At 30.5% G+C, this 72,089-nt stretch overlaps 1 protein-coding gene and 1 pseudogene across 1 annotated transcript; both read left to right on the forward strand.

The window, feature by feature from the left end:
• The first annotated feature begins 12,383 nt into the window (after positions 1 to 12,383).
• Positions 12,384 to 14,025, forward strand: LOC129302627 (cytochrome P450 71D10-like; annotated as a pseudogene).
• A 28,370-nt stretch (positions 14,026 to 42,395) lies between these two features.
• Positions 42,396 to 43,439, forward strand: LOC129303930 (acidic endochitinase-like). Its single transcript, XM_054943519.1, has one exon. The coding sequence runs from the start codon at positions 42,414 to 42,416 to the stop codon at positions 43,302 to 43,304; it is 891 nt and encodes a 296-aa protein (XP_054799494.1). The 5' UTR covers positions 42,396 to 42,413; the 3' UTR covers positions 43,305 to 43,439.
• Positions 43,440 to 72,089: the final 28,650 nt, after the last annotated feature.

Raw genomic sequence — 72,089 nt, forward strand, 5'->3', positions numbered from 1 at the left:
GTTGCTAGATCATTTAATATGTCATGGAATTGATCAAAGTTATACGCGCTGGACAAGGCATAAGGAGAGGAATGATGTATTTGGTGAATGGGGTTATACCACTAAGTCTTTAAAGAGACAAGATGCATGTGATGATGTTGATAGAATTGCATTTAAGACTGATTGTCTTGATGATATTCTAAATGCAATAAAGGATGATCTTCGTGATTGTCCTAAAATGTTTGAAAGGTTAATTAGTGATTCAAAGAAACCACTATATCCTGATTGTATTAAATATGCTAGATTATCAACAGTTCTGATATTGTACAATTTGAAAGCTGCATGGGGATAAACTGATAAGAGTTTCACTCTATTGCTTGATGCTTTGAAAGATATGTTTCTCATTGATAATAAACTTCGCAACAAAACATATGAGGCTAAACAAATGCTCTGTTTACGCTACAAGAAAATACATGCATGTCTTAATAATTGCATCTTATTTCATAATAAGTATGCTTCATTAGAGAAGTGACTTAAATGCAAAGCATCATGATATGGAAAGAAATCAAGTCCTACAAAAGTGCTACAATATTTTTCCATTATATCGAGATTTGTGAGCATGTATGGAAATATAGAAATTGCCAACTTATTGACATGGCATAAGAATGAAAGGATTAAAGATGGCAAGCTTAGGCATCCTACAGATTTTCCTTAGTAAAAAAATTAAATTTGAGTACCCTAATTTTAGGGAGGAAGAAAGGAATCTTTGCCTTACATTATCAACTAATGGAATCAACTATCACAATGTTTAGAGCAATACTCACAACACATGACTGGTGACATCAATAATTTATAATCTACCTCCATGGTTATGCATGAAATGTAAGTTTATGATATTTTCTATGTTGATTTATGGGTATAAACAATTAAGAAATGATATAGATATATATTTGGCCCTTTTGATAGAGGATTTGAAATTAATGTAGGATACTGATGTGGAGGTTTATGATAGGCATCAAAAAGAAAGTTTTAATTTAAAAGTCATGTTATTTGGCACATCAATAATTTCAATGCTTATGAAAATTTGTCAGGATATAGTATCAAAGGGCATAGTGCATGTCCTATATGTGAAGAGGACACTTATTCAATATGATTAGATCACTATAGAAAAAATGTTTACATGGGATACCGTAGATTCTTGCCTTTAACAAATCATTGGAGAAAGTGAAGAAAAGCTTTCAATGGTGAATCCAAAGAAGAGAAACCGCATAGGCTGATGATGAGCGAGAATGTATTTGAAAAGGTGAAAGATCTTGATAATCAGTTTGGTAAACCCATTACAAGAAATGTTGTAACAAGTAGGTGGAAGAAAATCAATCTTTTTTTATCTACCATATTGGAAGTCCTTACATATAAGACATTTTCTTGATGTAATGTATATTGAAAAAAAATGTTTGTGATAGTATGATTGGGACATTGCTCCAGTTACCAAGAAAAAAGCAAGGATAACGTCAAGTCAAGGTTAGATTTAGTTTCTATAGGAATAAGGGAGGAGTTGGCTCTAATAGAGAAAGGAAATTGCACATGTCTACCACCAGCAGTTTACACTCAATCGAACAAAGAGAAAAAACATTTTCTTGAATTCCTCCATAACCTTAAAGTGCCAGAAGGATACTCTTTAAATGTAAAGAAGCTTGTATCAATAAAAGACTTGAAGTTATAGGAGCTTAAATCTCATAATTCTCATGTGCTCATCCAAAATTTCTTACCAATTGGTTTTAGATCTATTTTTCCAAAAAAAAAGTGCAACACACTATCACTAATTTATACTTATCTTTCAAGATGATTTATAATAAAGTGGTTGGCCCTGTAAATTTGCCCAGCCCTACAAAGACAAATTATTTTGACCCTATATGAACTTCAACTATATTTCCCACCTTCATTCTTTGATATCATGGTTCATTTGATTGTTTACTTAGTCAAAGAAGTTCAAATGTGTGGCCTAGCATTTTTAAGATGGATGTATCCAATTGAGCATTACATGAAAATATTAAAAGGCTATGTAAAGAATAGATATCAACCCGAGGAGTGTATTATTAAACGATACATAGTCAAAGAAACAGTTGGATTATATACAAATTATCTATCCAACATTGATGCTATAGGGATTCTAAAGTCTCGTTATGATGGACAAAGATCAGGGAAAGGAATAATTAGAAATAAAGTAGTTAGCATCTCAGTAGCCAAATGTGAACAAGCTCATCTATAAGTTCTACACAACACTGAAGAAGTTAAACCATTTGTGGAAGAACACAAGGATATTCTTAAAGGCATGTTTGGTGTTAGAAATGAGAATTATATAACAAAAGAACATAATCAATGATTTGTAAAGTGGTTTAGAAGTCACATTCTTGAGGTGTCAGAGAAAAATCTCGATAATGTTTCTGAAAATTTGAAATGGCTAGCTAAGGGATTGAGTTTACAAATTTTATCTTACACTAGTTATGTAATTAATGATTATACTTTCTATACTAAAGAACAAGATGATCAAAGCACAGTACAGAATAGTAGAGTAATGCTTAATGCTGGTGGTCTACATGTATCTAGTTCAAAAGAAACCAACCTTATCTATGCAAAGATGTCATACTTTAGTGTCATTGAACGTATATGAGAGTTAGATTACTCTATGTTTAGGGTGCCAATCTTTGGATATAGGTAGGTTAATAATTATAGTGGATTCTGAATTAATGATTTTAGATTTTTTCAAGTGGATCTCTCTAAGGTTTGTTACAGAGAAGACCCTTTTATTTTATCTTCACAAGCTCAACAAGTGTTTTTTGTTCCTAATCTTGTAAAAAAAATTGATTTATTATACTTTTGTTAAACAAAAAACATGACAATGATGATGAAGCTCATGGTAATAAAGATATGAATATTAAAGATGATCCTTTCTATGGGACAATTCAATTTTTTTATAATGATTTAAATGAAGATGAGCACTTGTACATGAGAAATGATCAAAGAGATGGAAAATGGGTTAACCTATTAAGTCTAAATCAAACAAAGAAAAAAATGAAAAAGTAATTTTATTTTTCATTTTTACTTCTTCTAAATTAATTTACCTTGTTTTTTTTCTCATTACGCATGTGTTAATGTGTCGATTTTAACTTGAAGGACAAAGAGTTCTCATAGCAACAATGAACTTCACACCAATTCAAATGATGATGATCCTCAAGTAGCAAAGGAGAAAATGTTTCAAGATGTTCATCATAATAGAACTGTGACAGCCAAGTTGATCAAAAATAGAACCATGGGAATAAAGCTACAAGTTGGTTGGAATATCAAGGGTCAACAATAAAACCAAATGAAAAAAAATTAGTCAGTTATATTGAAACTGTAGCTCAAGACCATGTGCCTATTGCATTTATTGATTGAAGTTCTGAATGAATAAGAGATTCATATGGGAACAAGTTGAGGTAAAAAAAAAAGAAGTCATTAAAATTTTATCTTTTTTATTATTTTTTCCTACACATTTAGTGATCTAAATTATTTTTAATCTTTCTTTTAGTCTTGTTTTAAACTTGATGAGACTCATAGAAACATATGTCCTTAGAAAAGATGAGGTTCTTCTTAGGAAATTTCATGCAGATATTTGTAAGTGGTATTTAATAGATAATAATTAAAATATCATTAAACATCCACCGGAACTTTATGATGGTATCATATCTCAAGAAGATTGGAATAAATTTGTTCTAGTGCACACAACAGAAGAATTTAAAGTAATTAATGCTAGATTTGGCTAGTTAAATATAGTTTTGCCTATATAAAATTGACATAAATTCAATTTTCATTTTAACAATTGAAAAGCAAGTGATACCATCAATTAGCGAAAAGCCAAAATATTGCTTTAGAAGGGAACAAAAAGGATACGCATTCATTGAATAAGATAAAGTACATACCTTATATTCAATGCTTATTACATGCATCTATTATATATGTTTGAGTTATTTATGAATTCAATAAGTTATTTTAATATGTAGATAAAAAAAGACAATTTAAATTGTGAGCAAATTACAAGACATGAAGTGTGGGTTGAAAGACGATTAAATTCAAAAGGTGAAATTGAAGATGAAAGTGTGAGGCAAGTTTGACAGACTTGTGTAAGTATTAGTATTTAATTATTGTTTAAATCTAATATTTTATGTGGCAAACTAAATCTAATAGTTTATATAATAGCAAAATTTGTCACAAGAAAAGTCAAAAGAAGCACAATAATTTGGCCATAAAGATATCCTTAGCAGAGCATTAAATGTTCCAGAAGTCCTAGTCGTGTTAGAGGGGTTGGTTTTTGTTTTCAATGGCAGAAGACACTCAAACAAGAGTGTAATTGTTGAGTTGAAAGAGAAAATGAATGCATTTCGGCAACAAATGCTAGAACAAAATATTTACGAGCAGCATTATGAAGAATAATATCATCAATTACAAGAACAAAATAAAAAATTATTTCAGTAAATGAATGATATGACACAATAGGGCCTAGTGAGAATTCTAACAGTTGAAAACCCTAGTTTAAGGGATAGCTGTACTTTTGTGTCAAACCACCTAGCTCTCCTTCTAGTAATACTTTTTCTATACTACTTTAATTATATTATTAATTTTATAATATAAATTGTTAAAAATTTTCTTTATTCCTATGGGGAATTAAAATGCAAATTGTATACAGAAATTCCCTTTAAAAATGCAATTACTGTGGGTACTATTTACAATTTCGCTAAAGACACTTCACACACAATTCCATTATGCCCTAGCACATTATGAGTTTTTGCAAACATTGGCACTAATGATGATGCCTAGTTACCAATACTTCTTAATGAAGATAGTGTATTGGTTAAAGATGTAAAGGGGACTTTTGTTGTGTGGCTTTTACATCTCATTGAGTCATTTGATAAGGTAATTATATAATTCAAACTTCCTTATAAATTTCTACATGTAATTATAATTGGATGACTTAGTTTTGTTATGTTATTTTTACAAACTCAATCAAAATCAAAGAATAAGAAAATAATTGAATCGCATGGTAATATCTCTAAAGAATCAAATACCATGCTTAAGCAAAAAAGTGTATCTCATAGAGTTTCAAAAATGAAAAGGGCTACTAATTGTCGTGAAGCTCTTCGATCTCTTTTGCCAAAACTTATTGCTAATGACCAGACAATTGAAATAAAATTTGAAGAAGAAATCTATTGTAAAGATAATTAGGAATATCTTGATAGAAATACTATCATAGAAATACTTAATCGAGAATAGGCGAGTGCTTCTGCTATCAATACTTAGATAAGGTACTTGTTTTATAATATCCTTTGATATTGATCATTTTTATCATTTGTTATGATTGGTCTTAGTACAAGTTTTTGCTATTTATCAAAGTATTTGGACAATTCTTTTTGGAAAAATATGGAGAAAATGAATAGATTTGCATTTATTAGTCCTCATGATATTATTCATGGATCAATGTTAAGTCCATTTGAACAAGTAAATCTTGTAAAATAAATATTTACAGAGAAGGCAAAAGTTGGAAAACATATGTTATTTTTAATACCTTGCAATGCAAGGCAAGTAATTTACTAACTATTTTTTTTTTTGTGTATGATACCTCAATTTTATTGAGATATAATAAAAGTTTAAATTTTTCAAGAAACATTGAATGTTGATTGTTATCAATTTTATGGCTATTCCTTTGCCTTTAATTTATTATTTGGATCCTCTATCTAAAGGTATGCCAACAGATCGGGCTAACATGTTGAGGTTATTCAATAAGTAAGTATTTATACTTATAAGAATTATTTCACATACACACACACACACATATGTATGTATATATGTATGTATGTATATTTGCATCAATTAATATTGATTAATTTTTCTCTATTTTGTTAGGGCATTGAATAGTTTTCAAAGTCACAAAGAGCTTCCTTTTTTCATAAATGAAGAATTCTTTAAAAGTTATCAATGGACAAAAATCATGGTATAAATTATGCTTCAAAGAATTATTACATTATTAAAAATATATTTATTTCATTCATAAATTTAAATTATATTTTGGTGAATCGTTTAATATCCTTTCCAACCAAATAACAATGATTTTGGTTACTATATTATGAAATTCATAAAAGATGTGATTACTCAAGGTCAAACTTCTGTCCCATTTGAGGTGTGAACATTTAACTCAATTTAATTTTATTTAGATTTTAACATTTTTAGTTGCTTATGAATCATTTTTTAATATATTTATAGTACTATGAGGATACAAAGTACTTGGAATATAATGATAAGCAAATTTATGATCAAATTGAAGAATGGTCATTTTTTTTTGAATTTAGGACATCAGAACATAGGTAATTGTTAAATAGTTTATTAATGTAGAAACTTTTAAAAATTTTCATTACATATCTTCAACGTCCTTGAAGAATTTAGCTATATTAATGTAGTTGTAAACTTCTTTATTGTATCATAAAGCTATGTTTCTTTTTATTGTACAATTGAATTATTTGTAAATTATTAAACTAGTTGATATATATTATTTAATTTTTTGTATTAGTTTAAAAGTTAGGTTTACAGAATTTAAGAAAATTAATTTTAAAAAAATAACATTAGGTGGCGTTTCTTTCTTAAAAAAAGGGCACAAAAGGGCACAAAACACCACTTAAGCTTATATTTAAAAAAAAAAGGCACAAAAAATGTGGTGTTTCTTCAAACAAGAAACGCCACCTTTATGTAAAAATAAGTGGCGTTTTTGATTGATAGAAATGCCACCTACTTGAATTTAAGTTTTTAAATTAAAACTCAATTTTTTATAATATTTGAAGTTAACCCTTAAAAAAATTCACCTATATGTTATGAATTAAAAAAAATTATAGCAAATAGGTGGCATTTTCAGACTTAAAAACGCCACCTATTTTACATTTTTATTTTAAAAAAAAGTAATGGAGGTGGCATTTGTTCAAGGAAGAAATGCCACCTCTATTAATCTGAAGTTTAAGAGAGGTGGCATTTGCTCAAAGAAGAAGCACCACTTTTGTTAATCTGAAGTGTTTTAGGGGTGGCATTTGCTCAACAAAGAAACACCACCTCTGTTAATCTAAAGTTTGAAAGAGGTGGTGTTTGTTCAAGAAAGAAATATCACCTCTGTTTATTTGAAGGATGAGAAAAGTGGCGTTTATTCAAGGAAGAAATGCTACTTCTTTAATTAAAAAAAATCTCATAGAGGTGGCGGAAAACAAAATGCCTTCACTTTTACGTTAGTCTCGTGGTGTTTCATTAAATAATAAAACACCATCAAATACCTAGTATAGCTTTAAAATTTATAGTGTTTATTAAACGCCACCAGATTGAAATTTCAAACGCTACCAAAGCTCATTTTTGTAATAGTGACAACATAATGTTCATGCATTCTTAACATAATGTCTATGCGTGTTCAGTTGATTAGTAGATTTAATAAAATATATAAGTTACATAGATAATGTACAACATAATATCCATGGATGCACAATATGGTATTCATGCATTTTTAACTGAACGTTCGTGCATGTCAAATTGATCATTTCTACCACTCAGTTTGTTTCTTTCATTTTGCTTAAGAACAAAATTATACTTTCACTCTCAAAAAAAAAAAAAATTATAACAAGAGCCTTTGAGCTTACATTACATTATCATAATTTATTAGGCTTAGAGTGTAATTTTCTTTAGGGCTTATAGTATGATGGTCCCTATATTTTTTTTCATGAAAAGTCATGTCGAATAAAAGATAAAATGCTGGCTACCTAATACATTGCTATTTGTTTCTCAAAATTCATTAAATCTCACATACATCGTTCCACTTTATCGTATAGAACTGGAGTTGGCTTCCTTCTTTTGAGGGAAGCCCTCCTCCGCACCGAGAAGATATAGAATTTAGATCATTCAAATTTAATAATTAAAATATATAAATTTTAATAATTTTTTTTTTGATTTGTACAGTTGAGATTTAAATTAAATGGTTCATATTTAATATTAAATATTTTATAAATTACCTTTTCAAATATATTTAATATCAAAAAATTTAATAAATTTGTTCACTTATTTGTTCAGTCCAAATTTAATATAAATAGTCCATATTTAATATCAAATGTTTTATAAATTGACTTTCCAAATATATTTTAAACAGTGCAAGTTCAATATTGATTTTTTAAAATTTTTATAAATTAAATATGAACTATTTATATTAAATCTAGATTATCCAAACTGATAAACATATTTATTAGAATTTATATAATTTTTTATTTTAAAATATATAAAATAAAAAAAATAAACCATCTAGATTTAAATTTGAAATGGGGGGTGGGAGGGGAAAAACTGTGTCTGATGGACCCCGCTTAATTTAGATGAATTAACTGTATCATTTATTTATTGGTGGATAGTCCGATAGTCCGATTGTTCAATAGAAAGTAGTTTAATCCTAATTATTAATATATATATAATATATATGGGCTACCCCAAGCTAACTTTCCATGCATTTGGGCCCACATAGATTTTAATCTCCTGATTTATTCAATCAGGGGCATATTTGTCAATTTTGGCCATTACATGCAATCAATTCAATATCAATCAATATATATATCTATAAATCTTGTAAATTGAAGGTGACTGATTACAAATGTTTTCTTTATCCTTGATCAACATATTTTTGGTATAATATTAATGTTAATTATTCTCTCCCATTGGTCCATTAATTTTTATATAATTAATTTAATTTTAGTCTAATATTAATATTACTATTTCATTGGTTGATGTGATTGAATATTTTTTCTCATTGGATAGCATAATTTAATTTATTTTTTCATTTATTTTAAATGATTTTCATCTTTTCACTGGATGGGAGCATTAAATTAGATAATTAATTAATTAATTATCTAAATCTTGTAGGATGAAGGTGATTGGTCACAAATTTTTTTTCTCTCATTAGTTGACATACTTTGATATAATGTTAATTATCCTCTCTAATTAGTCCAGTAATTTTTGTATGATCAATTTAATTTTAGTCTACTATTAATATGAATATTATTATTTCATTGGTTGATGTGATTAAATATTTTTTCTAATTGGTTGGTAGAATTTAATCTATTTTTTAATTTATTTTAATTGATTTTTTTCTTTTTACGGGATGGGAGCATTAAATTTTATTTCAAATTTTTCCTAGGTCATCTATTACGAGATCATTAACTTATGTTGTTTTCTATGCTCTCAAGTCTTGTTAGAGAGTTTTTGTTCCCAATACAAAAATATATTTGTGTCTCTCAGTCTCATATGTCCTAATTGATGATTAATCAACCATTCTTCTAAATGGGTTTGTTGTCAATGGTGGAGAGCTAGACAGTTAGGGTGGAGTTTCACGCCTCTTTTCATCAATGTATATCTATAAATCTTGTAAATGAATGTGATTGATCACAAATCTCTTTTCTCTCTCATTGGTCAACATACTTTGGTATAATGTTAGTTATTCTCTCCCATTGGTCCATTAATTTTTTATAATTAATTTAATTTTAGTCTAATATTAATATTACTATTTCATTGGTTGATGTGATTGAATATTTTTTCTCATTGGTTAGTATAATTTAATTTATTTTAATTAATATTTATCTTTTCATGGGACAAGAGCACTAAATTAAATTAATAAATAAATATTAAATATCTAAATCTTGTAAGACAAAGGTGATTGGTCACAAATTTCTTCTCTTCCATTAGTCGATGTATTTTGGTATAATATATTAATTATCCAATCCAATTGGTCCAATAATTTTTGTATGATCAATTTAATTTCACTCTAATATTAATATGAATATTACTATTTCATTGATTGATGTGATTAAATTTTTTTAATTAGTTGGTAGAATTTAATTTATTTTTATTTATTGTAATTGATTTTTTCTTTTTATGAGATGAGAGTATTAAATTCTATTTTAAAATTTTCCTGAGTCATCTATCACGGGAGCGTTAACTATGTTATTTTCCATGCTCTTGAATCTTGCTAGAGAGTTTCTATTCTCAATACAAAAATATATTTATGTCTCTCAATCATATATTTCTTAATCGATCATTGGTTAGCCATTCTTCTAAATGGGTTTGTTGCTGATAGTGGAGAGCTAGGCGGTCAAGGTGGAAGAGTTTCACACCTCTTTTAGGCCAATGTTAGGGAGAGGAATCTCATAGCTTTAATCTAATTAGTCAAGAAAAATTTACTCCTATTGTATTAGTTAATAGATTTTAGGCTAATATTAATATGAAATTTTTCTTAATTCATTAATGAAATTTAATTTATTTTCTTATTTTTTTTATATTTTAAGTCTACTTTCATAGGAGCATTAATTCAAGAATAGTCCCTTTTCAAATTTCTATGATCATTAGCATTAGCTTCATCTGGTTATCTTTCTCCATTTGCTATATTTTCTCATGCCTTTTCAATTTTTCTAATCAATGAGATTTAATTTATTTTTCTATTTTTCATGTATTTTCTGTGTCTTTAATGGGAGCATTGATTCAAGAGCAGTCTCATTTTGAATTTTCATGGTTGTTAGCATTAACTCCATCTAGCTATTCTTATGTAGTCGTGGTACTTTTTTATGCCTTTTTAATTTTTCTAATTAATGAGATTTAATTTTTTTTCTTATTTTTCATATATTTTCCTGATTTTGTATACTCAATACTAATCAACTCTCATCAATTATCATCCATAAACATTATTTGTAAAAATAAAAAAATAAAAAGAAGTTTAAGTTTGATTTGGACCATCAATTCTTATTTCATAGTCTTGGCTCTTCAAACTCTGCATGCTTCACCATATATTTTGTACTGATAAGATAATGCAGTGACTCTTTGTCTTTTCACATAAAAGAATCGAGGTAGAAATGATTTAATGAGCAATACATATTCAATTCTTTCATTATACATACATACAAGAAAAAATACATCCCTCCTTCTTGATGAGGAAGAAATAAGAGTGTGTTTTCTTATGCATTCTAGGCACAAATCCATTTTCTTCCTTCTGACCTTTTAATATGTATAATTTTTTTAAAAGGTTGAATAATTTAAAATATTATCAATAAATTTTAAAGTTAGCTAAAGACAAGATGTGTACAAATGTAATATCTAAAAAGAAAAATGATTGAATGGAGGAACTCTCAAAAATTTAGCTATCGTAGATGTGTCAATATCAATTACAACAATGATATTTGTTTCAAATTTTTTAATTTTAACTCGTGCAACGCACGAGAAACTGTTTAGTTGAGTAATAATTTTATGAAATTAATTCTTGTTAGAAGAAATACTTATATTTAGTACTTAATAGTTTTTTAAATATGATTACTTTCAATAGAAGCATTTCTCTGAGCAACCCCAAAAAGAAAACTTTTTTCAGTCAAAATTACTAAATGAAATTAACTTGACATATATTATTGCAATAAGGAATTAAGTACTGTTGGCTAAAAAAATTTAGGACAAAAGTTAAATACTTAGTCTTATATACTTTAATGTGCTTATATCAAATAAAATCAAAATAAGTGAATTTTAATTATATAAAATTAAGTATATAAGTTTTTTTAAAAACTTAAAAATTAAGTATTGTAATTAATTGTTTGTCTTAAATAAAGGAAATCGGAATCCATCATGCTAAAATTAATATTTGAAGCATAATTTATAAATTTATTACAACAAAATTATAAAATTAAATGCTGAACTTATGAATTCTTAAAATTTAATACTTTAAAATTAGTTAGAACTTAATTTAAATTAATTAGTCTTCTTAGAACCTATTTGCCATTGTTTCTAAATAATATAAAATATATACTTTACTCTTCAATATTTCCGCTGTTCATTTTCCTTGTATAAATTTTATCTAAAATTAAGTCATTTTATTATCTAAAACTAATTTCCTTACTCATCTCAAGGATGAGCATCATGTGTTCATCCTTAAAATGAGCTCATCCTTGAAATGAGATCTGATCTAGATTTTAAGTATTTATTATATAATTTTATATTATATTTATTAAAATAAAAAATTATAAAATAATTTTAATAAATTTTTTACTTTTAATTTGATATAGATTTAATTTAGAGGGTCTAATTAATTTAATATTAAAATTATTTTATAATTTTAATAAAATTTTTATTTTAATAAATAGAACATAAAATTATACTTAAAATTTGGACAATCAGATCCCATGATGAGCAAATGGGTGGGATGAAAATGGAAAGTGAACCCCTCCATTCTCTATATACACCAACAAGCCCTTGGATTACAAAACCAGGCCACACAACTTCGTCTCCTTCCTCATACTGTACAGCGTACACCCTAACATCTCCTTAGCCTAATCATGGAGACTCAGATCCCATACTCCATCTTCTTCACCTTCCTTTGCTTCCTCTTCATGATCCACAAACTTTCAACTTCAAAAAAATCTCTCAAAACCCTACCCCAAGGACCACGAAAGCTACCTCTTATAGGAAACCTTCATCAGATTGGGTCACAGCCCCATCAAACTTTCAGAGCCCTTGCAAACAAGTATGGACCCTTAATGCACCTTCAACTTGGACAAACGTCCGTCTTCGTTGTCTCTTCACCCGAAGTAGCCAAAGAGGTTATGAAAACCCAAGGTGTAATCTTCGCTAACAGACCCAAAAGCTTTGCAAGCGAAACCTTGGCCTATAACAGCACAGACATAGCCTTCTCTCCTCATGGAAACTATTGGAGGCAACTCCGAAAGATTTGTACTTTGGAGCTTTTGTCTCTTAAGAGGGTCCAGACATTCAGAAGAATAAGGGAAGAGGAGGTTTATGCCTTTGTGAAGTACATTTCCGAACAATCAGGTTCTGTTGTGAATCTCACCAGCAAAATCTACGCACTCACGAATTCTATAGTTGCTCGAGCAGCCTTTGGTCGAAAGACTAGAAATATAGAAGAAATTTTACCATTTGTAATGTTTGGGGTACAGATTGTAGGTGGCTTATCAATCGCTGATGTTTGTCCTTCCTTGGAATTCCTTCGTGTGATCAGTGGGAAGAAATCTACGGCTGAAAAAGCACAAAAAGGCATTGATGTGGTCCTTAACGCTATCGTCTACGACCACTTAGAAAAGAGGGTTGGAGATGTGGGAGAAGTACATGAGGATCTCGTTGATGTTCTTCTCAGAGTTCAGAAAGAGAATGATCTTGAGATCCCCTTGACTCTCGACAACATCAAAGCTATCATTGCTGTAAGCCTTAGTTATAAATGATCACAAATGACTTGTCTATTGTTTTTCAAGGCATGTTGACTTCTTTTTCCATAGATAGGGACATCAAATTGTAGATAACGTAAGGAATAGATTTTAATCAATATTCCCACCAAAATATGCTTTCAGGACATGTTCATTGGTGGAACTGAAGCAGCAGCAACAACAATAGGGTGGGCAATGGCAGAAATGATAAAAAAACCCACAAGTAATGAAGAAGGCACAAGAAGAAGTGAGAAAGGTCTATGGAGACAATGGATATGTGGATGAATCAGAACTTCATCAATTAAAATATGTAAGCGCAGTTACTCGAGAGACTTTAAGGTTACATCCACCAGGTGTGTTACTTCCAAGACAAAATAGTGAGATTTGTCATGTCAGTGGCTATGAGATACCTCCCAAATCTACAGTGATCATCAATGCTTGGGCCATTGGAAGGCATCCCCAGTATTGGAACGAAGCTGAGAAGTTTCAACCTGAGAGGTTTATTGACAGCACATCATCAGCTGATTTCAAAGGCACCAACTTCGAGTTCATTCCGTTTGGTGCGGGAAAGAGGATATGCCCTGGAATGTCATTTGCTACTCCAGTTTTAGAACTGATAGCAGGAAATCTGCTTTATCATTTTGATTGGAAACTTCCTGATGGGGAAAAGCATGAAGATCTGGACATGACTGAGATCTTTGGTGGTGTACTAAGAAGGAAGAATGACCTGTGCTTAGTTCCCATTGCATATCGCCCCTAACTTTATTGCCTTAGTATAATAATCACTCAGCACTCACTATGCACTTCCACTTACACGTGTGTGTGAATCAATAAGAGGCTATATGGCCTTTTTTTGAAGCTATTTTCTGTGATAATAATAATAATGGGTGTGATTATAGTTGAGAGCATCCACTAGATATTAAGGGTGGTGCTCAACGTTTGTGTTATGTTTTTTATGGCTAATGCTATTTAAGCGTACTTTTGTTTTTTAAAAGTTCTTTAATTTACATCTCTTTGAGATTAATTTTAGAACACCAAAATTGTGCATGTTGAAGACATGATCACAAATGTGGAGAAAATTAAATAAGCGCAGTGACTAGATGAATCTTTGCCATGCAGACTCTCTGTCACAACTCTCAAATCTCAATAAAGTAATTAAGCTGTGGAGTCTTGAATGTCTAACGGGACAATACGAAGAACCTGATCAATAATAAAATAATCATAGGACTCTCCCATTATGGGCCTGTGAACTAAGGTCTATATTTTTAGTCAATATCAATTACATGTTCACTATAATAATTGTATCCTTAGATAAACTATAGTGATTGTTCTAAATGTCCCTAATCGGTTATCTATAAGGGATTATAGATGAAACAAGACTAGTATGACTCTAATTAATTATAAAAATATAAATTGAAGTCATAAGCACTTGAAAGAGTACAAAGTGCTGGACTGATTCGTTATGAGAAAATTGCATGATACAAGTTATAAGCTTATCTCATATGTAACCATATCACTAAACCCTTTGACCTGATATCATCATGGATTTTTGCATAATGACCACTAAAATTTGATCTAGTCAAAAGTCACCTTTGACTTGATGATCATAAAAGTTATGATTGAGTTTAGTGATATTCATATAGAGAAATATGAGTGGTCAAGATAGAATTTGTTCCTCATGTTAATCAAGAGATATTACTGAGTTCTTCGATGAGTAAAATAGAGCAAATGTATAGCCATACTATAATGGAAAGGATTTTTCCATTGTTATGTTAGTCTACTCATAGATTGAGAAAATAATGATCAGATAAAGGAGAATAACAATTTCATATCTCACATTTCACCGAAATATTGAGTAACAAAAAGGATATGATATGGTTATATGATAGGTTGCATTAGATCATCGATCCCTATATGAGTTAGAAGTTGCAATGTCTTGTTAGAGGCCACTTGTGACTTGTGGGCTAGTAATGTAATTAGCATACTGCCAACTTCATGTGGACCTAAATGTCACACACAAGAATAGCCTAACTCAAGCTAAAATGTCCAAGTATATTGAATTTGGAGTATGTCTAAATTCAATGAATGTAATGCTTTATCTGGAGTAAATGGATTGTATATATATACATACATACATATATATATATATACATTTCAATATTAATAAATATTTAAATATATTGAGAAAATTAATTGTTTAGCCCTTCAACTTTTAACTCACTTGTAACTTAGTTCTTCAACTATGACTCGCTGTGACTCAATCTCTCAACTATAACTCACTACGACTCAGTCCCTCAACTTTTGATATACTTATAATTTAGTCCTTATTTTTCAAATTTTTTTAAAAAATTCTTATCAAATAAGAAGGATAAAAGAAATGTTTATATATTATTCTAAAATACCCTTTGTCTTGCTCTCTAATATGATGTCTAAGCTAACATGAAAAAGGAGAATTAATAGAAGTTAAAGGACTAAATTATAAGTGAGTCAAAAATTAAGAGAATAAGTCATAGGAGAGTTATAGTTGAGGGACTAAGTTACAGCGAATCATAGTTGACGGATTGAGTTACAAGTGAATTAAAAATTGAGGGATTAAAAATTAATTTTTTCATATATATTTATATGAAATATAAAATTAAAAATATAAATATATATCTATATATATATATTTGAAATATATATATTCATGTCTGTATATATATATTTATATATACATATACATATACATATATATATATATATATGTATGTATTTTCATCTATACATACATATGATATAATTTGTATATATGATATTATATTATATTGTGTTAGTTTTAAATTTAATTTTATGTGATAGATTAAATTTAATAGCTAACATGATATGAGAGAATATCATGTCAATTTTATAATTTAAATTAGGTATGATATTGTAAATTTTATTTATGAGATAAATTTAATATACATTTTTATTAGCTCTTCAATTGTAAGACAAAAATCTGAATCTATATGTTATATATAGACTGGGACGTGCTAGGAAGAGGTGTGTGGGACTTAGAAAAGTCTTGATGGCAAAACATATTGAGACCTAAAAAAAAAAAATCATAGAGAAGAGTAATTCAACATTTAAGAAAACGAACAAACATTTCAAGTGCTAGCATGTCATTTGAGTTGAAAGCTGTTCATGTGGATATCAATAAAAAGAGCAAATTTATGTTGTCATCTTTTGAGATCTAATTACTTGAAGACAACATGTGAGGAGCTTGAAATTAAAACATTATTTTCTTATTCACCTTAATTTAAATGAGTTCATTTGATTTATATCAGGATAGGGATTTAAATTTTTTTTAATCTACTACTGTGCCTCTCTATTCAATAGTCTAGTTGTTTGATATTACACTAAAATAAAATAACACATTTCTTTTGAAATTTTTCCAAGAAAAAACATAAAAAAAATTGAGAGAAAAGAGATTTCTTTCAAATTTTCTCTCACAAAATTGAGTGAGTTAAAATTTGTAGGAAAATTTTTCTCTCTCAAAATAATTTGAAAGAAAGTGTTTCTTATAGACTAATCTCTCTGGGAACTTTCTAAGAGCTTTTCTTATAGAATATATTGAGAGAAATTCTCTAAAAAATTTAGATAACATATTAATATCAAAACTAATTCTCTCCAACCCTCTCCCACGTGTGAGCTATGTCGTGGCATGTCATCCACTATATAAGCGTCCATGTCATGTCATGTCTATGTGGTGACGTTATGCATGTATTTATTTTATAAATATATGACATACCTTTAAGTAGAACTTATGAACTTACCTATCTTATTTCCAGTTAAGCTATAGTGAATTTGATGTCTTAAATTAATAAAATTAAATATATATTAATAAACAATACAATTTTATAAAGTCTATATTAGTTTATTTTAAAAATAATTTATAATATAGCATATTTTTAATGATTTCAATTTATTTGAACTTAAAAAATAATTCCAAAACTTTTTAATAATTTAATCGATAATTTTATAGTATGATTTAATTTAACATGATTTAAAATTAAATTATATTATTTTTAATTATTTTTAATTAATATAACTTATTTTAAATTTTTAAAAATATTTTATGTCTCCAATTTTCTCTCATCGTTCTTTTGGAATTTCTCTCTTTTTAGGTTTTTCTGAGAAATTTTGTGATTAATTTCTTATAAAAGGCTTTCTAAGAGAAATTTTGAGAGAGCTTCTCTTTAATATTTTTTTCTAGAGAAAATTCAATGAGTGGCCCGGTGGACACAGATATTAAATTATATGGATGTTTCACTAATCATTAGCCATCATCAATAGCCTCTTCAAAGTTCTTATACTTCCTTTATTCTTTTTATGAAATTCTATTATTATTATGAAACTAGAAGAAACATGAGAAACATTTAAGATAAGAGAAATGAACAAAACAAAAGAGGATTGGAAAGAAAGGAGTAGTAATATTCATTTTTCATAGGTATTTCTAATGTGTAGCACATGGCCTTTATTTATAGGCTCCAACCTCACTCAAGAGTTACAATTGATTGAATAGCAAGATTAATTCACATCAATATATAACATATAACCTTTTAAGTTTATGAGTATTAAACATGAGAAAAACTCCTAAAGCCATTCATTAGAGAGGTTATAGAATGTGGCATAAACAAGAGTTGAAAAAGTTTATGAACATCCACACAATATAATATTTATAACACTCCCCCTTAGATGTTCATGAACAAATATTGTGTCTCATTAAAATTTTATTAGGAAAAATCCAATGGGACAAAAATCTAGTAAAGAAAAAAAATACACAATATATATTGAAGTTGCTTCATTAAAAACCTTATCAGGAAAACTCTTATGAGACAAAACCTTGCTTAGGGGGGAAAAAAAAAGAGTACATCACAAACTTTACTCCCCCTAATGATAATATCAATTAACTCCCCCTAATAATAACATCATTTTTGTTATTGTATCTTGATAGAGAATACTAATTTCTCAAATGTGATTGTTGCCAATACTTTTTCAAGCAAATCTTGTTTTTAGCCAAATTATGCATAATGCATTTTCATCATACATATATGCTTCTAACATATCTTCTAGATAGGTTGAATTATCAATATATACTCTGTTCATATGATGTACTATAGAGATCATAAAAGAAAAATTATTTTAAAAATCATCATGATATATCTTGTATCTATATTTTCAATTTGTTTACTGGACAAAATGATCTTATATAATAGTTTCGTAAAACCATACTAACTAAATCTTTATATCAATATTCAATCATGTGCTTGCTGGAACTTAATTTTGCTTCCAAAATTATAACAAATACAACATTAGCAAAAAATATACATATTATCATAGAATAAATATACGGTGCTTATAGACCATTAGATTCAATATATTTTATAGAAATATTTTCATAAAATATAATGATTTTGAAATCATTGAGATATTCAATAATTTAATTTACAAGTTGAGTAAAATGTAAAATTATACATTCTTTTAGTGCATATATGTTGAGTTAATTATATATACTCCACTTAACATAACAAAAAATTGTCTTGATCATGCTTGCTTCTGGCATTTTTTATCCTTCAAGAATTCTCATATAAAATTCACTATTTAGTGAATCATATACATATGTTATAATATACAATAGATGCATCATATTTTAATTTCATATACTACCACATTAATAATATAATACAAAAAAAATCCACCACAAGACAACCTACTTGGTCATGATTATTTTTAGACCATTATGAAAATCTTTATTTTCACATAAATGTTCATATATCTCATAATAACTTTACACTTCAATATTTGGACTACAGGTCCATAACTTTTCATATATAAATATAATTTTACTCAGACTGCATCATTTTCCTTTTCTTTTCCATTGGCCCATCATCTTTCTATCTACTTTGTATACCATATTTGTATAGAAAATCCTCATTTGATTACATGATGTTATCATCAAAATTATTGTTGACAACTTTATACTTTTGGTTTCATTTTTTCAATTGTGACATAATGTTTTGAAATCTCTTTATTGCTTCTAGGTACCTAAACCTCTTTGGAGATTTTCATAATTAGTTATGTCTTGACCCTCTCCTAAAGTGTCTACCTCCTCAATATAATCATTTTAATTATATGCTCTTTCTTTTTCAAGATAGTTATATTTGGAACCAATTGATCTCTTATGCTTCAGGCATGCCTCACTTTCTTTTATACTAATTGGAGCATCTTCAGCATTTTGGTTAGTATGTAATTGCATCTGGCATATATCTTGCAATATTTTATGAATGTATTTGATAAACTTCTAATTCATATTTCTATTTAAGAGGATTTGAATAAGATGATAGTAATGCATTCCATATATATTTTTTTCTCTAGCTATTCTTTTTCTCCCCTTTATGTTGAAAAAACTTGGTCAATTAACAATCAACTCATCATATAGTATAAGTCTCCCAATTCCATTTGTTTTCTTTATAAAACATTCCTTTGTTTCATTTAGAGACAAAGAAGAAGAAGGAATTTTTCACCTAACATTTATTTTCTTTAAATATTCATTTATATGAAATGTGATGGAATAATAATAATAAATATTTTACATTCAAATTTAAAAAAATATATGGCTCCTGACCAAAAGCCAATTTTAGTGGGAGAATTTTTTTAGCTTAATATGTATAGTGTTGCAACATATAATATCAAATGTGACAACACTAAAATAAAAATTTTGTTCTCACAACTATTGATCTAGCTTCTTGTGAAGGCTTTAATAAATGATTTTGCTAGATTGCTCTGTAGAATAGGGTTTTCAACTATTTTCTCATAAGTATAGTATTGCAAAGCTTGAGATATAAATTCACTAGAATTTTCAATAGACATTAAATCACATACTCTGAAAAAAATGCTTTATTCAAATAATCTTGCAAACTCTAGGTTGCAAATTAGAAATAATCATACTCGTAACCATCTTATAGATGCATCTATCAAATTTAATAAATACTTGTATAGTTCACATGCTATTTGAATCAGCCCATATATATGAATTTGATGTATTTTTAGAAATGTGAATATTTATTTAAAATCATAACTAGTGATATTTTCATAATCCTATCTTTGAGAACAAACAACACATACTAATTATTTGATTTTATAATATATATGTTGGCTATTGATGAAGAATCTTCTAGTTCTTCGATGGATTGGATATAAATTATATTCTCAATAATTATTTACATCATATATATGATTGAACATAATAAAATAAGTTATGCCAACGATATATTTGTCAAGATCAATAAACTTTCGGCTTACTATAACATTTTTTTAACTAGTAGTAAAATTTTTAATTTTCATAATTTGTGATTCATTTGCAATTTCAATGATATCAATTAGGGATATTTATTGTGCTTTGAGAGGAAATATATATAAACATATAAGGGGAACTTCATCCAACATTAACACATACTTATATTCCAACAATTTTCTTCTCAAATGTGAATTAAATGAATATACCCCTCTTATTTATGTCTTTCTAAAATTTCAAAGACATTTATCAGCATATAATAACCAAATGATGCTCTTCACTTTTAGGCCAAAGTGCTTTGCAATTTATAGACAACCGTAAGTTCACTTCAATTGAGCTATCATCTCTAAGCTCTTGACAAAACAAACCTCTAACCTAGATATATGGGTTATATTTTTCATTATTAATCATTTTTTCACTAAAAAATCTCTATTAATTAATTGCATACCATGACAAATAATAAAATTCTTTAGAAACTGTTATGTATTAATTGCATACACAAGTATACACATAAATGTATGTTTTCACTAAATAATAACATATTCAATTTAATTTACTTCTTTTGATATTTATTCTAAGTATGAATATGTTGCAAAGCATGAATATGGAATATTCAAATATTTTAATCACATTTTTTCTCAAAATTCTCCGTATTGAAAACATAATAAATGTTCCTTTTATATATTTTTGTAACATTCCAAAATTTTTTCTTGAATTAATGAAGAAACTCATAGGAGCTTTAATTTTTTTAATTTTTAAATTTGGAAATCGACACAATATATTAATATCATAATATGAGCAATAATTGTCCCCTTTTTGTCTATATGATTTCATTCTACTTTGGGTATTTTCTTCAACATCTCATAATTTGTTTAAATGGCTTTTAGCTATATTGTAACCATTGTTCATAATTTTAATAATACATCAAAATATTATTCTTTTAATATACATGAAAAAATATTGTTGCCTTTAATTCTCAATCATATAGGCCATATGTGATGTGATCATAACAAAAAAAAAATAAATAAATATGCTACTTAGTCTTTAAGACCATTATTTTTCAACGACCTAATTTTTATAAGCTATTAGTCTTGAGGACTATAGCAAAAATACTTTTCAATGCTATCAAAGTTTTTTAGTGGTATAAAATGTTTGAATCCTTAGCCTTCAAGACTATAATATTTGTAGCAACAACTTTCTCATAATATTTATTGGAACTACAAAGTGATCTTTTACAAAAGATCATTCTGAAAAGTTTTGTGGCTTCTGGCCATCTCGCAAGGTAAAAATACCAAGGCTATTAGCCATTTATTCATGCTCAATATTGCTTTCCAATACAACATTCAATTAATATTAAAATGATAGTCATAGTAATATTATAGATGAAAATAAATCTTCATAATAAACCATGCAATACAAGAATAGTAAAATCATGAAAATATAAGAATATTAAGAAACAAACATCAAAATAAAATTCTTATAACTCAATAGAATGAATGACAATCATAAATTAATAATATAAATACCTTATTTGAAATTTCTTCATCATCATCCATTTCAAAGAATTTCAAAATTTTTTATCATGCCAAATGGATCAACTTATCTTCATATGACCAAGAAGAATCAACAAATGATCAACAACAAACTCCTTAGGGTTCATGCTTTATACTGATTAGGTAAAGCATCGTTCTGATAATGTATTATGAAACTAGAAGACATATAAGAGACATCTAAGATGAGAGGAATGAACAAAACAAAAGAGGATTGGAGAGAAAGGAGTAGTAATATTCATTTTTTATAGGTATCTCTAATGTGTAGTACATGGCTTTTATTTATAGGCTCCAACCTCATTGAAGAATTACAATTGATTGAATAGCAAGATTAATTTACATCAATATACAATATGTAACTTTTTAAATTTATGAGTATTAAACATGAGAAAAACTCCTAAAGCCATTCATTAGAGAGGTTATAAAATGCAGCATATGAAAGGTCAAGAATTGGGAGAGTTTATGAACATCCACAAAATATAATATTTATAACAGCCATGAATTTTTTAAATCTCGTTACTTATTCTTTCTTCATTTGTCCTTCTTTTTTCTCACCAAATTTCTAACCCTGTAAAAATTAACATTAAGTTTGCCACCAATCAACTAAAGCTACTTATAAATTCCCTTACACAACTTGTCAACCATCTAACTTCACTTGTTATATGCCCATAACTAAACATTAAGCATTTTAGATGAAGAAGGTGGAGCTTATCATAAGATAAGTTCAATATTTACCTCCACAAAAATACAATAAACCTGAATATGTTCGCCACCCGAGCAACGACCTTTTTGTAAAACCATACAAAATGTTTAAAATGAGATTACAATAACCACTTATATTGTCTAATGAAGGACAATGATATGAAATCGTATCCTTTATCATCTTGTTCTCAATTAGCAACAAGGTTTAGAAATGGCGTACTACTTGTGGAGCCTCAGTTGAGCACATATGAGTTTTCTTTCAGCCATTATTTGCTATTTTTCCTTTCATTACATAGAATATTTTGATCATTTCATGGAGAAAGTTGATTTCAATTTGGACTTCAATGTTTGCAATGTACTTTCAATTTAGTCATGTCATACTCATATATTACTCTTCTTTCTTTCTTTCTTTCTTCTTCTTCTTATTTTTTTTGCCTGTCTTCATATACAACTCTATATTCTCAAACTTGAGGGCTGAATTGTGTGGGATCTTAAAACTTTTGGATGGCTCAAAATCAATTTGCTTTAATGTTTTTTAATAAGATTTTCCCCTTCCCCTTAAGATGTCAAATACTGATTATATTTTTTTAGTCATTCTTTTTCTATGAATTTGATGTTATGTAGGGAAGCATCTCAAGAATGGGAAATGGTATGTAACTGTTGTGTATGGAAGTCCAAATATCACTTATAGATGAGACTTATGGTAGGAATTGCTTAATCTGATTTATCAAGAGGCATATGGATTACAAGATTAGAGGAGGTTGTTGAGAATAAATAATTAGGTATTATAGTTAGTTAGTTAGTCTATTACACGACCGTGTATTTTGGTCTCTATTTTGGTGTATATATAGTCTCATTTGGACTCTTGTTTAATCAATGGAAGTCATATTATTTGGCTTAGCATTCATTCATACATAATCTGTAAAAGTACACAGATTACGTCTCTCATCATGGTATTATAACATCTAAAAAATTTTAACCCTAATTTATTAACTTATTTAGGGTAGTTAGTGAGTTAATGAGGTGTGTGACCATAGGGGCTTAACTTGGCATAATTGCTATGATTTTAGCAATAGAAGTGGGTCCAAATCAATAGCAGTCCGCCCGAATAAGGAAAGAGGATGAAAAAAATAAAGAGTTGTGTTCTGTGCCACATGCCACGGTGCGTGGTTAGTCTGTCGTAGTCCATGGACACAATTTAAGCAAAACAGGCTCCTCTGTATCATGCACTACAGCGGAGGACAGCGTGTGTCATAGTGCACGGCCAAAAATTAGATATATCTTATTCATTTCCACGTGAAAAAAATAGAAGGAGAAAAGGAAGAAAATGAAGAGCTCATTTTGGCTCTGTTAGGGCACAACATTTAGTCCCATTGATAGATTGAAGCTTCTAAACACCCAAGGTAAGATCATGGTACCTTATTCTTCCTTTCTCTCCCTCATTTATGATTATTTGTGGGAAGGTTTGTGTTGGGAGATAAATTTTTAATCCATAAGAGTATGGGTCCTATTCTATTGGTTAAAATGAGATTAATGAGAGTAATTTAATGTATTGGAATACCACATTGATGATTTTAAAAGTGGTTAGTCTATAGGAGCATTGAATGTCTAAAAATTGGTATTTATGAGGTAGTTGTGAGAGGTTAATGTGCATTAGTGATGGTTTGAGGTCTTATTAATGATAATGTGCATTAATGAAATCTAATGAGCCCATTGAGTATGAATGGGTAGTGATTATGAGTCGGTTAAAATAGTGTTTATAGAGTTTTATGTTCAAGAGTTAAGTAATGATGATATCCTTATGATATGATTGTAGAGAGGTTTGTTTTGGCACCATTCAAGCTCGTTAAAGCTTGAGGAAGTTGCTATAGTGAGGGGTAAACCTTTAACCTCTCAAAGTTTTGAGGTAATCGGGAAAAACTTAATTTTTATAGTTGAATGTTAATTTTGTTTGTGAAATGTGATTTATGAGTATAAATTGATGATGTATATTGGCAAATACTTGATTATGAAATGGTTGTGGAGAAGAGAAAACCTTGATTCTATAACCCTTAATGTTTTATGAAATTACTTGTGATTTATTATTATGGGTGGAGAATTGTGATGAAATATAAGTTAATTATGAGTATATGTGTTATGTGAGTTCATTGTTTGAGAAATGATTGTTAAAATACATATTATGTGTGAAATGTACATAGTATGATGATTGGTGAGAGTTCGTCTAGGGAAAGGAGTAGATTGGTTGAAATCTATGCAGTGTTGGCAGTGATCGTTGGAATCGAGAATTAGCCTTGGCATCGATTGTTGGAATTGGGAGATAGCCCTTATCCTATAGTTATTCTAGGACTGTTCTACTTATTCTATAAGGGACTCGAACCTAATTACTCTCCACCGGTTTATAAGGAGACTAGATTAGGGGTACGACACCCTATGATTTTTAGTATTGGGGGAGACCGAATTACATAAGTGAGTGAGTTAACCCTGGTCCGGTAACTCCTCACAAGTAAAAGGCTAGGTTAGTTCATGAAAGACGTAGCCATGTGATATCCATCGATTTCATGTTAGAGGTAATAGGAGGATATATAAGTCCGGCCACATGGTGTTAGTTTTGTGGTCCGACGTGTGCTAAGGGCACATGGTTGTTATTTTTGCGACTCTGAGTTATATTTTTGAAAATAACATGATATAGTATTTTATAGCAAGCCTGGTCATATGGTTATTAGTATTGTGAACTGTGGCCTAATGCTATGAGAAATATATGTTTATATGCCTAATTACATCTATTTACAATTAATATGTAATTGTAAGGGTTAAGTGAAACTTGGTTACTGAGTGGTTGTACTCACCTCTTAATTCTCAATATTTTCAGGACCTAGCTCATCGGATCCAAGTTGGGTAAAACATACAGAGGCTTAGGATTTGTGGAGTAAATCCTCTTTATGCCTCTCTTTAGTTGTTTTCATGTGTATTTGTTAATGTAAATGCCAACTAGGATTCATTGTCATGATTGGTGTACTACTTACATGATTTTATGTTTAATTAGTATATTTTGTACCCTAGGTTAGTGAATTTTTATTGTGAACCCGAGGATAGGGCCAAAATACTTGTGCAAGTGTAAACATATATATTTTTGAGAAATATGAATGAAATGGTTGATTTTGTATAACTTTTCCTCCCCCTCTATATTTTGTGAAATAAGTATGTTTGATTGTGTGTGGTGTATTGCACGAGTCTGCAAGAGTCTATTGAGTGTAATCGGAGGGTTGGTGTAGGCTATTGGCACGTGTGGTTGAGTTGGGACACCATATTTGGGAAATTTTGTGAAAATGTGTCAAAATGGGTTTTAGTGTCCAACTTTTGATAGAAAATGAATTTAAGTGTGAAACTAATGCCAATTAGAGCTAGGAAAAAGCTCCGTATAGACACCAAAACCACTTCAATTGGAGATTAGATAGAGATTTAAGATGCGTCGGAAGTTCATTCCTTGTGCTGTCAAATGATAGCACTGATCTATTAAATCTCATGCAATGGCACCTCATGCCGCAATGCATGGCACAAAGAAGACACGCTGCAGCGCACGAGCTGTAAGCCATAGCACACATGTTAAATTCTGTGTGAAAATTTGTTTTGAGTTTAAAAACTCATTATTTAGGTCCCATTGTCTTTCAAGCTTCTGCTTTATTTTTAAAACTCTGATTTGTAGTCCTTAAATTTTATGTTTAGGATTTAAAATGAAAAATTAGAATTCTTTTGAAATAATTTTAAGAAATTCTCTTTAACATCTTGGATAATTATGAGATTAGAGTTAATTTGTGGTTTAACCTCAGGGAGGTTACAGGTATCATAGAGCTAGGACATTCTTTAGGCTAAAGGAAGCTATCTACAACAACTAAAGCTTAAGAAATAGGCTTGAAAGTGCAAGAATGCAGACCTATCAAGAAGGAGCTCTAATAGATATTTTTCATCACCTAAGAAACTGTGTCCAGTTCAAGAAATGGTAGAAAAACAAGAATCCAGATCCATCAACACATTGACCTGAACACTACTCAGAATAGGTAAAAGCTATGCGTTTCAGCCTCTTGTGTAAATGATCTGCCCATGCCTCGATCTTTCTCATTTGCCTTAGGTTTTACAAGTTCCATCACTTTTCCAGAGATTTCATCCTCTTCCTCTCGAATTTCTTCTTTTCACAAACCCTAACCACAGTGATATTCGATATGCCTGGTGATGAAAGAAACATTATTTCTCCCATTAATTTTACTCATGAGCTTTATCTTCATCCCTCTAATACACAAGCATCAACCCTTGTGCCTCACATTCTTATTAGTCCTGAAAACTACACCATATGGAGTCTATCGATACGGATTGTGTTACTCGAAAAACACAAACTTGGGTTTATTAATAGATCTTGCAAAAAGAAAGCTCAACATCCATCACTTCATGCACAGTGGGAACGGCGTAATGCCATCATGCTCTCCTGGTTGCTGAGCTCTGTTTTGAAAGAATTAGCCAATGGAATGGCATATGCTCATAATGTATCTCTCATCTAGACAGATCTCAAGGAAAGGTTTGATAAAGTTACTGGATCTCACATTTTCATTATACACCATGGATTAATTCTCACATTCAAGGATCTCTCTTGGTGTCAAGCTATTACACAAGGCTGAAAGAGCTCTGGGAAGAGCAATCTTCCTTGATTGCAGTTCTAACGTGTAATGTGAGGTTTTAAAGGTTTATTCTGATCTAATGTAACAATAAAATCTTTTGCAATTTTCGATGGAACTCGACAAGTCCTATAGTCAAGCAAGGAGTCAAATACTCTTAATGACTCCCCTTCCATCTATCAATCAAGCCTAAAACATGATTATAGAAGATGAGACTCAAAAACTCATCGCGAGATCAAATAAGTCTTCACTTATAAAAGGAGCTGCTATGGCTGTGGGTAGAGGGTAAGGCTGAGGTAAAGGATGTGGACGTGGTAACTCTTTACTTAAATGTTCTCATTGTCATAAATGTGGGCATGTTAGAGAAAATTGTTATGAAATCATTGGCTATCCAGCTGATTTCAAAGGGAATAAGAATAAGCAGTCTCAAGAGGGTTAAACTAATCAAGGAAAAGGTGAGGCTGCTAATGGAATGGATGAAGGGCAAATTGTGGTGTCAACCTTTACTCAGGAGTAGTATGAGCAAATATTGCAACTGTTGAGAAAGGATTCTGAACCAACCATCCATGCATTCACTGGTACAGGTTTGTGTAATTCTTCTTCCTTTAAAACTAGAACTAGTTGGATACTTAATTATGGTGCTACCACTCATATAGTTAGTGACTTGTGTTTTTTTCATTCCTATGAGAAGTATACTGGTCCTATCGAGAATATTAATATTCCTAATAGGCAGAGAGTCTTAGTAATGCATATAGGGACTGTTTGTCTATTAGGTGGCATATTTTTGAAAGATGTTTTATATGCACCTGAACTTTACTTTAATTTAATATCTGTTCCTAGGCTAACTAAAGAAGAACACTACATGGTTTCCTTTTACCCTGACCTCTATTTAGTACAGGACCTTCAGGGTGGCAGTATGAAAGCGACTGGTAAAATTGTGCAAAGCCTATACATTCTGACTGATAATGATCATGTTATAAATGCTGCTAAAAATTCTGATGTAATAAAAGAATCAAGTGAACTTTGGTTATGGCATTGTAGACTAGGTCATCTTTCTTTTCTTGTAATGAAGCATTTGCCTTCACTCAAAAAGGGTGTTTACTTGAATATAGAGAATAAGACTTGTGAGACTTGTATTAAATCTAAACAAACTAAAATGCCTTTTCCTATTAGCTCTATAAAGTCCACTTTCTACTTTGAATTGCTCTATATGGATGTGTGGGGACCCTATAAGGTACCCATGTACCAAGGTCATCAATATTTCTTAATTATGGTCGATGATTTTTCTAGAGCTACTTGGATATTTTTATTACAACACAAGTCTGAAACTGTGACCAATATTAAGAGTTTGCCTATATTCAAAATCAATTTGATGTTTGCATTAGAAAGATTAGAACTAATAATGGTATTGAATTTTTAAATAACTAATTAAGAAATATTCTTAAGGAAAAGGGAATTATACATAAAACTACATGCCCTTATACACCTCAACAAAATGGGATAGTTGAACGTAAAAATAGGTCTCTAGGTGTCTCTTTATTCAATATAGTTTGCCTATTCAATATTGGGGGGATTGTATAAAAATGGTGGCCTACTTAATAAATAGAACACCTTCTAGAATTTTATAATTTAAGACACCTTATGAGATTGTTTATAAAAAACTGCCTGATTTAAATAATTTGAGAATTTTTAGTTCCCTTGCTTTTGCTACAAATTTAAATACATCAGATAAATTCCAATCTAGATCCATTCCTTGTGTCTTTCTAGGTTATCCGAATAATTAAAAGGGTTTCATGTTGCTTGATTTGAAAACTAACAAAATATTTGTTAGCAGACACCTAAGATTTATTGAACATAAATTTCCTTATAAAGATTATGCTGTGAGTAACCAAATTAGCAATATTAAAACCTTTGATAATGTTTTTGGGCATGAACTTGAACAAATAAGGGTAAAGGGTGACTCTAGTAATGTTGGGGATGATTTACCTAATATGGATGACCTAGGAGAGCCACATGAATTAGAGAATGAGGACATAATTGAGTCTGATCATCAAGAACAACATAGAATCAGACCTGTTAGAGATAAGAAACCTCCTGTTTGGTCTAAAGATTATGTTTGCTCTACTTGTGATACATGTAATGTCAAGTACCCATGTAATGGCAAGTTTCCTATAAATCTGTTTCTGCATCTCATAAATGCTTTTTATCTTCAATTCTAATATAGAGCCTAAAACCTATGAAGAGGCTATTAAACATAATAAATGGGTTGAGGCTATGAATGTAGAACTCAAAGCATTAGAAGATAACAAAACCTAGAAAATAGTTGACTTACCAAAAGGAAAGAAACCTATAGGTTGTAGATGGGTGTACAAAATTAAATACAAATCTGATAGTAGTATTGAGCAATATAAGGCTAGGTTGGTAGTAAAGGGGTACTGTCAAAGGGAAGGAGTAGGCTATCAAGAAACCTTTTCCACTGTCATAAAGATGGTTACTATTAGATCTGTTCTATCTTTAACTGCCCAGCAAAATTGGAGTTTGCATCAGATGGATATCTACAATGCATTTTTGCAAGGAGAATTGAGTGAGGAAGTATATATGGCTATACCTCAAGGTCTTCTTGGAAAAGGGGAGAGTAAAATCAAAGTTTGTAAACTTAATAAATCCTTGTATGGCCTAAAATAGGTTTCACGATAGTGGAATTATAAATTGACCCTAGCCTTCAAAGGAGGTTTTAGTCAAAGCATGCATGATTACTCATTATTTGTTAAGAAACTTCATGATGGTGTGGTTTTAGTCCTTGTCTATGTGGATGACCTATTAATCACTAGTAGCTTTGAAAATGGGATTACATAGAGTAAGAATTTTTTACATAGAAAATTTAAAATTAAAGATCTTGGCTTGTTAAAATATTTTTTAGGAATTGAAGTGGCAAGATCCCAAAAGGGTATTGTCATGAATCAAAGAAAGTATGTGTTGGATTTGTTGTTTGAAATAGGGATGAGTGTTTACAAGCCATTGTCAGTTCCTATGGCATAAAATTTGAGGTTAATAGCTTATGAGGAAGGAAGAAACAAGAAAGAGAAAAGGTTGAAGGACCCAGGGAATATAGAAGACTTATTGTTAAGTTAATCTATTTGACAATGACATGTCCTAACATTTCCTTTTCTATGTAGCACTTAAGTCAGTTTATTCAAGCCCCTATGAAAATACACATGGCAGCAGCAAAGAATGTGCTGAGGTACTTAAAGAATAATCCAAGCTTGGGAATACTCTTGAATTTCAAAGGCAGTTCAGGGTTGAAGTGCTTCTATGATTCAGATTGGGCAGCATGCAACATTACAAGAAGATCGGTCTCTAGTTATTTGTTAAAGCTAGGAGACTCCTTAATCTCCTGGAAAATGAAGAAGCAGAGTACTGTATCTAAATCTTCAGCTGAAGCTAGGTATAGGGCCTTAAGTGTCGCTGTTTCTGAGATAATCTGGGTGTCGGGACTGATGAATGACTTGGGATTGCATGGTTTAGCCCCTATACAAGTTTTCTATGATAGTAAGGCAGCAATCCATATAGCCAAGAATCTTGTATTTCATGAGACAACCAAGCACATAGAGGTAGAATGTCACTTTGTGAGATAGAAATTATAGCAAAGAAAGATTTCTCTAGTACGTTCAATGGATCAGGATCAGAAAGCAGATGTATTGACTAAAGCTTTAGGAAAAGGGTCTCATAATAAGTTTCTCTGCAAGTTGAGAACTATTGATTTGCATAGTTAAAACTTGAGGGGGAGTGTTGAGAATAAATAATTAGGTATTATAGTTAGTTAGTTAGTTTGTTACGTGACCGTGTATTTTGGTCTCTATTGTGGTGTATATATAGTCTCATTTGGACTCCTATTTAATGAATGAAAGTCATGTTATTTGGCTTAGCATTCATTCATACATAATCTATGCAAGTGCACAGATTACGTCTCTCATTAGGGATGGCTTCAATGCAACTTCATTATCAGCCTGCTATCAAATATTTGTACCAAAATCACGTTTTTATAAAAATGACCAAAATGTCTCATTTTTACTATTAATGGATTATACTTCCACAATTGCGTTCTTGATGAAGCTACTCTCCTAGCTTCTTATTATCAATTTTCAAGTCGAAGGCATATGTCTTATCAGAATTTTGCATTGGTTCAAATATACCCTTAATTACACTACTCTTTTTTACTACGTGCAAAACAGGTTATATGAATTCTCTCTCGCAAAATGTGCAGTGCCTTGTGGGCCAATATATATTCATTCATTTAAGTATATTCACTTATTTGAACCGTAATGACAATATAATATATATTTTGTTTCTTTCTTTTCTTTTTTTATTTTATTTATCCATCTGTTTTTAGCTTCATTAAATTTAAATAGATCAAAACAAATTTAATAATATTATATGTGGTTTTATCAATTTTTACATTTTAAACTCATGTCCTTTATTGTAATTTAGATATCTAAAATTGATTTTGGTAAACATATCCAAACATTTTCAATCTGATTAAAATTAATTTTTAAAAAATACCCAAACATGATCATGTTATAATGTAATCAATTATAATCAAAATCAATCATATTAATTATTTTTTTATAATTAATTATACTCAACTGAAATCCAAACGAGCTCTATATTAGAGTAAAGCCAATAGTTTAGGTGAGTCAAGCTTATTCATACTCAGCTTATATGCCCAAACTTTTTGAAAAGGTCGAATAGTAAGCTCGGCTCGAATTCATTTGGAATTTGGGTGGTCCAAATACTCACATTTTTAAAATTAATTTTAATTTAATTGTTACTTTAAAATTAATTATTTTTATTTTATAATAAATATAAAATATATTTTTTGAACACATAAATTATGTATATGACTCTAATTTTTTTTAAAAATAGTCTTAAAATCTAAAAGTCAATATAAAATACATTTTAAATATTATTTTGAGATATTTTCTAAATAAAAAATAATAAAAATATGACAATATAAATATTTTTAATTTTTTTAAATAATATCTACAGTAATACACTCAAATATATGATATTTTAGTATAAAATAATCTAAAAATTAAATAATTAACTGTTATTTATTATATTTTATATATTTTTTAAAAATATAATTTTTTATTTTGGGCAAAGCCCAAAAAATTTGGCAAAAATATTAAAAAACTATTATTTTAAAGCTAAAATACACACAACTCTCTTAATTTTCAAATCATATACAAATAACCCTCTTAATGTTTAAAACTTAATACTAAACATTCTTTAACTTATAGATTTATACAAATAACCCCAAACCATTAATTATATACCCCTTAAATTTTATTTTTATGTACATTTAAGCCCCCAAACTTTAATTGATATACAAGTAACCCTCTTAATCTTTAAGTTATGCTTATATACTTAATGCATAAAATTAATCATATAAATTTATCTACATAAATATAAGAGTTGAGGGGGTTTATTATAAAGTTTTGAAAGTTAAGAAGATTATGTATATATAGTTCAAAATTCAGGGGAGTAATATATAATTTAACCATATTTTAATAAGCTCGGCTCTAAATTTTTTTTTAGATTTAAGCCTCAATTAACTGCTTTATTTGGGATGAGTTTAATGTAATTAGGAATTAAGTATTTTTGGCTAAAAAAATTAAGAATTGCTACAGTATTGTAATTAATTGTCTGTCACTAAAAAGAAAAGAAATCGAAATTGGTCGCGCGATGATGCATCATGCGAAAAATTATATTTAGACATTGTTATAAAAAAATTATATTTATATGAGATTTGAATGGTGCATCCCTTTCATTTTTAATTATTTTTTAAATGAAGCAAAATAATATCAGTTTCAAGTATTTCAACTCAGGCAAGGTGGGGGTAAGCATTTCAAATTGGATTAATATATAATTTGAATCTTGAGCTATAAGTTTAGGGTGATTTGAATCATATATTTTTAAAAAGTAAATTTTAAATCTTAAACAATTAAAATTAGGATAAGTTTGTCTCCATCATTAAATTTTAACAAGCGTCTATCAAAATTAGGTTTAATGTGTAATTTTTACCAAATAAAGATAGGAGATAGAGAGAGTGAAATTTGGTGACAATCATACATTAGGCTCCAATTTTTAAAAACTAATAGACATTTGTTGAAATTTAACAATGGAGGTAAAATTATCCCAACTTTAATTACTTAAAGTTTAAGATTTAAATCACCTCTGAATCTATAGTTTAAGGTTCAAATTATATATTAGCCCTTTCAAAGTTTAAACACTCATAATGTATCATAAAAATTACCTTGTAATTATTAATTATAAAAAAGTTTGATTTTTTTTTTTGTGAAACTATAATAATGAGAAAAATTTCATCTTAATTAATGATCAAAGTATGAAAATATGTAATCTAAATGTAGACGCAAATGTAATTGGGAAAATGGCATTTAAGTAAAAAAAATTAATGAAACTTAGGTCTCTAACAATTTTTAACAAATAAATTGTGAATATCAATTCAATTAGTTGCATAAAATTCAGAATTTTAATTACAAATAAAATATTTAAATTATAAATATAATTTTCAATTAATAATTGGAATTCATATTTTCAACTATCTAATCAATGTGTACAATTAATTCTTAAAATCTTTTTGTCAAAAACTTAATTATCATTAGTTCTGTTTTTTTAAGACTTGGTAATTAGAAATGAATGAGTTTGGCAAGTCTAATATATAAACGTTTGGCAAGTCTAATAGAAGCCATCTTCTCTTGCAAGTACTCCTCAAATCTTATTTATAGAATAAAGAGAGAAGAAAAAATTTAATCTTATTTATAAAGTACTTGTCATTTTTCAATACTTCCTATTACATTTTTGTTTTTATTAAATACTTTAAATAAATATATCAGTAATAAAATTTAAAAATATTTATTAAGTGTAAAGATAAAAATTTGTTAAATTTTAAGATAAAGTTAATAAAGTTTAAATTTTTTTTATTCTAGTCAAACATACAAGAAGTGATTTATAAATAAAATTAAAGAAAGTAATTACTTTTAATTGAAAACGGAGTACATAATGGACTTAGTCAAACTTAAAAATTTGATATCACATTTTTGACTTTTTGAGTAGGGACTTTTCCTAAATTTCACGCCATGATAAGTATTCTGGTAAATATCTAAAAGTCTTCATTCATAAGAAAATAGACTGGGAGAATAACAGTTTGGTTTTCAAAAATTATATTAATGAAATTTAGATCTGAAAATTATTTTAAGATGATTTAAAATATCATTAAAATTTAGAAGTTTTGATTAAAATTAGGTATTTGAATGTTAAATGGGGTAAAAAAAATAAATTAGCTTCAAAATTATAGGTTCAAGAGTGTCTGAAACTTTAAACTCATTTTTTATATAATGTTTCATTTAATTTTAGAAAAGGGTGCGATATGGTTCCTGTTATTAACAAAAATTAAATTTGATTATTAGCTAATCAGAAAATGATATAAAAGGACTTAAAAATTACATAATGGCCAACAAATTAGAGTAAAACACCCAAAAATGAAAGATAAGAACCCAAAAAATTATACAAAATAAAAAATTTATGGTCATTTTTTGTAATTTTTGAAATCATTTTCTATAATTTTCTAATTAACTAATAGTCAAAAGTAACTTTAGTTAATGGCAAGATTAAATTATACTATTTTTAAAAGTTGGAGGAGAACATTTATAAAAAATGAGTTTGCTGTTCTAGATACTTTTGGACTTATAGTTTAGAGATTAATGTGATCCTCTACCCTTTTAAATATAATTTTCAATTGTAATTGAAATTCATTATTGTAATTTACAAAAGTGCAACTCTCTCGTGCTTATAAATGATGCTCGTGCCCATATGGCCGCAACCAAAATATGTTACTCCCTCTCATCCTAATGTGTGAGCAATATAAATCATTCACATGTAAATAAATAATTAAATTAATTATTTGCATAAAAATATGTATTGAAAACTATATTCAGATATTGATATTTATACACATTAATATGTGCGATTAATTAATATGTGCAATCAATAAGAATATTTAGAGAAAAAATAATAGATGTGAAAGATAAAGGAGATTGATGTTTAAGACTAGAACGAACTCTTCAACTAATTCGTACTTAAAATTGAAAGAAGAACATACTTACAACAACTGTAAGAACCGAGAGTGACTGTATATATTATACAGTAAAAAATTCAAATAAACGCGTAACAGATAGTATTTAAAAGCTCAGAAAATTGTGTATATGTATATTGATGAACCTACTTTACAAATTATCCACAAATAAAATTGTAAAATTGGAACCTTGGTTCTATGCATGGCATGTGGACACTATATCTATCTATCTATCTACTGTTCAAATCTTTGTGCGTCCTGACTTGATTAAGAAACAGGTTTGATAAGATTCATGGATTTGATCCGGTGTTTAAATGATGCCATAATTTTTTTTTTGTTTTTTAATTTCCATCTAGATATTTTGTTATCTCCTTCAGTCCTCTCTTTCTAAAATATAAGGAAAAATAACAACTCACAGTTTAAAAAATTTGATTAAATATAATAATTATATCTAAAAATAAAAAATTAAATTAAATTGTTTCTATAATTAATGAAACAAATATGTGTGAAAATAGATATTAATTTTATGACAAATAATTTTAAAAAATGTAAAAAAATGGTTTTTTGAAATTTGTAATTTCGTTTATGAATAAAAATAAAGAGAAATATAATAGATTTTCTTATACCCTTGTAGATGTAGATATTATATTTTTTTCATGAAAAGTCATGTCGAACGAATGATAAAATGCACGCTAGTTACAGATGATGATGATAAAAATAGATGAGACACTTATTTTTATAAACTTTTTAATGATGGAGGGGGCACATTTAGTAACTTAGAATTAGTAACTTATGAAGGAAAATAAAATTTATCATTCTATGAAAGGATATGTGATAATAAAGTAAAGAAATCTCTTAAAAAAAATGACAAATGATAGAATCAAGAGATTTAATTGTATTCCAATGAAATGTGAACATGTTTAGATGAAGAGGAGGTGTTGTGGCTAAAACTAAGTTATTTAATAAAATCTAATGGACCAAGAAAATGCCCAACGAATTAAAGAGGAGCAAAAATAAAAGGGATATTTAAAATTATACAAACTACAAGGGGATTAATCTTACAAAGCCATACAATAAAATTATGAAAAAGTGTGATTAAGCATATGTTAAAATTGGAGGCTGATATTTCTAAAGATCAATTTGGCTTCATACTGAGTAAGATAACTACAAAAGTAATTTATCAACTAAAAGAATTAATGAAAAAGCATCAAACCAAATGCAAAGATTTATATATAGTTTTCATTAATTTAGAAAAACTGATGACTGTATCTTGAAAGAAGTACTTAGAAAATATTGAAAAAGAAAGGAGTCTAATTGCCTATATTAGAGTTATATAAAATATGTCAATTTGAAGGGGTAACAACTAGCATAAGAATGTCTAACGGTGAGACAAAGTAGGTGTGGCACTTATTAAAAGAAAAATAATAAAAAATTATTTGAGATAGTTTGGATATGTATAGAGAAGGTTGTAGGAGGTACCAATGAAGAGAGTAGAATGGATAATTTTGAATCTTATAAAGAGGGATAGAGGAAGACTAAAGAAAATACTTATGAAAGTTGTGAAATGAGACCTCTTAATAATATTATTAAAAGTTTGGTTAAGATAGAATATAATGGCATTGTATAGTTCATGTAGTTGACTCTATTTAATGGGATAAGATTTGTTATCGTTATTTGTTTGTTATATTATTAAATTAAATTTGAATTTGTCTAAATCACTTGAAAAAATTATGAGTGTTCATGAAAGCTCATTGGTGCCCCCACATCAACAGTGAGGAAAGAGATCTTCACTGTGCCACGTCAAGCTCACATTATCAATTGAAAGAATTTTGGAGTCGAGTTCTTGCAATTTCATAGTCTGGTTCAATGGATGGGAATTATTTTAACAAAAGAGGATTAAATAATAATTTTGCTTTTAAATTATAGGTCTTGAAGTGTATGAGATTATTTTTGGCATAAGAGAAAACTGTATGAGATTGATACATTTCAAAATGCTAATGTTACTTTTTACACGAATAAAATAGCAAAATATCATTTTGATAATCCACTTTAACTAATTACTAAGTAATTAAATAAAAAACTATTTATTTTTTAATAATATCTTATTAAAATATCAATACTTTAATAAACAATATTCTTATTTACAAATCTCCAAATGTAATTTACAACTTAATTTTGAGATTTACAAACTTTGCAAAAAATACAACTCAAAAAGTGCAATTGTGACTGAAAAGTGAATGCATTTTTTTTTTTTACACTTGTTTTTTTTTTCTCCCCAGCAGGGGGAATTACCCATAATATCCACTCACCCGTCATGGTTAATGATAGATGTAATGGTATTGTGCAGTTTATGTAATTAACTCTACCTAATGTGATAAGATTTGTTATTATTATTTATTTGTTATATTATTAAATTAAATTTCAATTTATCAAAAGCTACTTTAACTAGTTACTGGGTAATTAAATAAAAATTATTATATTTGTTTTAATAACATCTTATTAAAATATTAATACTTTAATGTATAATATTATTATTTACTAGTCTCCAAATGTAATTTATAAGTTAATTTTTGAGATTTACAAACTTTTCAAAAACTACAACTTAACTAATGTAATTGTGACTTAAAACTGAATGCGTTTTTTTTTTTTTTTTGCAGTTTTTTTTTTGGACAGGGGACAATTACTTATAATATCCACTCACACATCATAGGAAATAACACATGCACCTACTACAAATTTTTCCACTTTGGAAATCAAATGCGCATTCTCTCTTTTCCCATAAGAAGGAACTCATGCACTCTCCCACAGACTTTCCCACTCTAAGAATTGAACACATATCCTCCTTATGGCACTATATTTAGTGGAGGGAAAGGTTAGTAGAGAGAAGCCAAGTCTGTATACCACATAAAATGTTTTGTTATTGCTGTTGCTGCTGCTGCTGCTGCTATTGTTGTTGTTATTTTTATTTGCTATAACAAAAGTTTAGGTGATCAAGTTGGATCTCGAAGGGTCATCAAAGTCAGAATATGTCTCTATAAAAATATTCATAGATCATTCGCCAACTAAATCCTTGTATTGATAGTGAAATTTTATTAGACTAATTTTGTGATAAATTATTTTTAGTATTTAATTGGCATGTAGGAAGACGACTTCATCATTCTAATGTAAAGAGAAAAAATGAGTCGCATTAACAATTGAGAAGCGCGCCTATAAAATCGTTTAATTTGTTGAGATTACACTTTCGTAAGAAAATAGAGAATATATATATATATATATATATATTCATTAGTCCCTGTGTATATTATGTTTTAGTCTTTGCTTCAAGTCTCTTAAGTTTTATTTGAATGTAACGTTAAATCTTATATTTTTAAATATGATCATAAGAACTTAATGGTGGCTCTTGTGTAAATAAACTCTATTATTTCTTGTGTCGATTTGCTAAAATTATGATGAGTTGTACAAAAAATCATGAGTAGAAGACAGAAAAAAAGTAGAACATTAAATCAAAATCTTTAAATATGCAATAAACAAAAGGAAATCTTTAAATATGCAATGAATTAAAATGAAACTCTAGTAAGAATAAGATATGATAGCTATTAGACAGACGGGAAAAAAAAATTAGCAATAATTTTGCTTATAAAATGCACAATTTGACCTTAATATTGCAAAAAAAAATATTTATTTATATACTACACTTTTAAAAATATTTTCCTAGATGTTATAAAGTAGAGACTCGATTTATATCAGACTGAGATTCATTTTTTTTTTTTTTTACATATGGAAGTACAAAACTTGGCCTTAATCAAGCCAAGTTCTGTACTCATAATTACAAAAAGAAAGAAAGTCTATGTTTAGCCTAAAATAGCCTATCATTTCAATTCTCAAGTACGTGAGCCATATATATATATATATATATATATTGGCTTGTTGTGTATAATATGTGGTGGTTTGGGATTTTTTTTTCTTCAACATATAGGTGGGTGTTAGTTATATATAATATAAATAATATAATAAATTTATAATTGTAATTATCTATGTGAAAAAATATGAAATACCTTAAAAAAGATATCACATTTAAAATGAAAATCTTCGTACACAACAATAACACACAAATATATGGATTTATCTTCAGTGTGAAGGAATTGATTGATTCAAAAAAAAAAAAAGGTAGATCGTACATATTTAATTTGAATAATTTAATTTAATTTTAAATTTTTTATAATATTATAAATTGACTATCTAAAAGTGTTGTAGAATGTCTAGATTTAATATTAATTTTGTAATAATTTTAAAAACTTGCAATTTAATTTTGCAACTTAATATTAAATATAGATATTCCACATTAAGTTTAGATAGTCAATTTATAAATATTATAAAAAAATTTAAAATTAAATTGAATTACTCAAATTAAATGCATGTGATCTATCAATTTTTTTTTTTGAATCAGTCATTTCCTGCACACTTAAGACAAACTTATATATTTGTATGTCATTGTTATTGACAAAGATTTTCATTTTAAATGTGATATCTTTTTTAAGATATTTCATATTTTTTCATATAGATAATTACAGCTATATATTTATTGTATTATTTATATTATATATAACAAACACCCACCTATGTGTTGAAGAAAAACACTCACACCACCACATATTATGGACAACATATCAATATATCTATGACTCACGCACACAAAGAGGGAGAGAGGAAGTAAGAAGTGAGAGAGGAATACTTAAAAATTTAAATAATATACTATTTTAAATTAGGTATAATTTTTTTTTTTTTGTAATTATGAGTATAGAACTTGGCTTGATTGAGGCCAAGTCCTGTACTTTTATATGTAAAAATAAAATATTTAAATCTCAATTTTAATATAAACCAAATCTTTATTTTGTAGTATTTAGGAAAATATTTTTGAAAGTATAGTATATGGGTAAATAATTTTTTGTTTTTACAGCATTGAGGTCAAATTGCCCATAAAATGTCTAACTCAATAAAATTTTACCAAGTCTGCCGCATAATTAGTAGAGTTATGTACATTGCAATATGGTTAGTTTTTCTCTCTCATAATAAATGTTAACGTTTTAGACAAACGACACTTATATAAAGGAGTTGGAGTAACAAAAAAAAAATTATAGAAATTAATACCAAATTAAAAATAATTAAAAATACATGAACCAATAATTATATTTTCTTAAGAAATTATTTCTCCATTGATGTTGACTTGAGTGTCGTTTTATTTTTTTAGTCAAGCAGACTTACGACGTGACTTTGTCATATGTTCTCATTATTAAGCAATAGACACTGCGATGTGGATTTAGTTTTGCTAGGGCTGCACAGAGAATAAGATGACACTAGACTTTACCTTAACTTAAAGTCTGGTTCTTTTGTGAAAAAAAAAAAATTTAAATTAGGCAATCCATAGTCCTATCTTATCCAGTAATAACTTAAAAATTAATAAGACCGGATTTAATTCATAGAATTGAAAGACTGATTTTGTTAGTCCAATACTCACTTAAATTTTCTTTTTCCTTTTTCCTCTATGAATAAAATTAATTAAAATAATAATAATAATAATAAATTCATAATTATTTTCAACAACAATAAGAAAAAAATATTTCTGTCATAGTTCAAATGATAAAAATTTATAACTTTAACAAAAACAACACTCAACAAATATCAATGACACTACATTATAACAATAATTTAGAAACAAACTCAATAAATCTTTATACAATTATCTCCTTAGCATCAATCACACTTAAAGTATTTGTCAAAAATAAATTAATTATAATTATAATACATAAATTAATAGGACTGGACTGGACCAAGTGATCCGAATGCCTAATTTCTTATCCAGTCCAACATGAAGAAATAATCTGATCTTTTTAGTTTTTTTGGTCCTGAAGGACCAATATCTATGCGGACTGAATAAGACTAGAATCATCTCGGGTTGGATTGGGTCAGACAAGACTGAAAAACTTTTACACAGCCCTAGTTTCAACCGTGCTTAATGGGTAAACCATTCGTTTTATGGTTTTCTCCTGTTTTTCACTTCCAATATCACAAAATTATTATAATAATAAATAAATATTATAAAATTATTTTTATTACATTAAATAAATAAATTTAATTTTTTGAAATTTGACCTTAATTAGTTTAGATATAGAATTTGACTTAATTAGTTTAGAACTACATTAAAAAGTTAGAAAAGAATTACCTCAACAGTTAGAATAGCGACTAGGTCTAGTAGAATGAGCTAACTACCCCTAATGCAGCAAACAAGGTTCGACTTCCAGTTAAAAGAGTTTTTCACATTAATATTCCAACATTCCCCGAATAAGATTTCTTCTAATAAATAGATATTTGTGCATCATCAATAAAATTTAAACTATGCAACTCAAATTCTATATCTGAACTCTCCAACTCAAATTTCAACAATTAAAATTATTTATTTAATATATTAATAATTTTATGATATTTATTTATTACTATAATGATAGCTGTGATTTTACCGTTTTAGAAAGGAAAAAGAGCGTGAAAAAAAAAAAAAAGAAGAAGCCATGAAACGAAGTTGCAATTCGTCGATCACAGTGGTGCACCGAAACCAAGTCCGGCCCTTCGGTGCTATCTCTTGATCAATTAAAACATATGGTTCCCCATAAGACACGTTTCTCTTAACTTTTCCGCCCCATGAACCTATAAATATCGCCATTCTCTTCTTCTCTGAAACCACCCAAGCAAACCAATCTCTCCATAAACATGGCTTCCGTTAAACAAGCTTCTCTCTTGCTCCTACCTCTCTTGCTCATTTCCTCTTTGATTGAAACGTCCTCGGCTGCCGGAATTGCCGTTTATTGGGGCCAAAACGGCAATGAAGGCTCCCTCGCCGACGCATGCAACACTGGCAACTACCAATTTATTAACATTGGTTTCTTGTTCGTCTTTGGCAACGGCCAAACCCCACAACTGAACCTCGCCGGCCACTGTGACGGTACCGCCAGCACCTGCGCCGGCTTTAGCAATGACATCAAAACTTGCCAATCCAAAGGCATCAAAGTGCTTCTCTCCCTCGGCGGTGGCTCCGGAGGCTACTCCCTTAACTCCACCGACGAGGCCAAACAGCTCGCTAACTACCTCTGGAACAACTTCCTTGGAGGAAGCTCCACCTCACGGCCATTAGGCGACGCCGTTTTGGACGGCATGGACTTCGACATGGAGGCCGGTAACGGCCAGCACTGGGAGGAGCTAGCCAGAGCTCTGAAGGCGTTCAACCAGAACCTAATCCTCTCCGCCGCGCCGCAATGTCCGTTCCCAGATGCTAACCTGAGCAATGCGATCAACACTGGGTTGTTCGATAATGTTTGGGTTCAATTCTATAACAACCCTTCCTGCATGTACACCAGTGGGAACATTAACAATCTTTTGAGCTCATGGAACCAATGGAATACTGTGCAAGCTGGTCAGATGTTCATGGGGGTTCCGGCATCTCAGGCAGCGGCTCCGAGTGGCGGGTTTATTCCGGCTGACGTGATGACTTCTCAAGTTCTTCCGGCGATCAAGGGGTCGGCTAAGTACGGCGGAGTCATGATCTGGGACAGGTTCAACGATCTCCAAAGTAAATATAGCGACGCCATTAAGGGTTCTCTTTAAAGAACTCGAGAGTTAAGTTTAATCTTCTGGTCAATAAGTAGCAGGTTGGTGGGATTATTGTTCCTACGGTACTGAAAGCTACATGAGTGCAATAAAAATTTCTTCATGGAATGGATGAATTTGGAATTTGGAATACATAATGAAATACATAGACTGTTTCATTTTCAACATTATCTGCCATATAAAATTAAGCGCGGTTTGCATTTCCGTGTGTACATGTGGATTTGAATACAGTGAATGAAACAGAGCCAACTATCAATAATCAATAATTATTTTACATAACAGGATAACAACAATTTTATTTAGTTTTGGGAGTTAGTATTTCTGCCCCCGGCTACTTGGCAAATATATATATATATATATATATATGAGCATTTAATTTGAAATTAAACTGAATAATAAATATTTTTGACGTTTGTTTGAATTTTTTAAAGTAATCATAAAAAAGTAAATTTTGATTATTTTGATAAGTTACTTTAAAGAATTTCTGGAAATAATATGATATAATAAATAATCTCATTTTTAGATTAATAACTATAACTAACGAGGAATAGAAGCTCAAAATCAAAGCAAATGATATACAAATCGGAAATTTGAGCTTATGCGTGCTAGGTTTAAAATACCCAAACATATAAAAATGTCTACATAACCAAGCCCAATCCAAAATGTTAAATATTATTTATTTTATTTCTGTTTTTTAGTAAATTTCAATTTTGTATCTTAAAAAAATTAAAAATTTTCAAGCATGTAACATGACACTACAATGTACATTTTTTGTGTACTTGTTAAATTGAGACTAAGTATTGAAAGAGTAAAATAAAAGCATACGAAGTAAATTCTTATGTTTATTTTTCCTTAATATTTTCAAAAGACATTCAAAACAAATTGTTATTAGAATATCAAAAGTTTTTTTGGGAGTGCGAGATGCCTGAAGTAAGAATTCAGAAATGATTTTGTGAGTGTTAAATGAAAGATGAAGTGAATATTAATTTCATTTTATTAATAATAAAAAAGAATTTGGATTTTGACTTGGCTTATATTTCTTCGGGTTTATACAAACCACTTGAATAAATTTGAAGTAATTTTTTTTTAAATTTCAACCTATAACTTTAAGATTTTTCAGACTTATTTGGGTTAGTCTATTAGACTTGACTCAAATTACCAGCTTTAATGATATACTTGAGCTACAAACCATACTTAAATAATTCAAATAGAGTATTCCATCTATTTTCAAATATAAGAAAAACTACTATGTATTTCTTTATTTTTTTATTTTGAAGCAAAATTTGCAAATTTTAAGAAACATTTATCAATATTTAATCACTAGACAGATTTATTTAATTAATTATAGAGATAATTTAATCCAAATTATTTAATTTGAGATATAGTTATTAAATTTATCTATTTTTTAAATTTTGTGAATTAGTTATTTTTTAAAAATACTCCCTCTATTCAAAAATGTAAAGCATTTTTATTGAATCTCACTCCCAATAAAATAGTTACTTACTTTTCAACTAATCCTATATTTTTATATTTATCTTTATTAAATAGCTTATAATAAATATAAAGTCATTATCAGTAGGGATACTTTTGAAAAAAGACAATAATTATACATCAAAAGATTAAAATATATCTTATATTTTTAAATATCTAACACCTTAAAAAATATTTTATATTTTTAAACGGAGGGAGTAATTATTTTTTTATATTTGAAAACGGCTATAGTAGTTATTAAGAATTTTATTATTTTAAAATAAACCATTGCGAATGAGGAGCGATTGATTGGAGGACGTGAATGACGTGGCATGATCTGAATTGTCCATTAGATCCAACGACATGCTCACCCTGGATCCATTTCAATTCCGTTGCTGGAAGTGCAGAAATTTCGACATACTTCGTCGTTTAAGTGGCTTCTTCGTCGTTTAATTTATATATCTCGTCGTTTACTGAAAGGGCGCTTCCTCTTCCCGCCCTCTATAGTTTTCCCCACACCCGCATTTCAATCAAGTGGAAGGCAGCAAATCTTGAGATACCTTCCCTGATCGTTCACATTTTGATCCTTCTAGGATGAAAATGGAACCTGTGCCTGACTTTGCACTCGATTCTGATGGTGATGCACATTAAAAAAAAAAAGTCTAACGACGCTTAGTATAACGGAGTTGATTTCGATTCTACGAACTGCATGTGGTATGGTGGATCATGATCGCGTGGAGGAGGTATTGGTAACTAAGGAAGCTAAACTTAAGGCCGAGATTGCGGCTCTGAACGATAGATTAGAATTGGAGAGGTTAGACAGGATGAATCTCGAAGAGCAATTGAAGAAATATGAGGAGCAATGTGAGATGGGAAAGAAAGTTCAAGAGAGATATGAGAGGTTGCTAGAAGCGGTGGTGTTGGACTCGTGGAAGAGTAAAGGTGAGGAGTTGAATGAACGGTCTTTGATGCCTGTGGAAGGCGCGAACTCCTCTCTTTTGCAGAGAAAGACCCAGTTTGGTATTTTAGCAACAGGTGTGGAAATTTGTGCATCTCTTTTTGCTATATGGATAGGCATGGTTGGTGTTGCTGCAAATTTTTGAATCATTGAAATGATAGGGCGAATTGAATTTAGTTATGTTTTCGGCTGATAAACGTAACAGTGGTAGCTGCATTAGCTGGCACCTCGACGTTTCTTGTTTTGTCAAGGCAATATGTAAAACATAACTGTGATTAGTTTAGAGAAAATATAATCTTTGTAGTGAATTAGTGACTACTTCTGTCTATTTGTGGTTTGTAGGCCTTCTTGTTGATGGAAGGATTGCCAAAAATTTTAAGTAATTATGGTTCAACAAACTCTGTCTAGGAATTTAAGGGACAAGATTTATAAATTTTAGTATTGAAGGGATATCGAAGGAAGATATTTCCATATTTGGAATTTCAGTTTAAATGATATGGTAATAGATCTTTCGTTATATATATACATTGGAGGTAAAACAAAGGGGATGTATGTGATACCAGTTTCAATCGAGGGGTTGTGAAAACATTTCAACTCCATCTGGGCGTTATTCATTCACGGTGGAACAGTATGAAAATTTACAACATATCAATACGTTTTTCTTGTTTTAAAAGGTGAATCGATAAAGTAGCTAATTCTCAACCTAGACACCTGTTCTGTACTGCAGCACTTTGTCTTTGCATCAGGCTTTCCATCTTAGTTTTTGATTTATTTGTTTATTTTTTGTTTAATCTTTTGGCGCTGAATCTTCTGGGGCCAGTATTATTTTCATCTTTTAGATTCGTTACTGGTAGTTTCTTTCAATTGTGTGCTCTTGAGCTTCATATTATTGGTTCCGTTTGGGATGTTTGAGTAGTTATAACTTGTTCATCTTGGTGATGATTAGATGCTGAATATTTTATTATTTATGTGAGATGAGTTAGGCATTGCAAGCAAGCAATGTATTTTTTGTTTATTGTTTGCATTTTTCTGTATATTGTTGAGTGAGTTCATCCTTATTGTAGCAGCGATAAACTTGTTCTTCATTACTTGTAGCACAGATGAATTTGTTCTTGTAACGGCACGAGTATTTTGATAGATAGGAAAGAGAAAGATGAAGTAAGGGGAGATAGATATGAAAGAGACAGAGAAGAGAGGAGGAGGAGGAGGAAGAAGAGAGAGAAATAGGAGAAATTTTCTAGTATCAGTGTACAAGACCATAGTAAAACTATGCATAGCTGTTGCCCCTCCCATGGTTTTAACCCCCTTGCAAATATATAAATACTCGACTAAACTACACAGGCACACATATATTACATATCAATACCCTTCCCCCCTAAGGACCCTTGACCTCAACGGTAAAAAATATTGAATGTAGGGCATTGCTTTTGCGATAGGAAGGGAGGAGTCCTTGTGTTTTATTCATTTAGCAAATCCTTCCATTGCACTGGCACTATGTAATAATTTTTCTTTTACTTCTCTTGATTCTCTTGCTTGGTAATTTCTTGGGAATTAACTATTAAGCTTTCTGGTAGGAAGGGTCAATCTACTGGAGCATGTTTTTGTCTTACAGATCCATTTGGGCATATCTTGAGGATATGTTAATAGGGTGTACGAGAGAATCTGATGGCGGTTTTAATCTGTAAGCTACTGGACCTGCCTTTTGTAGAAGCCTGTGGGGTTCAAAATGTCTAGAAATTAAACTAAGGGCTCGTTTGATTTGTTTCCACAGGACCTCTGGAATAGGAACCCTCATTCCACTCTTTGATGAACAGTGTTTGGTTACTATTTTAAACTCAACATCCCTATTCCCACAGAGAGCATCATTTCTGCTTCTTGGAGTTGTAGGAATGACCGTACCCTCCAAACATTTAATAAATGCTCATTTCCATGTCAGAAGCGCCCCTCTGGACCTGGTTCCCCGTTATCTTCTACCATCTCTACTACGACCACCAGCCAACGATCTGGCAGAAGATTTTTCAGAAATCCAGTTAAATCCTTTCTTGTTTTTTTACCCCCTTCTATCTTACAACTAGTAGCTTTTCTTTAGCTTTATCATACTTTACTCTCTGTTCCTCATGAGGTCTTATAATTCTTACAAATCAAATATGATGTTAGATAGATGTTTTTTTGTTGACGTCCTAGATTACAATGCTATAAGAACTCATCAGATGACTCTTTACAAAAGTTGTTTCATTTTCAGCTTCTTTCTTTGTATATGCCTTGTAAACAAATTACACGTCACCCACCAAATTATCTAAAATTTTAATTTTCTCCTCAGTGATTCTTTCATGGTCAAGATCACGTTTTTCACGAGAATACTTTATTAGTAGGAGACTCAGTTTCTCCAACAACTGTTTGAGTATTACCTTGATCTAAATAACATGGATAATATTCCTAGCTTTGAAGAATTGATACGTAACATTTTGACTACAGATGATGCAGTGAATTTCCAGCCGGACATATAGTTTACAGAGTCAGATACAGAGGATGAATAGGATGATGAAAGTATAAAACTACATAAGGCCTACAACCAAAGCAAAGGCTGGCATGTTGAGGTGTGAGGTAAGTTTCGAAAACAAAATATCATGCTTATATTGTCAATTAGTAGTTATGTTTATTAAATATTGCTTGCAATTTTCAAGATTCGTCTGGAGAGTCTCATCGGTGCAATATGTTTTTGGCTGCTTCCAAATGGAGGTCAAGCGATGGGTCATTTTAATGAATGCGGCCAGCCAAATGATAGTGGAGGTGGGTTGTTGAGACACTTCCTATCACTTATAGCAACAAATTCTGCAATTTGTCCTCTGAAACATCCCAGTTGGATCAAGTTCCTTACTGAATTGAAGAATGAAATTTTTAGGGATTTTATTTAGGTGACGACTTATGTAAATTTATGCACATTCAATATGTTTCAGGTAATTAAAATGCGATATAAATTGTAACAGCTAGAATATATATTGATGTTGTAGCCTCACTTTATTGTCGCTGACAAGCACAAAAAGTACTGCAGAAGAAAATGGGACCTGCGTGGAAGGAAAGAAGATTGCTTATTTTTGTACGAAGCGTTGCAACATAGAATGAAGGAAGAGTTGCTAGCTAAGGCACCTGGATGTGTCCCCTTTATAGTATGGGAAAAGCATGTCGAAGATCTTTATGACTCGAAAGCTCACGTAATACAATTTTTAGTGTTAATTTTTATTTTTATATGGTTATGAATTTTAACACGAGTATTTGTGTTAGGAAAAATGATAATAAAATATTCTTAAATTATATAAATGATAATATAATCTTTCAAAATATCATAATTTCATTGAAATCTTTAAAGATTTTTGTGTTAATAAATTTTAAATTAAAAAGATCATTTTACTTTTATTGATAAGTTATGATTTCTTATTTAATTTTTGTGATTTGTTGAATAAAAGCTGTTATTTTTTAAATAAAAGTTATGATTAGAATTTATTATTTTGAGGACTTTTTTTTTCAATAATAGAAGTTATATTTGACAAGTTATGACTTCTTGTTTAACTTTTGTGATTTAAAGAACAAAAAGTTGTAATTCATTAAAAAAAGTTGTAATTGAGATTTGTTATTTTGAGATAGAAATTACACTTAATAAGTTATGATTTTTTACTTAACTCTTATAATTTATAAAATAAAAGTTATTATTTCTTAAGTAAAAGTCGTGGTTGGGGTTTATTCTTTTTAATAAAAATAAAATAGTCTTTTCACTTATTGACATAAAAGTTTTTATAAATTTTATTAGAATTATAACATTTTAAGGTATTTGATTTTTATTTATATAATTTAGGGATGTTTTATTATTTTTTTCTTGTATGTTTGATTTCCTAGGAAATTGATAAAATTTTTGAGAGGAATCGAGCGAAGCGGACTATGGACGACATTGGTGGATCGAAGATACATGTAAAGGAGAAGGTGGGGATGGTCGATAATTTATTTTATTAATTCACCCAAAAAAACAGATTTGTTGAAGTTGAAATAATTAGCCTGAGTTTTTTATTTTGCAGGAGGCACCACGCCGAAGAAAGATCAATCGTGTCCGATGAGTCTGGGATTGGGCTGGCGGGGCCTATCTTGACCCAAATGTCGATTGTTTTGGTTCATTGTATTCAAGACCAACTCTTTTTCTCCCTATGCTTGCTATGACTGCGATAGTGGAACAATCTGAAAAAGTGTTTAAGACAATTTTAGATGAGAAAGTTCTTCCGATGATGCTAAGCATGAGGTCATCTTACCTAAGTCACATATATTAAAAAAATGATTTAGCTTTTCTTTTTTTGGTAATTAATGTGTTAAAATTTGTGATAGTTTCCTAGAAGTAGCCTGGTATTGAATTGATTATGGTTATTATTTTCCATTAAGTATAGAATAGCAATAACTAGGAATATTTGGGAAAAATATTTAGTTGTTTACGAAAGTGTATGGGGTGTTACATTAAGGATTAAAGCAAAATTGAAATGTTTAGAATCAGATGGTGTAATTTTCCTTGAGCAAGAGACACAAGAATTAATGGCATACGACATGATTGACAAATGTTAGTTCAATTGGTAAAAATTTAACTCATAATCTATAAAGAAATTTGCCGTGGTAATTTGTTATATTGCTTTTTAATCTAGATTTAGTTTTGGAATAATCAATCATTTGTTGTGTTGACTTGGTCCTAACACAGTTTTTGAACTTTTAGTTGTTGAAATATAATTTTAATTGCACCTTAGTTCTTATAATTTTAATAATTTAAAATATTGATACTTATATTTTAAAAAATAAAATTAGAAAGATCAGAATTATTTTGAAGCTTATGGACTAATGTTTTTAAATTACTAAAATTATAGGGATTGAGTTGCAATAAGTTAAATTTTAAGAATTAAGTTGTATTTGAATTAATTAAGATTATAGGGGATGAGTTGTATTGAATTAAAATTTAAAGATTAAGTTATAATCATGTTAAAATTATAAGAACTAAATAATTAATTATTTATAGTGTGTTTGGATTAATGAGGATTTATATTTGAATTTGTACCAAATCTGTCATTTGGATCCACAAAAATTTATTTGGATTTGAACATTCATTTGAAATTAGAATTCCTTTATAATTTCAAATTTTATTTACACCCTAATCATTTGAAATTCTAATCAATTCAAACATATGCATCTTGTTCTTTTTGCATTTTTATTATTGATACATTTATAACTCTAATATCTTTTATCAATTAAAAAATAAAATTGAACTTGCCATTTTTCATTTTTCATTTTTATTTCAAATCTAATTAGTTCAACTTCCTTTTTCATTTAAAATTTTTTCAACCATCCAAACAGGATTTTAAATACATGGATTTTAAATGTAAAATATAAAATCTTAACATCTAAATTCAAATACATAAATTGAAATTTTACCTTATTTTTTTAATTTTTTGTTTTAGGAAAATATAATATTTAGGGTTAAAGGACAAAAATACTCATAAATTTTTTCTTTAAGAATACCCAATATTTTTAGATAAAGAAAGGTGTAAATGTATCCATAACATTTAATGGGTGCAGCTGTCCCAAAATTATTAAAAAAACTCTAAACATCCATTAAACATCCATTTAATGGCCTCTACCACAATCATTGCCACAAGTCATCAAGTGTCGCCTCCTATAAATTTGACCGTTTCAAATATGGAAATTTGATCACTGAAGAAGCAACACTAGAAGAAGATTCAAAAAAGTAATGCAACGTTCAAATGCCAATCAGGAGTTAGCATGGATTTTGGATTGTTTCTTTTATATAGAAAGCTGGTTATGGATCATTGAGGTTAGTCCTTATAAGTTAAAAGGATTCCGTAAGGAGCTAGTTGCAAAAGTTACAACCACAAGATAACATAAGGTCAAAGGAGGACAGTGCTGTAGTAGATTCAAATCAACTGATAGATGAAGAAGCTCTTTCCTGTACTAGAAAAACAGAAGGTTGGTATAGCCAAGCAGTATATTGAAAACCATTTACAAGGATCAAATGAAGAACCTTTAGGAGAGGAAGGAACGGTATATGATTCATTTTTTCATTTATGTTTTTATAGATAAAGCGAATCCATAGGCAAGTTAGCCTATCTTATCCCTCCTTCTTTCTCTATCTCTTGTCAGTAAGTTCTGCGGCTCATTTGGTGTAGTATTGATATGATAGAACCCACGCATAATAGATAATCCTTTCTTGCCAAGAGATCCACTGCTCGATTTGCCTCCCTATACACATGCCTTGTAACAACTTCCCAATCACGAGCTATAAGAGTTTTAGCCTTAGTGATTATGCCAACATATGAATGATTTTCATTGATTTCCATGTACGGTAATGAAATTACTTCAGAAGAGTTAGATTCTAGAATAACATGCTGATAGCTTGTATCCTAAGCAGTCTTTAACCCATATGCACAAGCCCATAGCTCCGTAGTCAGGTTATCTCCTCCATCCAGTCTGTGAATGAAGCCAATAATGAAGTTCCCATCATATCCTCTAATACGTCTACTACATGCACCAGCCTGTGAAGTATGAGCATATGCACTATCTACATTTACCTTAACCCATCCGTTCCTCGGTGCTACCTATCTCATATCTTCCTTTATTCTATGTAGCATATTATTTGTATTGCGTAGTAAGGTATTCTAGGCTTCCCTTATATACCTCATCATTGTATGAGAACTTCCAATAATCATCTCATTGTTGACTTTTTTTGTTCAAATACAAAGAGGTTCCATCTCTTCCAGATCTACTAACTAACCACACTAAATAAAGCACTCCACTCGCTCCCTAACCTATGTTGGTTAGAGATATTCCACCACAGCCATTCTATGAGCTCCATATCTTTAAATATTCTTTAAACTGATTGATGGATCACACTTATCCATAACAATTCAGTTTGATGACAATCATAAAGCACATAGAGTGAGGTTTCAGGTTCCATATGGCAACATGAGTATATGTCATGTGAACTAATCCCACGCTTACATCTCAAAACATTGGTAAGAAGTCTTCTCTGAGAGGCTAACCATAAGAAGGTTTTGCATTGTTATGGGACCTTTAAATTCTATATATTCTTTCACATTTAGTCATGATTCAAACCTACCTAGCAGAGGCAATCATAAGCAGACTTGACAGTAAACATACCACTTTGATCCCACTTCCATTGAATATTACTCGACCTCATATCCTCAAGCTTTGTCTTCACCATCTCCCACATTGCCTTAATACATGACCATATATTCAATTCTGACTGCTTCATGTCAATTTTAGGAATTAAATCATCTCCATACTTATATTTGCTTCAAATAACTCTGACCCATCATCTTTTTCTTCAGCAGACTCCATCCTAACTTTATGAGAAGAGACTAATTTTGAATTCTAGCGTGTCTCAATCCTAGTCTACCAGACTTTTTTTGGCTTACACACCTCATCCCATGCGACAAGAGGTACCTTTTGCCTATTTTTGGTTCCACTCCATAAAAAGGTTCGATTATGTTTATCAAGCAATTCACACGTACTGGTAGGCAAATAGGCTATTTTCATAATATATCTAGGTATTGTAGGAGCAACAGAAGAAATTAAGGTGGTTCTACCCGCTAGAGATAGTGAGTTTGCTTTCCAACTAGACAACCAAGATTTGACTTCATCAACAATCTCCTAAAACGTAGTCTTGTCTACTCTCTTATGATGGAGAGGAATACCCAAATATTTACCTAAATCTTCAGTTTGAGTAAAACCAAGAAAATTGCTAAGCTCCACATATCTATTTAGAGTCACATTATTAGAAAAGAACATTCATGTTTTAATAGAATTTACCTTCAATCTCGAGCTTTTACAAAAGTTGTCAATAGTCTCCTGAATCATTTTAGCTTGTACTATTATAGCCTCTGTGAAAATAATAATATCATCAGTGAAGAATAAGTGGGATATAGGTGGTCTCTTCTTATTCAACCGTATTGGTTCCTATTTCCCTTCATCTATTTTTGCATAGATTAGATGAGCTAACTTTTCCATATAGATAATAAAGAGATAGAGATAAATAGGATCTCCTTATCTCACTCCCCGAGATGTAGAAAACCATTCAACTTTATCACCATTCCACAAGAGCTGCATGCTTACAAAAGAGATGCAGTTGATAATGATATCTATCATATTTTGAGGCAATGCCATCTCCTGCAAACATTCAATCAGAAAATCCCACCTAACATGATCATATGCCTTTTCAAGATCAATCTTAATTGCTATGAATTCTTTCTTCCCCATCATGCACCTTATAGAGTGAATAACCTCTTGAGCAACAATAATATTATCTGTATTATATCTCCCTAGCACAAAGCTACACTGGTTAGGAGAGATAACATAAGGAAGGAAGCTCTTAATCCTATTTGGCAATACCTTTGTTATCACCTTATAGATGACATTACATAAACTAATAGGTCTAAAATCCTTCAAAGTTTTCGGTGGCTCCTTCTTCAGAATCAAAACAATCAAAGTACCATTCACAGATCTAATATCATTAGAATTAGAAAATAAATATTTAATTTATTTTATCACAGACCAACCAATAGTATTCTACTTGTTTTGGAAGAAGAGGGCATTGAAACCGTTCGGACCCGGCACCTTAAGGGCTCCTATACTAAAGATTGCGTCCTTAATTTCCTACTCATTAACATGTCTTCCACATCTCTGAAGATCTACTTCATTAACTGAGGGGAAAGTAACATGACAAATCAATTTTTTATGTGCTACATCTTCCTCAGTAAACAGAGTTGCAAAATATTGAGTGGCCATCTCCTTAATTTTTGCTTCATCATAACACCAATTTCCCATATTATCTTGAATGGCCTCAATCTTGTTTATTTTCTTTCTACGATTTTGCACAAGATTGAAAATATTAAGTATTTTGATCTCCATATATAAACCAGTTGAGCCTCACTTTTTATGCATAAAGAAGGGACTCCTGCACTAATACATCATCTAAGTCTTTCTAAAGCTAAAACTAAAGATCTTTTAAGTAATCATCAGATCCCCTCCTTGCAAAAGCCTTGTTAGTTCCATCCAGTCATTTTAAAATTTGTCTTTTGCGATATGTTGTATGACTAAACACTTGCTTATTCTACTTAGTACATGCATCTGCAAAGGCTGCAATGTTTTCATTCCACCCAGTATCTAGTTCCCATTCATTTTTCATAAATTCCTTAAATTGGTCATGAAGAGCCTAGGACACAATAAACCTAAACAGACGACTCCCTTTGCTCGCTCGCACTTCTCTATTAAGCCTCAAAAGCAAAGAGCTATGATCAAACTTGTATTTCAGGAGATGAGTCATAGAGGCATTAAGAAAGACTTGAGTTCACTTATCATTGGTAAAGATACAATGCAGCTGAGCTTCACACTGTCCCCTTTGCCAAGTAAAATCCAGCCCCACAAACCCTATATTGTTCAAGCCAATTTGATCAATCCACCTAATAAAATCTCTATTAGCTGTAAGTTTATTTTGTGCCAGAGATTTTCTTTCCCAGTCAAACGTCATTGCATTAAAATCTCCACCTACCAACCCTGCACCACAAATACCGTGACTAATATGTAATAACTTACTCTAAAGCTCTTGTCAAGATTGAGGCTACGGACTAGCATAGACTAGAGTGAACTCTCATTTTTTAGTAGTTGAGGTCTTAATTATAAGGTGAATATATTGTCTGCTATTATCCAACACTATAACACTATGAATAGAATTATCCCACAAGCACCATATGCCACCGCTGTAGCCTACAGCATCCATATATGCTTTTTTATGGAACCCAAGACTGTCTATATATTTTTGTGAGATATCTTGACTGTACCTAGTCTCAAGAATCACAAGAAAATTAACCTTATAATGGTTTTTTATTTCACACACAAGAGATGGAAAGCTTCTTGCTCCTGTACCTCTTGAGTTCCAAAGCATACAAATCATAAATGACAGCTGAGAGATTGATGGATTTTACTCTCTTCTATCATGACCTTATCTGCTTCATTCATCATCTCATCCATCGTCTGGTTATCCTGTTGATTATAATTCACTATATGCTAGTTACGCATAGTCCTAGAATGAGGGATTCCTCATGAAAAAGACCATCCCGATTGGCTTTGTGTTTAGGTGCTACATTGCATGTTTCCATCACATCATCTACCTCTTTTAATTTCGATGGGCCAGCTTGGAGGACCAAAAAAGAACTATTAGTATTAATGGATAAAGGAGCACGGCCACTGCTACTTTTTACTGTTTTCACCTCCTTTAGTTCTATTCTCCTTTCCCTACATATGTGGCTTGCTTGCAATCTTCCTTTTATATCCTATTGGGACCCACTCTGAAGTAGAATTATTTTGTTTGACTTCTCTCCTAAATTCTCTTTTTTACTGATTTGAAGATCCAATCATCATCATCCCCTCCTAATTTTAACGTGATCTTGTGCCTTTAATGTCCCTCTTTTCTATTACTGCCATGCTGATTTTTAGCCACCATTTGATTTTGAGCCATAGATTTGGAGACACCATGAAATTCTTGCATCACTAACAATAATGATTCATATGGATTATTGTCAGCTAGAGACTGGCTGGCAGCTACCTCTCGCCTCCGTTCATCATTTTTCCTCATTATTGTCTTGTATCTAAAACTTCTTTCACTTCTACATCCTTACTCTATTCCATACTGCAAGTTTTCTCCATAGTACATCCTTACTCAGCCAATAACTCCAGACACTGCTCCTTATGATGTCCATACCTTCCACATCAAAAGCAGACTGGGTGTAACCTTTCATACGCTATCAGCCTTTCTCCACCAAATACATTAAAAGGGGGTAACAAAGGCTGTTCCAGATCTATCTCCACACATGTTCGAGCAAATCCACCTTTATCATAGATGGATGTACTCTTATCAATTTTTAACGTTTTTCCCACCAATCATTTTTAGTGATTCCACACCATAAAATTCAACAGGGAGATTCAATATTCTTATCCACATAGCAATCTTCTTTTGCAAGTTTTCCTTCTAAAGGTTAAAATTTGGACACCATCATTGCACTATAGATAATGATCATCAATCATTTATGGTCTTTCTTGGAACGCATAATCCTTATCCTCCTCACTGGTAAAAGAAATAATGAAATACCCATTATTCAATGGCAGCACCTTCAGAGGTTGTTGGGGTTTCCACATCCTTCTTATCGTATCCTCTAGTTTAGCCTTTGAGATATTCAATCCCAAAAGCTTCACTATCAAAGAGTTCAATCAAGGACTACACCAAGCAGTGTACTCCTGAGTAGTTACTTGTAACGTATGGAACTTATTCTTTGTTATCGCTCTTCAGTCTCCTCCCCTTCTGAATCACCATCCTCTATACTCTCATCACTTCCTTCTTTCAACTCCTTCTCATTTGCCAACCCAAAATATGCTTTCCAACCATTGACAATATCATCTTTCTCATCATGTTTCATCAATTATCCTGTGCTACCCAAAGATAAAAGTTTACCTTTTTAAGATGGTAGTAGCATATTCCTCCATTGAGATCTATTCAATGATCCTTGACTATTCTCAATCTTCCCTTTCTGTTTCTCTAAACTCCCAAAGATGAAAATAAATGGAAAAAAATTAGCCTAGGACCTTTATCCTTCTCCCTTCCTCTACCATGATCACTATTATTAGCATCTCTGCCTCTGTTCTCCTTACCTCTGCTCTCACTTTCACTGTCCACTGATACAATTTCATTTTTTCATTCTAATGATGATGAAGCCATTAGATTCTAGATGCGCAAAAAAATTAGTACTAGAGCTCTATTTTGAATACTCTTAAGGATAAGATTTCTGATTCAATAAAATAAATGCCAACAAAGATAATCTTGGTTAGATTTTTCACTCTATATAAGAAAAATTAGTCAACAATTTATTTACAATTTTGTTTGATAGTCTAACAATTTTGGGATGTTTAACATTACGGGTATTTTCATATCTTTCTTCACTTAAAAATACTAACGAGCTAAGGTGGCTAACTTGAGGCGTCAATTGGCAGTTGTTGAAGAGGAGCTAACACAGGCTGAAGAGGGTAATATGGAGTTTGAGCCAGAGGTAGCCAATAAAGCATTGCACGATGCATGGGCCATCTCAAAAGAGAAGCTTCATTTAATGGTAGAATTTAAGATGGGCCTTGGTTGACATTAATTCTTATCTGCTAAGCTAGATGCAGCTTTGGCTACGTAGGATGTCCTCGAGGCCTATTGTAAACAATAAATATATTTTTTATTCTTTTATTATTTTATTCGTATCATTTTCCCCTTGTATTATAATTCTTCGTGAATAAAAAGACAATATTCTTTTTTTTCTCTTACTGTCTATTTTGTTTCATCTTAAGTCCATTATAGGCCTCGGGTCTTTACTTCTTCGCATTCTGGACCTTGGTAGTTTGTTATTGTGATGGTGAATATTTCTTTAAGTATTTTTCATTTATAGCCCATCTGTGTGAAGTCCTATCGAGGCTAGATAACCAAAATGTGTTCCCTTTAAGTACTTCGCTAACTTTAAATGGTCCTTCTCAATTAGATGAAAATTTACCAAGTACGTCTGGTCCATAAAACCAGGTGGTAGCACAAGTTTCTATACAAGCTCGCTTGTTCGAAATTATTTCTTTTTTATTCTTTTATTATATATTCTTAAAACTTCTTTCTTCTAAGTAATCATATGATTTAACACTTGTAAATGTATTTCATCTAATTGAATTAACTCGTTTATCATGGCTTCATTATAAATCCCAAAACATCTTCCTAATATGATCGCAATGCATAATGAAGGGATTTCTATTTTGATAGGTAATACGGCCTCGTGCCCATATGTCAATACATATAGGCTCATGCCTGTGGCCTCTCTCTTTGATGTTCAGTATGCCTATAGTGTCTCATGGAGTTATACATGCCATTCCCCAGGGTTTTCCTCAATTGTCTTTTTTAGAATTTCAAGGATTATTTTATTAGAAGCTTCAGCTTGCCCATTTTCCTTAGGGTAATACGGTGAGGATACTAATAATTTAATCCCACTTTCCTCGATAAAGGCTTTAAATTCACTTCCAGTAAATGTGGTCCTTTAGTCTGTTGTAATTGTTTGAGGAATCTCAAATCGAAATAGAATTTACTTAAGTATGAAGTTAATAACGTCATCTTGTTCCATTTTCTTCATAGGAACGACCTCTACCCATTTTGTGAAATAATTTGTGGCCACTAAGATGAATGAGTGACCTTTGGACAAAGCTGGATAAATCTTCCCTACTACATCCATAGCCCACCTTTAGAAAGGCTATGGCTAAATAATAGGATGCATGTCTGATGCTGGTATCTGTTGTGCTGACCTGTGAGTCTAACATTTCCTATATCTTTTAGCATGTTCGATGTAGTCTTTTGCCATTGATGGCCAATAGATTCATGTTTGCCACCATCAATTGCATCTTTAACCCTGACTGATGAACCCCACATACTCCTTTATACACTTGTCTTAAGACCTCTATGTACTCAGTGAAGGTTAAACACCTAAGTAATAACCCATCGAGGCCCTTCCTATACAACTCATCTCTAATTAGAATAAAGTGTTAGGCGCGTATCCTTGTTCTGTAAGGATATCATTAGTTAGAATTTTGTAGATAACTTTGAAATCATCCCATCAATCTTGAGCTAACTCTTACGATATCACCTCACACTGTGCTATTAAACCATACTAAGAGACTGAAGGATGTTCTTTTCATTCCACCATAATTATCTTTCTAGTGAGTTCAGGCGATGGTCTTAGCCTTGATGCTATTTAAGCTAGTTCATTGGCCTCCTAATTTTGAGGTTGGGGAACATGTGTTAGCGTTACTATGTCAAACTCTTTCAAGATCTGACAAGCCCCAGTGTAATACATCATTAGAGTCGGGCTTATACGCTTATACTCACTAGTTAATTGTTTGATGACCAACTGAGAATCCCTTTCTATGACTATATCACGAGCCTTCATCTCCTAAAGGATCTCAAGCCCTGTGAGTAGTGCTTCACATTTAACCTGATTGTTAGTGCATTCAAAATCTAATTGTAGAGATAAGATGGTTTTTATCTCAATAGGAGAAGTTATTACTATTCTAGCCCTAAATGCTTGTTTAGTGCTATACCCATCAAACTTGAGCACCTAGGGCCCTAAATCTACTGAGAACACAAGTAACTCTTTTTCGTCTTCAAGGAGCCCAGATGAAGGGTAAAGAGCTAAGAAATCCACTAATGCTTAACCCTTCACTAATTTTTAGGGCAAGAATATTAATGAAAATTCTCCTAGGGCAAGCTTCATTTCCCTATACGGCCTATCATAATTGATCGACTAAGCATATACTTAATTAAATTAGAATGCAAAACTACATATAGAACTGCATTTATTATATAATGCCTTAATTTAGTATAAGTATAATACAGTTCCAAACACGCTATCTCCATAGTTGAGTATCTTATCTCTGTGGGAGTCAAACACCTACTTAAATAATAAATCACCTACTCATGTCCCCCATCAACAGTTTGGGCTAACATACATCCTATAGACGTGACGGTGGAAGGTAAATACAATAAAAATGGGGTGTTCTCCCTCACGACTATTAAGATTAAGGGCTTCATCAAGTGTTCTTTGATTCTTTTAAAGGCCACTAATGGTGCTCAATCCACATGAATTCCTCGACATCTTTAAGCTTTAAAATCTCAGAAAACTCTTTCATCTTTCCTTCCAAATTTGTAATGAAACGCTTGAGATAATTGACTTGGCCTAAAAAACTTTGGTACTCTTTCTTATTGCTTGGTGCCTTTGCTTGAAAAATAGCTTATGCTTTGTTCTGTTCTACTTCAATCCCCCTTCTGTGGACTAAGAATCTAAGGAAATTACCTACAAATGTACCAAATACACACTTAAGTAGATTTAATTTAAGGCCTACTTCCTTCATTTAGAGGAAGCTTTTCCTCAAAAGCTCGATATGATTGTGTGCTTTTTTCAATTTGATTATTATATCATCTATGTGTACATCTAGATGTTTTCCTAACATATCATGAAAGATGGCATTCATAGCCCGCTGATAAGTGGCCCTGTCATTTTTTAGGCCGAATGACATGACTATCCATTTGAATATCCCGATGGAGTTCGGGCACCTAAAAGCAGTTTTGTAAATATCCTCTTTCACGATAAATATTTGATTATATCTTGAGAAACAATCCATAAATTATAATAATGCATTTTCAGCCCCAGCGTCTATTAATCTATCTACAATAGGCATTACATACACGTCTTTAGGCATGGCCAAGTTTATGTTTCGAAAATCTACACAAATCCTTAGCATTTTATTTTTATTGATTACTGAGATTATATTTGAGAGCCACTGAATGTACCTGTAAGGCTGTATAAATCTAGCTTGTAAGAGGCATTTGATTTCCTCCTTTACTCGTAGCTTTACTTCAATTGACATTCTCTTGGCGAGCTGTTAATGTGGTCTGTAGTTTAGTTTTATAGGAAGCTTATGTTCAAACAACTGTCTTGCTTCCCACTCAAAATAATCCTTAAATTCTTGTAACTCTTGCTTAAAGGCATTCTTTTATTCTTCATCTAATAGTGAGCTAATGAAATTGATCCTTGGTTCCTCTAGAGACTAGAGGTTTACTTCTTTCAGTAGATCTTGTACCTTCAGGGCTATGTCTTTAAACTTCAGAGGTGCAAGGTCTAGCTCATACAATTGCATTATTTTCTAGGTTTCATTTTCATGTATGACCTCAATATTAAAAGTCTCAAGTCTATAGTCTTCTAATCTTTCCTCTATGTTGTGTAACCATAATTTTTATATGGATGCGGCTACTACAGCCTTTTTGCAATCTGACTCAATCATCTATCAGTTCTATAATGGGTTCACACCTCTGTGATGCTAGAGACACAATAGCACGCATTATTGTTTTGCACGGAAAGGCTTTATTCAGATCCTCTTGTGCCCTTCAAAATATGAATGGGCCCACGTCAATGTCATAATACCTTTTATCCATAAAGCCAGTGACCGTCATAAAGGGTTCATCCTTAACCTAAACTACTGTTACCTCTTACCCTTTCCACATGAGAAGCATTTAGTGTAGTGAGAAAGGTACACACTTATTGACAAAAATCTAATCCTGACTTAGTAATGCCTGATACTGTGCTATTGTACACACTTAAAGAGGATTTGGTCTCAATATCGACTTGTGACGATAAAATGCCAAGGACCTTGAAAGTAGTTCTAGTGAATCCCACTACAGATACCTTTGTTGGCATCAGGTTTCGTTCCTCTCGACCTATCTTAAGCATCACACTATTGTCCACTAGTACCTTGGTTATTGGTTTCTTATTGAAGTGTGCTTTAATGTATAAGTGCTGGGTCATCTTAATACTTGGCTTCTCCAATATAGCCTGCTTTCAACTTTCCTTTTAAAACTTGTAAAGTGACCTGGTAGACAGGCTCAGCAGCCTTCCCCTTCTGTGTCTGTATCTTTAATAATTCAAGTTCTTTATCCTCCTTAGGTTCCATCAAGCAATATCGATATGGACTCGTATATGTTGCTCTTGGGTTATTTTCCTCAGACTGATCCTGGGTCATACTAGTGGTAGACTGAAATTAGGATAGGAGCATTAATAAAACCACATAGTAGAGATTAAAAGGTATCTCTTCGATTGGTCTTATTACATTGGTTTTCGTTCTCACTCCTTTCATCCTGATCCTCGATAGATTGCCTCCTGAACTTGTTAGTTTCTTGTATGTCAAGGCCTTCTTATGCCTTATACTGCTCAAGGTATCTATGTGCAGCTCGCTTTCACTGAACACATCATTTTTAAGCTTTGGTTAAGGCAGCTGGGAATATTTTGTCCCTTACAAATCTCTACTTTAAAGGCGGCATGTTATTGGGTAGTGTAATAAACCTGCCCAAGCTCTTAACAACCTTTAGTTTTAAAGAAAGCTTTATGGTGGTTTTTGATGGTATTGATGGTAGTTCATCAGGGCCTACATCCTAACCTGAAGCTGTCCCTATGAAAGGTTCACGTACTCCTGACGGTGTTGAGTACGTGATTAAGTAGTCAAATTTGCCATATGGCTCTCTTAGACGGTCTCACACTACTTTAAACCCATCTAGTTTTGTCATAAACAATCCTCCCATACTAATCTCCTATTTTAAGGGTTACTTGTTGTTTTTCTTTTTTGTCTGTTAGTTATCAATCTTTGAGCTGCCAATAGTTTCTCCTAGACAATCCCAAACCACCTTAAATCTGTCCGAGTTTCTCATGTTTTGCCCTTCCAAGCTAATGTCCCATCGTGAAGACCTATTCCTTTTTGACTAGCCTATATGTTCTTTTAAGCGGTCCTACATCGTTCTCCTGCTCTCTTGAGCCGCATCTCCCCTAGTCCAGACAATATAAGGCTTTCTATCTCTTCGCCTACTATCACTTCTCTGAGTTCACCATTTGTTGGAGTTTATCTCCAACATGTTTACTATGAAAAATGATAAAAATAGATCCTTATCCACAATTATGGATTCCTCCTTCAAGAACTTGAATACCCCTTTATTAATTTGGTCTTGAATGACATTCTTAAAGCCCTAACAGGACTTAGTGATATGACTTTATGAGTGATGGTACTTGCAGTACTCGTTCCCTCTCTACTCCTCTTTTGAAGGAATCTTGTAGTCAGAAAGCAGTGAGATGAAGTTCTTCTTGAGTAAAAGATCAAAGATCTCCTTTGTTTTAGTAGTGTCAAAGGTGTATGGTACTATATTAGGCCTTTTGGGAGTCCCAATGGCCTTCCTTATCAAGGTGAGCACATATAGTTACCTGCATTTTTAAGCTTTGCCACTGCTACGCTAAGATCACTAAAGTAGGTTCCTACTATAGTCCGTCGACGATAGTCTTCCTCTTTCAATAATTCCTCGTATACCCAGACCTTAGCTACAAGCTTGTAGAAATCCTAGAATTCCATCCCCTGAAACTTCTTTTGAAGCTTTATATCAAGGCTTGCCTGGGCTAGCTTGACAAATTTAGTCTCTAAAAGTGGCACATGGCACCTATTCCTCAATTGTTTAAACCTCACCAAATATTAGTCTACTGTATCAAAGGTTTGAGGTATATTCATTTATCTGAACCATAATAACAATATAATGTATATTTTATTTCTTTCTTTTCTTTATTTTATTTTATTTATCCATCTGTTTTTAGCTTCATTAAATTTAAATAGATCAAAACAAATTTAATAATATTATATGTAATTTTATCAATTTTTACATTTTGAAACTCATGTCCTTTGTTGTAATTTATATATCTGAAATTGATTTTGATCAAAATATTCAAACATCTTCAATCTAATTAAAATTAATTTTTTTAAAAAAACCCAAACACGATCATGTTATAATATAATCAATTATAATCAAAATCAATCATATTAATTATTTTTTTATAATTAATTATACTTAACTGAAATCCAAACGAACATTATATTAGAGTAAAGCTAATAATTCAAGTGGGTCAAGCTTATTCAAGCTTGGCTTATATGCCCAACCTTTCTGGAAAGGGTTGAATAGTAAGCTCGGCTTGAATTCATTTGGGCTTTGGGTGGTCCAAATACTTACATTTTTAAATTTAATTTTAATTTAATTTGTTACTTTAAAATTAATTATTTTTATTTTATAATAAATACAAAATATATTTTTTGAATACATAAATTATGTATAGGACTCTAATTTTTGTAAAAAATTTTGGTCTTAAAATCTAAAAATAATATAAAAATAGATTTTAAATATTATTTTGAGATATTTTCTAAACAAAAAATAATAACAATATAAAAATATAAATATTTTTAATTTTTTAAATAATATCTATAGTAATACACTCAAATATATGATATTTTAGTATAAAATGACCTAAAAATTAAATAATTAATTAATATTTATTATATTTTATATATTTTTTAAAAATACAATTTTTTTTGGGCAAAGCCCAAAAAATTTGGCAACAAATATTAAAAAAATATTATTTTAAAGCTAAAATACACACACCTCCCTTAAATTTTAAATCATATGCAAATAACCCTCTTAACATTTAAAACTTAATAATAAATATCCCTCAACTTATATGTTTATACAAATAACCCCAAATCATTAATTATATACCCCTTAAATTTTATTTTTATATACTTTTAAGCCTCCAAACTTTAATTGATATACAAGTAACCCTCTTAATCTTTAAGTTATGTTTATATAATTAATGCATAAAATTAATCATATGAAATTATCTACATAAATATAAGAGTTGAGGGGGTTCATTGTAAAGTTTCAAAAGTTAAGGAAATTATGTGTATATATATAGTTCAAAATCCAGAGAAATAATGCATAATTTAGCCTTATTTTAATAACCTTAGCTCTAAATTTTTTCAGATTTAAGCCCCAATTAACTGCTTTATTTGGATTGAGTTTAATGGAGTTAGGAATTAAGTATTGTTGGCTAAAAAAAATTAAGAATTGCTACAATATTGTAATTAATTGTCTGTCATTAAAAAGAAAAAAGAAATCAAAATTGGTCAGCGATGATGCATCATGCAAAAAATTATATTTAGATATTGCTATAAAAAAAATTATATTAAGATGAGATTTGAATGGTGCATCCCTTTCATTTTTAATTATTTTTTAAATGAAGCAAAATAATATCGATTTCACCTCCAGTGACTAGCTCAGGTAACATTACAACTCAGGCAGGGTGGGGGTAAGCATTTCAAGCTGGATTAATATATAATTTCTTTCTTTGTATATGCCTTGTAAACAAATTACACGTCACCCACCAAATTATCTAAAATTTTAATTTTCTCCTCAGTGATTCTTTCATGGTCAAGATCACGTTTTTCACGAGAATACTTTATTAGTAGGAGACTCAGTTTCTCCAACAACTGTTTGAGTATTACCTTGATCTAAATAACATGGATAATATTCCTAGCTTTGAAGAATTGATACGTAACATTTTGACTACAGATGATGCAGTGAATTTCCAGCCGGACATATAGTTTACAGAGTCAGATACAGAGGATGAATAGGATGACGAAAGTATAAAACTACATAAGGCCTACAACCAAAGCAAAGGCTGGCATGTTGAGGTGTGAGGTAAGTTTCGAAAACAAAATATCATGCTTATATTGTCAATTAGTAGTTATGTTTATTAAATATTGCTTGCAATTTTCAAGATTCGTCTAGAGAGTCTCATCGGTGCAATATGTTTTTGGCTGCTTCCAAATGGAGGTCGAGCGATGGGTCATTTTAATAAATGCGGCCAGCCAAATGATAGTGGAGGTGGGTTGTTGAGACACTTCCTATCACTTATAGCAACAAATTCTGCAATTTGTCCTCTGAAACATCCCAGTTGGATCAAGTTCCTTGCTGAATTGAAGAATGAAATTTTTAGGGATTTTATTTAGGTGACGACTTATGTAAATTTATGCACATTCAATATGTTTCATGTAATTAAAATGCGATATAAATTGTAACAGCTAGAATATATATTGATGTTGTAGCCTCACTTTATTGTCGCTGACAAGCACAAAAAGTACTGCAGAAGAAAATTGGACCTGCGTGGAAGGAAAGAAGATTGCTTATTTTTGTACGAAGCGTTGCAACATAGAATGAAGGAAGAGTTGCTAGCTAAGGCACCTGGATGTGTCCCCTTTATAGTATGGGAAAAGCATGTCGAAGATCTTTATGACTCGAAAGCTCACGTAATACAATTTTTAGTGTTAATTTTTATTTTTATATGGTTATGAATTTTAACACGAGTATTTGTGTTAGGAAAAATGATAATAAAATGTTCTTAAATTATATAAATGATAATATAATCTTTTAAAATATTATAATTTCATTGAAATCTTTAAAGATTTTTTTGTTAATAAATTTTAAATTAGAAAGATCATTTTATTTTTATTAATAAGTTATGATTTCTTGTTTAATTTTGGTGATTTGCTGAATAAAAGTTGTTATTTTTAAATAAAAGTTATGATTATAATTTATTATTTTGAGAACTTTCCTTTCAATAATAGAAGTTATACTTGACAAGTTATGACTTCTTATTCAACTTTTGTGATTTAAAGAACAAAAGTTGTAATTCATTAAAAAAATTATAATTGAAATTTGTTATTTTGAGATAGAAATTACATTTAATAAGTTATGATTTTTCACTTAACACTTATAATTTACAAAATAAAAGTTATTATTTCTTAAGTAAAAGTCGTGGTTGGGGTTTATTCTTTTTAATAAACATAAAATAGTCTTTTCACTTTAAAATTTATTGACATAAAAGTTTTTATAAATTTTATTGGAATTATAATATTTTAAGGGATTTGATTTTTATTTATATAATTTAAGAATATTTTATTATTATTTTTTTCTTGTATGCTTGATTTCCTAGGAAGTTGATAAAATTTTTTAGAGGAATCAAGCTAAGTGAACCATCGACGACATTGGTGGATCGAAGATACATGTAAAGAAGAAGGTGGGGATGGTTGATAATTTATTTTATTAATTCACCCAAAAAAACAGATCTATTCAAGTTGAAATAATTAACATGAGTTTTTTATTTTACAAGAGGCACCACATTGAAGAAAGATCAATCGTGTCAAATGAGTCTGGGATTAGGTTGGGGGGGACTATCTTGACCCAGACGTTGAATGTTTTGGTTCGTTGTATTCTAGACCAACTCATTTTCTCCCTTTGCTTACTATGATTGCAATAGTAGAGCAATCTGAAAAAGTATTTATGACAATTTTAGATGGGGAAGTTCTTCCAATGATGCTAAACATGAGGTCATCTTACCTAATTCACAAATATTAAAAAAAATGATTTAGCTTTTTTTTTTGGTAATTAATGTGTCAAGATTTGTGATAATTTTCTAGAAGTAGCCTGGTATTGAATTGATTATAGTTATTATTTTTATTAAGTATAGAATAGCAATAACTAGGAACATTTGGGAAAAATATTTAGTTGTTTACGAAAGTGTATGGGGTGTTACATTAAGGATTAAAGCAAAATTGAAATGTTTAGAACCAGATGGTGTAATTTTCCTTGAGCAAGAGACACAAGAATTAAGGGCATATGACATGATTGACAAAGCTTAGTTCAGTTAGTAAAAATTTGACTCATAATCTATAAAGAAATTTGCCGTGGTAATTTGTTATATTGCTTTTTAATCTAGATTTAGTTTTGGGATAATTAATCATTTGTTGTGTTAACTTGGTCCTAACAGTTTTTAACTTTAAGTTGTTGTGCACCTTAGTTCTTATAATTTTAATAATTTAAAATATTGATACTTATATTTTAAAAAATAAAATTAGAAAGATCAGAATTATTTTGAAGCTTATGGACTAATGTTTTTAAATTACTAAAATTATAGGGATTGAGTTGCAATAAGTTAAATTTTAGGAATTAGGTTGTATTTGAATTAATTAAGATTATAGGGGATGAGTTATATTGAATTAAAATTTAAAGATTAAGTTATAATCATGTCAAAATTATAATAACTAAATAATTAATTATTTATAGCGTGTTTGGATTAATGAGGATTTATATTTGAATTTTTACCAAATCTGTCATTTGGATACACAAAAATTTATTTGGTTTTGAACATTCATTTGAAATTAGAATTCCTTTATAATTTCAAATTTCATTTACGCCCTAATCATTTGAAATTCTAATCAATTCAAACATATGCATCTTGTTCTTTTTGCATTTTTATTATTGATACATTTATAACTCTAATATTTTTATCAATTTAAAAATAAAAATAAACTTGCCATTTTTCATTTTTCATTTTTATTTCAAATCTAATTAGTTCAACTTCCTTTTTCATTTAAAATTTTTTCAACCATCCAAACAGGATTTTAAATACATGGATTTTAAATGTAAAATTTAAAATCTTAACATCTAAATTCAAATACATAAATTGAAATTTTACCTTAGTTTTTTATTTTTTGTTTTAGGAAAATATAATATTTAGGGTTAACGGACAAAAATACTCATAAATTTTTTCTTTAAGAATACCCAATATTTTTAGATAAAAAAAGGTGTAAATGTATCCATAACATTTAATGGGTGCAATTGTCCCAAAATTATTAAAAAAATTCTAAACATCCATTATATGCCTCCACCACAGTCATTACCATAAGTCATCAAGTGTCGCCTCCTACAAATTTGACCGTTTCAAACATGGAAATTTGATCACTGAAGAAGCGACACTAGAAGAAGATTCGAAAAGTAATGCAACATTCAAATGCCAATCAGGAGTTAGCACAGATTTTGGATTGTTTCTTTTATATAGAAAGCTAGTTACGGATCATTGAGGTTAGTCCTTATAAGTTAAAAGGATTCTGCAAGGAGCTAGTTGTAAAATTTACAGCCACAAGATAACATAAGGTCAAAGGAGGACAGTGCTGGAGTATATTCAAATCAACTGGTAGATGAAGAAGCTTTTTCCTGTACTAGAAAAATAAAAGGTTGGTGTAGCCAAGCAGTACATTGAAAACCATTTACAAGGATCAAATGAAGAACCTTCAGGAGAGGAAGGAATGGTATATGATTCATTTTTTCATTTATGTTTTTATAGATAAAGCGAATCCATAGGCAAGTTAGCCTATCTTATCCCTCCTTCTTTCTCTATCTCTTGTCAATATGTTCTGCAGCTCATTTGGTGTAGTACTGATACGATAGAACCCACGCATAACAGATAATCCTTTCTTGGCCAAGAGATCCACTGCTCAATTTGCCTCCCTATGCACATGGCTCGTAACAACTTCCCAATCACGAGCTATAAGAGTTTTAGCCTTAGTAATTATGCTAACATCTGAATGATTTTCATTGATTTCCATGTCCAGTAATGAAATTACTTTAAAAGAGTTAGATTCTAAAATAACATGCTGATAGCTTGTATCCTAAGTAGTCTTTAACCCATGTACACAAGCCCATAGCTCTATAGTCAGATTATCTCCTCCATCCAGTCTGTGAATGAAGCCAATAATGAAGTTCCCATCATATCCTCTAATACGTCTACTACGTGCACCAGCCTGTAAAGTATGAGCATATGTACTATCTACATTTACCTTAACCCACCCATTCCTCAGTGCTACCCATCTCATATCTTCCTTTATTCTAGGTAGCATATTATTTGTATTGCATAGTAAGGTATTTTAGGCTTCCCTCATATACCTCATCATTGTATGAGAACTTTTAATAATCATCTCATTGTTGACTTTTTTTTGTTCAAATACAAAGAGGTTCCATCTCTTCCAGATCTACCAAATAACCACACTAAAGAAAGCACACTACTCACTCCCTAACCCATGTTGGTTAGAGATATTCCACCACAGCCATTCTGTGAGCTCTATATCTTTAAATATTCTTCAAACTAATTGATGGATCACACTTATCCATAACAATTCAGTTTGATGACAATCATAAAGCACATGGAGTGAGGTTTCAGGTTCCATATGACAACATGAGCATATGTCACTTGAACTCATCCTATACTTACATCTGGAAACATTGGTAAGAAGTCTTCTCTGAGAGGCTAACCACAAGAAGGTTTTGCATTGTTATGGGACCTTTAACTTCCATATATTCTTTCACATTTGGTCATGATTCAAACCCAGCTAGCAGTGGCAATCATAAGTAGACTTGACAGTAAACATACCACTTTGATCCCATTTCTATTGAATATTACTCGACCCCATATCCTCAAGCCTTGTCTTCACCATCTCCCACATTGCCTTAATACTTGACCATATATTCGATTCCGACTACTTCATGTCAATTTTAGGAATTAAATCATCTCCACACTTGTATTTGCTTCAAATAACTCTGACCCATCGCTTTTTCTTCAGCAGTCCACTTGACTTTTTTGGCTTACACACCTTATCCCATGCGACAAGAGGTACCTTCTGCCTACTTTCGATTCCACTCCATAAAAAGGTTTGATTATGTTTATTAAGCAATTCATACGTACTGGTAGGCAAATAGGCTATTTGCATAATATATCCAAGTATTGCAAAAGTAACAGAAGAAATTAAGGTGGTTCTACCTGCTAGAGATAGCGAGTTTGCTTTCCAACTAGACAACCAAGATTTGACTTTATCAACAATCTCCTAAAATGTAGTCTTGTCTACTCTCTTATGATAGAGAGGAACACCCAAATATTTATCTAAATCTTTAGTTTGAGTAAAACCAAGCAAATTGCTAAGCTCCATATATCTATTTGGAGTCACATTATTAGAAAAGAACATTCTTGTTTTAATAGATTTTACCTTCAATCCTGAGCTTTTATAAAAGTTGTTAATAGTCTCCTAAATCATTTTAGCTTGTACTATTGTAGCCTCTGTGAAAATAATAATATCGTCAGCAAAGAATAAGTGGGATATAGGTGGTCCCCTCTTATTCAACCGTATTGGTTCCTATTTTCCTTCATCTATTTTTGCATGGATTAGATGAGCTAACTTTTCCATATAGATAATGAAGAGATAGAGATAAATAGGATCTCCTTATCTCACTCCCCGAGATGTAGAAAACCATTCAGCTTGATCACCATTCCACAAGAGCTGCATGCTTACAGAAGAGATGCAGTTGATAATGATATCTATCATATTTTGAGGCAATGCCATCTCCTGCAAACATTCAGTCAGAAAATCCCACCTAACACGATCATATGCCTTTTCAAGATCAATCTTAATTGTTAAGAATCCTTTCTTCCCTGTCATGCGCCTCATAAAGTGAATAACCTCCTAAGCAATAATAATATTATCTGTATTATGTCTCCCTAGCACAAAGCTACACTAGTTAAGAGAGATAACATAAGGAAGGAAGCTCTTAATCCTGTTTGCCAATACCTTTATTATCACCTTATAGATGACATTACATAAACTAATAGGTCTAAGATCCTTCAAAGTTTTTGGTGGCTCCTTCTTTAGAATCAAAACAATCAAAGTACCATTCATAGATCTAATATCATTAGGATTAGCAAATAAATATTTAATTTACCTAATCACAGACTAACTAATAGTATTCTATTAGTTTTGGAAGAAGAGGGCAATGAAACCGTTCGGACCCGGCGCCTTAAGGGCTCTTATACTAAAGATTGCCTCCTTAATTTCTTGCTCATTAACATCTCTTCCACATCTCTGAAGATCCACTTCATTAATTGAGGGGAAAGTAACATGACAAATCAATTTTTTACGTGCTACATCTTCCTTAGTAA

The sequence above is a fragment of the Prosopis cineraria genome, unplaced genomic scaffold, assembly GCF_029017545.1.
Source record: "Prosopis cineraria cultivar Desert tree isolate PC_DT_omini unplaced genomic scaffold, ASM2901754v1 PC2, whole genome shotgun sequence".
In the NCBI taxonomy this organism is placed as follows: domain Eukaryota; kingdom Viridiplantae; phylum Streptophyta; class Magnoliopsida; order Fabales; family Fabaceae; genus Prosopis; species Prosopis cineraria.

Excerpts from the sequence above, each read along its gene's own strand:
- LOC129303930 (XM_054943519.1), top strand. The coding sequence starts at position 42,414 with ATGGCTTCCGTTAAACAAGCTTCTCTCTTGCTCCTACCTCTCTTGCTC.